This window comes from Rutidosis leptorrhynchoides, chromosome 9, assembly GCF_046630445.1.
Source record: "Rutidosis leptorrhynchoides isolate AG116_Rl617_1_P2 chromosome 9, CSIRO_AGI_Rlap_v1, whole genome shotgun sequence".
Classification (NCBI taxonomy): Eukaryota; Viridiplantae; Streptophyta; class Magnoliopsida; order Asterales; family Asteraceae; genus Rutidosis; species Rutidosis leptorrhynchoides.
In genome coordinates this window covers 317,372,307-317,444,395 of record NC_092341.1, presented here as the reverse complement: position 1 = coordinate 317,444,395, position 72,089 = coordinate 317,372,307, and the positions used below count along the sequence as shown (strand labels likewise).

Below are 72,089 nucleotides of genomic sequence, written 5' to 3'. Positions count from 1 at the left end.
GAACGTGTGTGTGTGTGCAAATGATGACTAGACTTCGGTCCGGACTGATGCAATCTTGCCGTTCAAAAAAAAAAATGTAAATGAAATGTGAGGCTAGATGATAATGCTAAAAACGAACATATATTTCATAGCATTATTCCTCAAGAAAGACAAGCTTTTAGTTGCAATTGTTCTATTTACAAGTGATATTCGTTTAAATAATAAAAGGTGAAGACAAAAGACAGATTCGACGAATTGAAGACGCAAACGACCAAAAAGCTCAAAAGTACAAAAGACAATCAAAGAGGTTCCAATTATTGATAAGAAACGTCTCGAAATTACAAGAGTACAAGATTCAAAACGCAAAATACAAAATATAAAATTGTACGCAAGGACGTTCGAAAATCCGGAACCGGGACCAGAGTCAACTCTCAACGCTCGACGCAACGGACTAAAAATTACAAGTTAACTATGTATATAAATATAATATAATATATAATTAATTATATTAATTATATATATATTATATATATAATAAAAACCGTCGGCAGAGAAAGACTCCAAGATGTGAGCTGGAATTTCAAACTCCGCGACTCGCGGAGTTTGAAGGCAAAATTCACCGCGAGTCGCGGAGCCCCAAAAATCAAAAATCCCTATAAAGCCAACCGAATTCTGATCGCAAAATATATTCTATTTCTCTCTTCTCTCATATATACGATATATATATATATATATATATATAATTTATATTTTAATTTTAATTTTAATTATAATTCTAATAATAAGGGTATGTTAGCGAATGTTGTAAGGGTGTAAGTCGAAATTCTGTCCGTGTAACGCTACGCTATTTTTAATCATTGTAAGTTATGTTCAACCTTTTTATATTAATGTCTCGTAGCTAAGTTATTATTATGCTTATTTAAAACGAAGTAATCATGATGTTGAGCTAATTACTAAAATTGGGTAATTGGGCTTTGTACCATAATTGGGGTTTGGACAAAAGAACGACACTTGTGGAAATTAGACTATGGGCTATTAATGGGCTTTATATTTGTTTAACTAAATGAAAGTTTGTTAATGTTAATATAAAGATTTACAATTGGGCGTCCCTATAAATTACCATATACACTCGATCGGACACGATGGGCGGGGTATTTATATGTACGAATAATCGTTCATTTAACCGGACACGGGAATGGATTAATAGCCACTAGAATAATTAAAACAGGGGTGAAATTACATTCAAGGGTAATTGGTGTAATTGTTAACAAAGTAGTAAAACCTTGGTTTACACGCAGTCGATAACCTGGTGTATTCATTAAACAAAGTATTAAAACCTTGTTACAATTCGAATCCCCAATTAGTTGGAATATTTAACTTCGGGTATAATAATAATTTGACGAGGACACTCGCACTTTATATTTATGACTGATGGACTGTTATGGACAAAAACCAGACGGACATATTGAATAATCCAGGACAAAGGACAATTAACCCATGGGCATAAAACTAAAATCAACACGTCAAACATCATGATTACGGAAGTTTAAATAAGCATAATTCTTTTATTTCATATTTAATTTCTTTTATTTTATATTTAATTGCACTTCTAATTATCGCATTTTTATTGTTATTTTATTTTATCGCACTTTTAATTATCGTACTCTTTAATTATCGCAATTTTATTTTACCGCACTTTTATTATTCGCAATTTCATTATCGTTATTTACTTTACGCTTTAATTTAAGTCTTTTATTTATTTAATATTTTACATTAGGTTTTAACTGCGACTAAAGTCTTAAAATCGACAAACCGGTCATTAAACGGTAAAAACCCCCCTTTATAATAATAATATTACTTATATATATGTTTGTATTTTTATAAAAGTAAACTAATATAGCGTTGAGCTTTGTTTAAAGATTTCCCTGTGGAACGAACCGGACTTACTAAAAACTACACTACTGTACGATTAGGTACACTGCCTATAAGTGTTGTAGCAAGGTTTAAGTATATCCATTCTATAAATAAATAAATATCTTGTGTAAAATTGTATCGTATTTAATAGTATTTCCTTGTAAAAATTAATAGTATTTTATACCCCTCTGCTTTGACATCAAGTATTTTTGGCGCCGCTGCCGGGGACACTCTTAAACGCCGGAAGCGCAACGCTAATATAAAAAAAAAAAGATTTTTAATAGTATTTTATTAAAATTCGTTTTTGTAAAAATACGTTTTAATTATTCAAAAATATAAAAAGAAAAATAAAAATATAAGTATTTTTAAGATTTTGTTAAATATTTAAGTTTTATAAGTTTCTTTATTTTTAGTTTAGTTTATAAAAATATAAGTTTTATTAACTATCTTTTATTTATAGAAAAAATTAAAAACAGAAAATAAAAAAAAATAAAGAAAGAAAAAACGCGTCGAATTTGAAACCTGTCAGCTGAAATTTGAAACCCCGCGACTCGCGGGGTTTGATGCAATAAATGCCGCGACTCGCGGAGACTTTCTGACAGGCGACAAAAAACCCTAATCGAGCATTAATTACGGTAATTATTAATTAATTATTATTAAACCCTAATAATTATTATTATTATTATTAGTTTTATTTTAACATTTACTTTTTATTTAATTTATGTATTTAGTATAAATTAGTTTAATTAAATGGTAAAATTAATAGTTTTATAAAATAAATAATATAAAAATAATATTTTTATAAAAATTGTACTTTTTACAACTTTTTGTATATTTTTATATTTTGTCCCTTTTTAATCGTTTTAGCGTAATATTTGTATTTTTCTCTCATTTTTAATTTTAAACTTAGTTTTTGCCATAGTCATTTTTACTCCTATATTTTTAGGCTTTGCCGTAGAATTCCTTAAGTGCTTTTTCTTTAGACTAAGATTTAGGTACTTTAGAATTTTGCGACGCCTTTTTAAGTTTTAGTTTCTTTTTAAGTTATTTCCATTTGGGATTTAGTTTTTCCTGTAAGCTTTAATATTTTTAGACCGTTTACTATGTATCAATTATCATTCCAATTAGTAATTTCAATTTGCGATTATAATTTTAAGTTAGTTGTAGTAATAAGATTAGGTTAGTTAAGTATTTTTAAGTTTTTATAAGTTTCTTTTATTTTTCTGTCACCTTTTATTTTTCAACCATTTCTCGTTTTTCGACCTTTTTCGACGAACTCTTTTTCTCTCTTATTTCTCGCTATTCTAGTTTTAGAACATAGATTTTTATTCTACTTCTTATCTAAATTTCTTAAAATTACGAAAATTTATTTTGAGTGGTTAAATTGATAGACATCAAAATTTTCTGGTTCGTAGTAATAGTTGGATTTGTACGTGGACCGGGTTATTGGAGCCAAACAGTCCTCAATTATATTGAGACCAAACGAATCATGCCCCTCTGCTGCATCTTTTGGCTATTCGAAACGTGGGCAAAATCAGAAAAGTCTATTGATTGGATAACTTATTATAATTTTTCTTTCCCTTTTAAAACTAATAGGATATTCAGTGAATGCACCGAGCAAGACGTTCATCACCTTTTGTACGTTCACCACCTGTAACTAGATCAAGACATTTAGCAAATATAACCGCCGTTGATTTTTCTTTAGAATCGTCATCCAGTCGACCAAGTACTTCAGTTCAAATTTCCGATAATCCATTTTTTGAACCCGACCTCACAATTGAGAATCCGGAGAATATTCAGGAACGGTTCATAGATCCTGAACCACTAAACTTTCCTCCGGAGCCACCAATCATTCAAACAGAGATTGTTGAGGAACGAACCATTAAATCAGAATCATCTAGTGATACCGATTCAACAAATTCAATTATGGAGAATCTGGAACCTTTAAGTATGGAAGACCGAATGAGAGCTAAACGCACTGGCCAAGGTCACGCAATTACTCATCCAGACATTAATGCGCCAGATTATGAAATCAAAGGACAAATTCTACACATGGTGACTAATCAATGCCAATTTAGTGGTGCGCCGAAGGAAGATCCAAATGAACATCTATGTACCTTTAATAGGATCTGCACACTATTCAAAATCCGAGAAGTGGAGGATGAACAGATATATCTCATGTTATTTCCCTGGACTTTAAAGGGAGAAGCCAAAGATTGGTTGGAATCGTTACCTGAAGGGGCGATTGATACATGGGACGTTTTAGTTGACAAATTTCTTAAACAATTCTTTCCTGCATCTAAAGCCGTAAGACTTCAAGCAGAAATTGTTACGTTCACACAGAAACCAAATGAAACTCTATATGAGGCGTGGACAAGATATGGAAAGTTATTAAGAGGATGTCCGCAACATGGTTTAGACACCTGTCAAATAGTACAAATATTCTACCAAGGATGCGACATCACTACAAGGAAAGATATAGATATAGCAGCTGGTGGTTCTATTATGAAGAAAACCGAAACTGATGCTTACAAAATTATTGATAATACTGCTTCCCACTCACATGAGTGGCACCAAGAAAAAGATATCATTAGATCATCTAAAGCAGCTAGAGCCGATTCTAGTCATGACTTAGATTCCATTTCCGCAAAGATAGATGCTGTGGAGAGACGAATGGAAAAGATGACTAAGGATATTCACTCAATACGAATTAGTTGTGAGCAGTGTGGAGGACCACATTTGACAAAAGATTGTCTCAGTATTGAATTAACAATGGAACAAAGAGAGAATATTTCATACATAAACCAAAGGCCTGGAAATAATTATCAGAATAATTATCAACCGCCAAGACCGATTTAAAATCAAAACCAAAATTATAACAGAAATATTCCATACAACAACCAACAAGGTCCTAGCAATCAACAAGTATCCAATAATACTTACAATCAGCAAAGACCGAATTTTCAAAACAAACCACCACAACAAACCGATGATAAAAAACCGAATTTAGAAGATATGATGACGAAGCTAGTTGAAACTCAAACGCAGTTTTTCACATCTCAGAAACAAACCAATGAACAAAATGCTCAAGCATTTAGAAATCAACAAGCTTCTATTCAAAATCTGGAACAAGAAGTAAGTAACCTAGCAAGGTTAATAGGTGAAAGAAAACCGGGAAGTCTACCTAGTGATACAAATGCTAACCCCCGAAATGAAACAGCTAAAGCTATTACCACAAGAAGTGGTACAACACTTAAACCACCTGAAATACCTGTAACTTCTGATGAAACTATTCCTACTCCACAAGAACCACAACCTGATCAAGATAAGGAAAAAGAACCGGTAGTTGAAAAGGTTAATGAAGATAACACAGTTAAGGATAAACCTTATGTTAAACCATACCAACCACCACTTCCTTACCCGAGTAAAATGAAGAAAGAAAAACTTGAAGCCGAGCAATCCAAATTTTTGGATATGTTTAAACAGATAAATGTAAATCTTCCTTTCATTGATGTGATTTCAGGAATGCCAAGATATGCTAAATTCTTGAAAGATCTAATCTCAAATAGAAAGAAAATGGAAGAACTCTCGGCTGTTACTATGAATGCTAATTGTTCAGCAGTGCTGTTGAATAAGATACCAGAAAAACTATCTGATCCAGGAAGTTTCACAATTCCATATTTTCTGGGTAGTCTTAGTTCAATAGAAGCATTGGCAGACTTAGGTGCTAGTATAAATCTAATGCCGTATTCACTATACGCTAAACTAGACCTTGGAGAATTGAAACCAACCAGAATAAGCATACAACTAGCCGATAGATCAATAAAATATCCTAGAGGGATAATGGAGAACATGCTAGTTAAAGTTGGTACTTTAGTATTTCCAGTAGATTTTGTTGTTTTGGACATGGAAGAAGATTCTCAAGTTCCTCTCATATTAGGAAGACCATTCTTAAACACGGCTAAAGCAATGATAGACGTGTTCGGTAAGAAACTGACCCTAAGTATAGAGGATGAGAGTGTTACCTTTTCAATTGATAGAGCAATGCAACAACCACAATCTGCAGATGATACATGTTATTATATTCAAACTATAGATGCACATGCAGAATTATTAGAAGAATTTCCAGAATTACAAGGAACAGGAGAATGTTCTTTAGGAGAAGGTAATGAACCAATTGATGAAGCTGAAATGTTAGCTACACTTATAGCTAATGGATATGAACCAACAACAGAAGAAATTCAAATGCTAAAAGAAGAAGACAGATATCGATATAAATCATCGATAGAAGAACCTCTGAAATTAGAGTTAAAGCCACTTCCAAACCATTTGGAATACGCTTATTTACATGGTGAATCTGAATTACCTGTAATAATATCGTCTTCTCTTACTGAAAATGAAAAATCACAACTCATTTCTGTGTTGAAAGCTCATAAACCAGCCATTGCATGGAAGATTCATGATATTAAAGGAATAAGTCCTTCGTATTGCACACATAAAATCCTTATGGAAGAAGGTCATAAAACGTATGTGCAACGCCAACGAAGACTAAATCTTAATATGCAAGATGTAGTTAAGAAAGAGATTATTAAACTGCTAGATGCAGGTTTAATTTATCCAATCTCTGATAGTCCATGGGTAAGCCCAGTTCAATGCGTGCCTAAGAAGGGTGGCATGACTGTCATTACAAATGAGAAAAATGAGCTTATTCCTACTAGGACTGTAACAGGATGGCGTGTATGTATTGATTATAGAAAATTAAATGACGCCACCAGAAAAGATCACTTTCCCTTACCTTTCATAGATCAAATGTTGGAAAGATTAGCCGGAAATAGTTACTATTGTTTTCTAGATGGATTTTCCGGATATTTTCAAATTCCAATAGCACCCGAGGACCAAGAGAAAACCACATTCACGTGCCCTTATGGTACTTTTGCTTACAAACGCATGCCATTTGGACTTTGCAATGCCCCTGCAACCTTTCAAAGGTGTATGATGGCGATTTTTCACGACATGATAGAAGAATGCATGGAAGTATTCATGGATGACTTTTCAGTCTTCGGTGATACATTTAAATCATGTCTAGTTAATCTGGAACGAATGCTAATTAGATGCGAAAAATCAAATCTAGTACTTAATTGGGAGAAATGCCATTTCATGGTCAAAGAAGGCATCGTTCTTGGACATAAAATTTCAAAAGAAGGAATTGAAGTGGATAGAGCTAAAGTAGATGTAATTGCTAAACTTCCACATCCCACCAATGTTAGAGGAGTTAGGAGTTTTCTAGGGCATGCCGGTTTTTACCGACGTTTCATAAAAGATTTTTCTAAAATTGCCACTCCTATGAATAAACTCCTAGAAAAGGATGCGCCATTCATCTTTTCAGATGAATGTATCAAATCTTTTAATATTCTTAAAGAAAGACTCACTAATGCGCCGATCATGATAACATCAAATTGGAATCTACCATTTGAACTAATGTGCGACGCAAGTGATTTTGCAATGGGAGCCGTTTTAGGACAAAGGATTGAAAAACGATTTCAACCTATATATTATGCTAGTAAGACGTTACAAGGAGCACAAACAAACTATACAACTACTGAAAAAGAACTCCTTGCTATTATCTTTGCTTTTGACAAATTTCGATCATATCTCGTTCTAGCAAAAACGGTGGTCTATACCGACCATTCTGCTCTTAGATACCTATTTTCAAAACAAGATGCTAAACCAAGATTAATCCGTTGGATCTTACTCTTACAAGAGTTTGATATTGAAATCCGAGATAAAAGAGGAGCAGAAAATCTCGCCGCTGATCATCTTTCTCGTCTTGAAAATCCCGAATTAGAAGTTCTAAATGAATCAGCCATACAAGACAACTTTCCTGATGAATATCTATTGAAGATAGATTATAAAGAAATCCCATGGTTTGCAGACTATGCAAACTACTTAGTTTGTGGATTCCTTGAAAAAGGATTATCGTACCAAAGACGAAAGAAATTCTTCAGTGATATAAAACACTATTTCTGGGAAGATCCACATTTGTTTAAAAGTTGTCCCGATGGAATAATACGCCGATGTGTATTTGGAGATGAAGCTAGTAAAATTTTAAACCATTGTCACACAGGACCAACAGGAGGGCATTATGGGCCTCAACTAACAGCAAGAAAAGTTTATGAAGCTGGATTCTATTGGCCTACAATTTACAAAGACGCACACCTTCTTTGCAAATCCTGTGATGCATGTCAAAGGGCCAGAAAAATAAGTCAACGTGATGAAATGCCACAAAATGTCATCCAAGTATGTGAAGTATTTGACATTTGGGGTATTGACTTTATGGGTCCATTTTCAAAATCTCATAATAATCTATATATACTCGTAGCCATTGATTATGTATCTAAATGGGCGGAAGCACAAGCTCTCCCAACTAACGATGCACGAGTTGTAGTCAATTTTTTAAAACGTCTTTTTGCAAGGTTTGGAACACCGAAAGCTTTAATAAGTGATCGGGGTACTCATTTCTGTAATAATCAACTTGAGAAAGTTCTTAAAAGATAAGGAGTAACTCATAAAATCTCCACCGCATATCATCCACAAACAAGTGGACAAGTTGAAAATACAAACCGAGCTTTAAAACGTATTCTAGAGAAAACCGTAGGATCAAATCCGAAGGAATGGTCCATTAAATTGGAGGATGCACTCTGGGCTTTTAGAACAGCCTACAAAACTCCAATTGGAACCACACCTTTTAGACTTGTTTATGGAAAAGCATGTCATCTTCCAGTAGAAATTGAACACAAAGCATTTTGGGCTTTGAAGACATGTAATCTTGATTTACATGAAGCCGGACGTCTACGATTAAGTCAACTAAATGAATTAGAAGAATTAAGACATGAAGCATACGAAAATTCGTTAATCTATAAAGAAAGAACGAAGAAATGGCATGATAAAAGAATCAGAAGTTCAAAAGAATTTAAAGAAGGAGACAGAGTTCTTCTTTTCAATTCACGATTCAAGCTATTTCCTGGAAAATTGAAATCAAGATGGTCTGGACCATTCATAGTCAAAAGAGTTTTCCCATACGGAACGATAGAATTAATAAATTCAAATGGGATTGAATTTAAAGTTAATGGTCACAGAGTTAAACATTACATAGATAGTCCGATGGAATTCGACAACGAAGTTAATCACAATTTCGACACCACAGCTAACTAAGTGTGGGGAGAATCAAGTCTTTAAAGGATAATACGTATTTCTGTTAGAGTTAGATTGTCTGTTTTCGTGTAGTTCTCAAAAATGAAACCCGAATGGTCTTTCCCTAGCAGACCCTAAAGAACTAGTCTTCTCCCCCCATTCTGAATTTTTTTTTTTTTTAGGTTTTTACGAAATGAAGACTGCCTGTGAACTAAACCATGGTCTAATGCTACACGCTTTGATCACTAAACGTAATAATGACATACTCCCGAGTGAAATAGTATCAGTAATCAGAGAAAGAATGGACGGAGTTAGAAAAGAATCCAGATGCGAAGATAATAAGTTACAATTTGGTAAAGGAAAATCAAAATCCGCAGCGGAAAGAAGAGCACGACACCTAGAAAGATGTCACAAATGCGGAAAATGGTCACATGAAGGTAAATGTTCAAATAATCAAACCTATTCAAATACCGAATTTGTTACTTTATGCAGAGACGGACCGTTCATATGTTTAGAAGAAAAGACACTGAATGCTCGAGGTTACGCCTATGCAGCCATGGAAAACCAATTAAACCGACTATCTTATGAATGGGATAGATCATATAACTAAGAAATCTATTTCACAGGTATGTCTGTACAGTTTTTATTTTTATTTTTATTTTTAACCTTTTGATAATAAACGCTAATTTGTTCGCTAAAAAGTATTAAATTGGTATTGAATAAAATTAGGTTTGGCGACCGAAATTATTGATATCATTCAAAAATTTATTACATCACTGCGAAATTTAACGTTTATTCTTAAGGTATAAATATCTTTAATCAATCAACCCAAAATATTTCAAAAATTCGTCATGAGTTAAATTAGGTCTTGGAACCGAAATTACTTTACCGAAAAGAGGGGCGCATATTTTTGATAATATTTGATTGATTAAAGTGGGATAAAAAGACAAAAAGATTTTTAATTTTATTTTTACCATATTTTTAAAATTAATATTTAAATCTTAAATTAATATTGTAAACTTTGTAAAAACAATATATTTAAAATTGTAAATATTTGAAAAATTAATATAAGTTTGATATGAATTTATAAATTTTTAAATTAAGTTTGGTGTGAATTTTTAATTTTTAAAATATAAATTTTTAATTTTATGCATTTCAAATTTTAAGTTTGGTGTGAATTTTTAATATTAATTTTGAATTTCATATTTAAGTTGTGTGAATTTAAAAACAAAAACTTACTTTATCTCATTAAGTTAAGAATATGATTTTTAAAATTCGTCGTAAGTTGAAGACTAGGTCTTTGAACCGAAATTGCTTTACCCGAGGGAGGGACGAGAACTTTTATTATCATTATTTTTAATCTTATTGAATTAGAGTATGCCAAAAACATTGAAAAAACCCAAAAACTTAGCTTTTAAAATAATCGCTACAAAAAGACAAATTTTAAAATTTTGTCGAGAGACGGACTAGGACATCGATCCGAAACGACCTCGTCCTAAATAACAAGGGAAACAAAATTTTAAAATTAAGTACTTAATTGTTTCAAAAGATAATGATTATAAAAAAAAAAAAAAAAAAAAAAAAAAAAAAAAAAAAACTCCGCGAGTCGCGGAGTTTGAAGTGCAAAACCTCCGCGAGTCGCGGAGGAGTCGGTTTACAGAAAAAAAATAAAGAGCTGCAACAGCTCAGTTTCAACCCCAAAAACAAAAAAATAGCTGCGAAAACTGCACCCGAAAAACCCGAGAAAAAACCCCAAAAATCCCAATTTTTAACCGTTAATCACCAGATTTTTTGCTAAAATCATGTTGAGAAGGATGCTATCTAAGAATTACTCAAGAAAAACGGTAAATTTCTACACCTAAACACCATTTAATTCGAAATTTGGTGTTCTTGAGCAATTTTGTCCCCAAATTGATTTTGATGCTTTTTAGTGTAATTAGACTTAAATTGTTTATGTATTATGCTTGTATAACCTAGATTGATGCTGTTTAACATGATTAGAAGCCTTAAACTTCAAATTTTGAGTAATCTAGGGTTTGTGTTCTTGAGCAAATTTGGGGCTTTTTGATATAAACAGGTTATGGCCGATTTTTGTCATGAATTGTTGCTAAATTGAGTAGTGTAACATGTCTAGGTAGTTAAATGATCCAAACTTTGAGCCTAAACATGATTTTGAGAATTAAAGTGGACTTTTTCAAGTCTAAAATTCATGAACTTGATTTTTGAAAGATAATGTCATTTGAGACTTGTTTAATTGCTAGTAATGATTATTTTGACATGTTATTTGAGTTGAATGCTTATGAACTTGGCGAACATTTTCGTATATGCTTATTTGAAAAAGTGTAGATTTGATAAAAATGTGAAAATAAGCTTAAGTTTGATATAAATTGATAATGTCATTGTAATTATTTTGATTGATGATTTTGCTGACACTAATGCATATTTGGATGCACAAAAATTGTGTTTGATGTGTTTTGCAGAATGAAAGGGGTGAATCTTCATCCCAAGCCCGCAATGCTCCTGCTGAGAATTTGGAACAACAGGAGGTGGATAACTACTACAAGCAGGATGTACCTCATCCAGTCATGACCTTTTCCGATATGCACTTGGAAGAGTTGCACCCGAACCTGAGATTTGACAGACTTTGGATAGATTATCCAAAATATCAAAGGGGTTTGCATACTCTTCATTCTAAGGTTGTTGAGGTACCAAGGGTCATAGAATGGGGACCCTTAGAAGATGTAGAATTGGCCGGGCCAATTAGGGAATTACTTGTACAGAGGTATGGTAATTCTTCTTTTAATGACTGGATATGTTTATTCACCATACGTAGACCTGTATATAAAGTATGGTGTGAAGAATTGTTATGTAGTATAGAGTTGAATGATTGGGTAGGTAGTTTAACCGATCGTTCTTTTATTAGATTTTTGTTAGGCGGTTCGATGCGCCACATGTCTTTACTGGACATGGCTCAGGCTTTACGTATATATACGCCTGAGGAGTTAGCGTCTGCCGATTGTAGAGGATTGATACTAAACGGTAGAAAGATAGATGAAAATTTTGATACACACGGTGTGTGGAGTCAAATGACAAGCCATCACCGTTTCAAAGGGGGAAATTACTCTTATTTGGATATAGATAGAGCCGAATTAAGAGTGATACATAGGTTTTTAGCTAATTCGATTACACAAAGGGGTAAGAACAAGGAAAAAGTAAATGAACAAGATTTGTTTTACCATATGTGTATTCGAGACCCACAAAGCGCTGTAAGTATACCATATTGTGTGGGTTATTATTTATCAGCTATGGTTCGGGGGATGCGACCACATAGCATAATAGGAGGTGGTATTTTTATTACTTTGATTGGTGAATATCTTGGTGTGGATATAAGTCGGGGGGGATTATTACTAGAAGAGCCGGAACCCTGCGATACTATAGGTTTAAATGTATACCATGGTGCGAAAGTTTTGAAGAGGCGAAATAACGCCGCAGTATGTGTAACGACCCGGAAATTTACGACCAAATTTAAACCTTAAACTCTATATGTTTCCGACACGATAAGCAAAAACCTTATTGATTGAGTCTAGAAAGTTTGAAATTTATATTCAGATAACCAAATACCCTTTGACCATGCCTGACGATTCATGAACAACTATTCGTAAATAGATACATATATATTTAAACAGATATATATATATATATATATATATATATATATATATATATATATATATATATATATATATATACTTCGAAATGCTAAATGTTGATCCATAATTAAGTTATATAAAATTTAGGATTAATAAAAATATTTTTTTTTTACTTTGATGAGTTGAGTGTTAATACTCCGTACAGATTACTTTGAATTCAAAATAAAATAATTGACAAACCTTTTTGATCTGGTTTCAAACAATTAATGAGTGGAATAATTAAAAATATCTAATCTAAAAGTTTGGGATATTTAGGAACACTTTTTATACGCTCCCTGTTTAGCATTAGACCCGATATAGTTATCCGGGGAAAATCGTCGGTAAGAAAATACCAAAATATGCCAACTTGCAAAATGATTCAACACGTTTCTTTTTCTTCTTTATGTTATTATTATTATAGTATTATTATTAAAGTATTATTTATATAATCTATCTCCATATCTCCAGCTATATATGCATACACATATGAAGATATATCACCATGTTTTTTTTTCATCTTGATCCTTACATGAACCACCAACACTAAACTCCATCTTCAACCTTGATCACTAACCCGACACCATCACTATTTCCATCTTCAACCGCCACCCTAGAGTCGCCTTGAACCACCACCGGTTAACACCATGATTACCATAACCACCGGCACCCGCCATCCTACACCACTTCAACAACACCATGAACAAACACCCTGCAATCTCCTACTTCGGCTACTACTTTCACGCCACCACCTCACCCACAATCATCAACAAAACATCACCTTGTTGATATATATAAACATATACATATACACACAGATTGAAACGGGTATCCTTCTGTTGATTTTTTTGTTCGATGTAAACAATCACCGGATCATAATTTCTGTTTACCTCGCGTTGCAAACTCATAACCTACAACCTTCATTATCATCCCCAAACCACCGCAGCCCCATCTTAAAAATCCTCGCCATTACTCTTTATCACTTCTTCTCTCCTGGAAATTGAAGACTATGAATAACCATCACTCTCTTACCTTCATCCGTTTGACACCCTCCACCCTCCATAACCGCCGGAAACTTCAATCATCACCAAACACGACACCGCTTGCAACACTATCTGACCACCATGAGCTTCAGTCATCGTTACTGCCACTCCTCTATCGCTCCTGCTGCTCGATTTGTTTTTTTTAAGCTACAGTTCTGGGTTTTGTTAAATTGCTATTAATACGGAGTAATATTCAGATATAAGTATTAAACTGAAATTCCATTTAATTTTTTTTTTACTTAGGCCGGTTAACTATTGTGATGTTGGACTCGATTTGGTTATTTTGGGCTTGTGAAGTTGAATTGGGCCGAAACCCACTCCCTTTTAGACTATACAGAATGATGAAGATAATAAAACGGGTTTTTTTTTTTACGTATTTAAAATATGATCGAGAAGGTTAAAACAGAAATTAGAGGTAGAGCAGATGGTTAGACGTGTAGTGGGGGAAAGACAGGTCGCGGGTTCAATCCCTGCTTGAGACAATCTTTTTAGGAAAACCTTTTTAAGGTAGTTCATTTATTCTTATTATTATTATTATTATTAAGTATTATGGATATTATTGTCATTATTATTATTATTATTATTATCATTATCATTATTATTATTATTATTATTATTATTATTATTATTATTATTTATTATCATGACTATTAAAATTATCATTTTAAAAACTACCATTAGTATTATTATTAGAATTATCATTATTTTATCATCATTATCTTTATTATTATTTTATGTATATTACTATTATTTTTATGAAAATTACTAATATTATTAATTTTATGAAAAATATAATTATTACTATTATTATTATTTTAACATGTTAAAAATTAATATTTTTAACATTATTATTATTACTATCATTATTTGTATTACTAATATTACTACTAGCATTATTATTTTTATTATAACAAATATTATTTAAATAATTATTACATATGACATAATAAAATTAATATTTTTTTTAAATATATAAAATGAATATATGAAACATATAAGTTATTAATATAAAAATGATAAAACTAATAAACTTATATATATAATTTTGTTCGATTACAATTAAGTATATTAATAAATATACAAATGTTATAGGTTCGTGAATCCAAGGCCAACCTTATACTTGATCAATGATGTTATATGTATTTTTACTACAAAATACATTAGGTGAGTATATAGTCCCCTTTTAAACTTTAAATATTTTGGGCTGAGAATACATGCGTTGTTTTTATAAATGATTTACGTTATGGACACAAGTGATCAAAAATAAATTCTACGTTGAGTTGTACCATGGCATATTTCTTTATACTTGGTAGCTAATATTTACGTGAGGAGCGTAAACGCGAATCCTGTTGATAGATCTATCGGGCCTGACAACCCCAACCGGGCTGGACGACCAGTTTTAAACGGTTGCACAGTACTTCGTTTCGTTACTACACTTGGTACGGTGTAGGGTTTATTTAAGAATATGCTGCTGTGATTTAAATGTTAAGTATGGTTACCAAGTGCTCAACGACTTTTCCATACACTTGCGAGTGTATTATGTATGTATATGAAATCTTGTGGTCCATAGTTATAACGCTGGTAGCATCAAACCTATATATCTCACCAACTTTATGTTGACTTTTTAAAGCATGTTTATTCTCAGGTACGAATTAAGTCTTCCGCTGTGCATTAGCTCATTTTAAGGACATTACTTGGAGTCGATCATCGCAATGGGACCAAATGTTGATGACTTCGTCCAGGTGGATAAGGACGGGTCGTTACAGGTGGTATCAGAGCGTTGGTCCTAGCGAACCAGGTCTTGCATTAGTGTGTCTAACTGATAGTTGTTAGGATGCATTAGCGAGTCTGGACTTCGACCTTAGCTGCATATTATAAATATTGTATATCATTCCTAGTGGAAAAATTTCCTGCTAATCATTCCTAAGTCTAGACATGCCTTACTGCCTTTATTGCATAGATAGTGTATAGACAAATTTATATCTTAGCGTACCTATTACGATAGACTTTGCTTAATATCTTTCGTAAATTTCTCCGTAATTTAAGGGATCCTGGTACTATATATATCTATGCATATTATGCATTGAGAATACCATCCAACTATTATTTGCTGTCACTAAGCTTTTCATACCAAAAATCTTTTCTGTGATCGCGTACGATGGCCTCTACAAATCGACCAAGTTCTTCTGACTCCGAAGATAGCGTGACGGGAGCGCACCAACCGATCAACTACCGTGATTTCTTTAGAAAGTGGGGATGGGTTCGCGAAATACTTACCCTATGGAGAAATGAAGAAGGTACTCCATATCACGAGCCGAACTTACCACCTAACGTCGGAGTGCTCGACCCGCTCACCGGCGAACCTGTTCGCAACACCGTTTATACCCTTTTTGCAAGAATTTTTCGTCTTGAGGCTACCATTAACGGAACTAGAGAAGATATCCGACCTTTACCTCACAATGATAACCAACCAGGGTTAGTAGAAGAAGTTAAAGAACTCCGAGCTCGAGTGTTAACTTTAGAGAGCACGGTACACAATTTGCAAGCACCAGCAGTATCACCAACACCAGTAACATCACCAGCTTCAGCACCAACGGTACCAGTACCACCAATAACCCAAGTTTCAACAATCCATGCCTCACCATCTCATTCTGCACCTCGAGTATAATCATCGTTCTACGAATCATTCTACATCGATTATCTTCGCTCGACATGGCGATTATGTAATTTATAAAGTTTTAGAGATTATGTAATCTAGTATTAACGGTAAATCAAATGAGTTTAATATCTTATTGACTCATTAAATCCATGATTACATCTGAAGAAAATATATATGCAAGTATATTTTCATAAAGATTGTAATTAAAATTCTTTTGTACAAACTGTTAATGGTGAAAATATTTTAACGGGTAGGTAATACCCGAGGAATATTTAGATTTCACATTAATCAGCTACACGGTACATTCTTCGACTCTGATTCAACAGTCAGTCACTATCCTACTTGTATCCATAGATATACGTATCCGTTCACCACAGAATCCATTTTCTTTCAATTTCATATTTGGATTTTGACCTATCAGAATCCAACAAGTGGCATAATGAAGAAAACATTGGACAAAATAAAATTTGTTAGAAACAAACGAATTAACTAATTGAAATTTTGTTAAGAATCTACGCTAACTGTTCCAGCTAACTGTTCCTAGCTAACTGATTACATTTTATTTATCGCAATTTAATTATCGCAATTTTATTTATCGTCATTTAATTTCTGTTATTTACTTTACGCATTTAATTTATCGTCATTTAATTTCTGTTATTTATTTTACGCACTTTAAATATCGGGACACGTATGCAAGGTTTCGACTTATCATATTGACCCATCTATATATATATTTTGGAACAACCATAGACACTCTATATGTGAAGGTGGGAGTTGGCTATACAGGGTCGGAGTTGATTCCAAAATATATATATACTTTGAGTTATGATCGACACTGAGACCGGTACACGGGTCACGATACGTATTAATTATGTATATTAACTTATATATGAATATATTGAACTGTTGAACTATTGGACCAATGGACAATCGGATTAATAGAGTGCTAACTAAGAACAAGTAAAATGAATTAAAATATTAATTATAACATATGAAACTAAACTAATCTTCAAGTTTGCCACTTGATTCTATCTTAAACCTCATTCGTATCTTGACGATTACAATTCGCATTCACAACTTTTCATGATTCTTAAAAACACCTCGATCGGAAAGATGAACCAACCGCACTTTATCTACAGAAGAAAAGATTTATGCACCTGAAAAATTTTCGAATCTAAATTCATAGTTTAACACATATCGTGTTGAATCCTTTGCCATTTATTAGCAAAAACAACCCTACAATTTCTTGTCAGGAAGCTAATTTTGTCACAGCTCCACTTCGATTTTTCAGTGAGACTACTCCTATTATAATCTCGATATTTATACCTTGTCCCTTCACCGTTGTTACCAGAGAACCTTTTATATTCCACGATATCATCATCAGATGTACCAGCAGTTCGTCATCTCTTTGACGGAATCCGCTATCAGTATTTTGAAAATCTCGCAAAACTTCTCCAGTCGTACCTATAACGTCTATCTCTAAGAATTTCATACTTTGAATGTGAAGTTTCTGAAAACCACCCTGAACTATGAAGTAGTTCTCAAAATGCTAATGAAGCAGCGAAACCCGTAAACAACCTTAACAGTTAAAAGTTTGATGATGAAGTACAGTATGAGTAAAGCTCAGAAAAATAGAAGGGGTAGGAACTGGAAAACGGATTGAGCAAAGTATGAAGGAAGCTGTGGACAAATCACGAAGACTAAACCGGCTTTCAAAGAATCTAAATGATTCCGTATCTGCTAAAATCATTAGCGAACACCTTACTTCTTATTATAAATCTTTTCAGATGATATTTTTCATCATCATCTTACCTTAGATATTATAAGATATCATCGTATCTTTTATTATAAATATTCTCAATATTTCTGAAGATATTTTCACAACTAATTTTATCTGAGATCATTCATCTCTCTGTGAAATCTGCGTCACAACATAAAAGAAACTGTGTTAGTTTCTAAGTTCTAAAACTTTCGAGTTTAAAATAGGAATGTTCTGAAGCAGTGTTGGGAACTGATGCATGAATTAGTATAATATAATGAAACTTGATCAACTTCATTATATTATAGTAAGCCATGTTAAGTTTCTAATGGAATATGATGATTCACAGTACCATCATCATGTGCCATGTCACACGGCTCTTACATTCTATTCAATCTCCAAACGTATTAGGAACATATCATCCTGATAGTTCTATTTTTCCAGGGTATTTTGGTAATTTAACGAATCAAGATCGTACCAATACCATTTCTTTCTTAGAACATTAGCTATGTTCATTCCAAATATCATACCTACGAATTTCGAATCATTACTCGCTTGATTCGGGGACGGGAAGAAGAAACGAAGGGAAAATATAAAACCCAACAACCACCCAGAAATTACAAACTGTATATATCGATGCAGATAGCGATATAAAGACACGGGAGAACTAGAAACACTATAAACCCAAGAGTGTAGTAGAAGTAAATAGATTCTTTCGGCGGTAGATGAAAGAGAAGAATGACGGATGTGAAAATTAAGAGTATATCAAGGATCAGAATGGGATGGGGCATATTGTCGAATGTCTGAAAGTAGAAATTAAGAAGAAAGAGTAGAAGATGTGAGTTGTGGAAAATAAGAAAATGAAGGGATGGATTTATAGTAAAATATCCGACAGAGGAATCAAAACAGATTATTGCATTAATCAAGGAAGATCTTGATTTCCTAAATCACCGAAAACACCAAATCTTATTACGAAATTTTTTTCTTTAAATCCCTTAAATTCCGAAAATTAATCATAACTACGTCATCGGTTAAAACGATTCCATATTTACTCATTTCACTCTCTCGCGATAGCTTCACTCATACTCTTTGCATAATCGAATTGTTTTATCTATATTACTTAAATATGATAAAACTCCATATTTATCTCATATTCGTCATGAAAACATTCTTATTGTTATTTATGACAACCTCTACCAAATTTCGGGGACGAAATTTCTTTAACGGGTGGGTACTGTAACGACCCGGAAATTTCTGACCAAATTTAAACCTTAAACTCTATATGTTTCCGACACGATAAGCAAAAACCTTATTGATTGAGTCTAGAAAGTTTGAAATTTATATTCAGATAACCAAATACCCTTTGACCATGCCTGACGATTCATGAACAACTATTCGTAAATAGATACATATATATTTAAACAGATATATATATATATATATATATATATATATATATATATATATATATATATATATATATATATATATATATACTTCGAAATGCTAAATGTTGATCCATAATTAAGTTATATAAAATTTAGGATTAATAAAAATATTTTTTTTTTACTTTGATGAGTTGAGTGTTAATACTCCGTACAGATTACTTTGAATTCAAAATAAAATAATTGACAAACCTTTTTGATCTGGTTTCAAACAATTAATGAGTGGAATAATTAAAAATATCTAATCTAAAAGTTTGGGATATTTAGGAACACTTTTTATACGCTCCCTGTTTAGCATTAGACCCGATATAGTTATCCGGGGAAAATCGTCGGTAAGAAAATACCAAAATATGCCAACTTGCAAAATGATTCAACACGTTTCTTTTTCTTCTTTATGTTATTATTATTATAGTATTATTATTAAAGTATTATTTATATAATCTATCTCCATATCTCCAGCTATATATGCATACACATATGAAGATATATCACCATGTTTTTTTTTCATCTTGATCCTTACATGAACCACCAACACTAAACTCCATCTTCAACCTTGATCACTAACCCGACACCATCACTATTTCCATCTTCAACCGCCACCCTAGAGTCGCCTTGAACCACCACCGGTTAACACCATGATTACCATAACCACCGGCACCCGCCATCCTACACCACTTCAACAACACCATGAACAAACACCCTGCAATCTCCTACTTCGGCTACTACTTTCACGCCACCACCTCACCCACAATCATCAACAAAACATCACCTTGTTGATATATATAAACATATACATATACACACAGATTGAAACGGGTATCCTTCTGTTGATTTTTTTGTTCGATGTAAACAATCACCGGATCATAATTTCTGTTTACCTCGCGTTGCAAACTCATAACCTACAACCTTCATTATCATCCCCAAACCACCGCAGCCCCATCTTAAAAATCCTCGCCATTACTCTTTATCACTTCTTCTCTCCTGGAAATTGAAGACTATGAATAACCATCACTCTCTTACCTTCATCCGTTTGACACCCTCCACCCTCCATAACCGCCGGAAACTTCAATCATCACCAAACACGACACCGCTTGCAACACTATCTGACCACCATGAGCTTCAGTCATCGTTACTGCCACTCCTCTATCGCTCCTGCTGCTCGATTTGTTTTTTTTAAGCTACAGTTCTGGGTTTTGTTAAATTGCTATTAATACGGAGTAATATTCAGATATAAGTATTAAACTGAAATTCCATTTAATTTTTTTTTTACTTGGGCCGGTTAACTATTGTGATGTTGGACTCGATTTGGTTATTTTGGGCTTGTGAAGTTGAATTGGGCCGAAACCCACTCCCTTTTAGACTATACAGAATGATGAAGATAATAAAACGGGTTTTTTTTTTTACGTATTTAAAATATGATCGAGAAGGTTAAAACAGAAATTAGAGGTAGAGCAGATGGTTAGACGTGTAGTGGGGGAAAGACAGGTCGCGGGTTCAATCCCTGCTTGAGACAATCTTTTTAGGAAAACCTTTTTAAGGTAGTTCATTTATTCTTATTATTATTATTATTAAGTATTATGGATATTATTGTCATTATTATTATTATTATTATTATCATTATCATTATTATTATTATTATTATTATTATTATTATTATTATTTATTATCATGACTATTAAAATTATGATTTTAAAAACTACCATTAGTATTATTATTAGAATTATCATTATTTTATTATCATTATCTTTATTATTATTTTATGTATATTACTATTATTTTTATGAAAATTACTAATATTATTAATTTTATGAAAAATATAATTATTACTATTATTATTATTTTAACATGTTAAAAATTAATATTTTTAACATTATTATTATTACTATCATTATTTGTATTACTAATATTACTACTAGCATTATTATTTTTATTATAACAAATATTATTTAAATAATTATTACATATGACATAATAAAATTAATATTTTTTTTAAATATATAAAATGAATATATGAAACATATAAGTTATTAATATAAAAATGATAAAACTAATAAACTTATATATATAATTTTGTTCGATTACAATTAAGTATATTAATAAATATACAAATGTTATAGGTTCGTGAATCCAAGGCCAACCTTATACTTGATCAATGATGTTATATGTATTTTTACTACAAAATACATTAGGTGAGTATATAGTCCCCTTTTAAACTTTAAATATTTTGGGCTGAGAATACATGCGTTGTTTTTATAAATGATTTACGTTATGGACACAAGTGATCAAAAATAAATTCTACGTTGAGTTGTACCATGGCATATTTCTTTATACTTGGTAGCTAATATTTACGTGAGGAGCGTAAACGCGAATCCTGTTGATAGATCTATCGGGCCTGACAACCCCAACCGGGCTGGACGACCAGTTTTAAATGGTTGCACAGTACTTCGTTTCGTTACTACACTTGGTACGGTGTAGGGTTTATTTAAGAATATGCTGCGGTGATTTAAATGTTAAGTATGGTTACCAAGTGCTCAACGACTTTTCCATACACTTGCGAGTGTATTATGTATGTATATGAAATCTTGTGGTCCATAGTTATAACGCTGCTAGCATCAAACCTATATATCTCACCAACTTTATGTTGACTTTTTAAAGCATGTTTATTCTCAGGTACGAATTAAGTCTTCCGCTGTGCATTAGCTCATTTTAAGGACATTACTTGGAGTCGATCATCGCAATGGGACCAAATGTTGATGACTTCGTCCAGGTGGATAAGGACGGGTCGTTACAGTACGATACCATGGTAGACATCCACAGGAGGAGAGAAACCAGCAGCAAGGTAATGTAGGAGGGGGGAATGAGATGCAAGAAATGCATAGGTTTATAGCTTCTCAGGAATACGAAAATGCTAGACAGAGAGCATTTGAAGATTGGCAAGTTCATCAGAACCAAATCATAGCTCATTGCCAACATATAGGTAGAAACTATATTCCTACACCGAAACCCATCTTCCCTCCTTGGTCGATAGAGATGCAGCCACCATATCCTACGTATGACCCTGCCGAAGCATTCTATAGCACTTATGGTTATGCCTGGAACCCCTATTGGTACCAATATCATCCTTAGTTTACTTATTATTTTTTATTATTTTGTAATTTGTAATTATTGATACGTTTAATACTTTTGTTAATATTGTAATCATTTTTATAATTATCTAACTTTTATTCTTAGATTTTAATAATTTTTGAATGTGGGGTAATAAACCAAACTTCAAAAATATGTATATATGTTTGCAGTTTATCTTATGTACACAACAGGGTAAAACAACGCATTTTCAAAGACTGGCATTAAGTTCAGCAAAAGCAAGTAATTTTGACGACAAGATGCAAAATATATGTGAAATAACAACAAGACGGAATGAACAAATGATGTGCACCATTTATCATTCAGCAAACAAACGCCAATATATTTGGAAACTTTGGTAAAATTTAATCATTTTCACACAAATCACCCTCAATAATTTAAATTGTTACTGATTTCTTGCAAATGAGGGCATTGCAAGATCTTAAGTGTGGGAAGGGGTTAAATTCTTTCGGATTTTAAAATTTTTATCTTAAACACTTGATTACCATTAAAAATACTAGTAAAGCAGTAGTTGTATTAGAATCTAGTGCTCTCTGATAAAAAAGAACAGCCCTAGTCTTATATACTGACTACCCAATTCTAGTAAAATTTTTCATTTTTTTTCAATTAAATGAATTCAAAATCATGTTTATACATATTTATGAACTATAAAACTAGGTTTTAACACCGAAATTATTGTTACCTCGGAAAGGACATAAATTAAGAAACAAACTAAAATGTTAAAATTCATTTAAAATGGAATAGAGGACGATAAAAAGGAAAATAAAAGCCAAGTGTGGGAAAATTTACCAAGTTATCTTAAACATATGTCACATATATCTGTAACAAATAACTGAAAATACTTTTGCTTTGGACTAAACTAAACTGTTTTACCCGATGAAAGAAAAGAAGAGATGGATCTACACGATGAATCAATTCCATCACTAAAAGGAAGTAAAGTCTTCCGGAAAAAAAAAACGCGCTTCTTGATTTAGGTCATGAAGTTGTCGTCCAGACCAGCTGTAGGTTGACGAAAAATCTAGAAAAGTCATCACTAAAATCAGCAGGAAATCCACGGACCTCAGCATTAAACAGGGTCGCCAAGTGGTCAGATTTATCCTAACCATGAGAAGGATTTATCTCGTACAATGGGGGGGCACCATGCAAATTAGCTGGATAAGACTAATGAATCAGATCCCCAGAAAGGATAATCTCCTTAAAGATTAAAAATCAGCTTTTAAGACTGATATTACTCAATCCTAGAGATTGACCTTAAAGATTGAGAATTACAAACTCATGGAATTCGATGATATCTAAACTCGAGCTTAAACGAGAAAATATTTTGATCAAAATTATAAACCGATTTGTTTTCTGAAAACCCTATTTTCAATGCGTTCATTACCATTGAACGTAAAATCCTAGGAATTCACCTGGAATTCATTAGGTCACCTGAACCAAATCGGGTGTCAACCGTAAGAACGGTGGTTGCATAGCATGGTCAAAGATAGGACCTTGTGCCAGGCCGAAAAATTATAAGGGTGAGCTTTACTATTGCTCCTACCAAGGATAGTAATTGCGTCCGACACGTTATAGACCATAATCAAAAGCATGTCACGGGACATTGCCTTAACAGTTGCTTGTTCAACGCTTTCCTTTCAACCGGACGGTAGTTTGCCGAAAGGTAATATACGGAACAAGTAAACTGGACGTGTTGCTTTCCTAATAGAAGGTTAGCAAGTGGGTGACACAAAACCATAAGTTTTGAGCTAAAATTTTCTCATCTGAAACCCACCAAACCCACAAAAATATTTTGCAAACACCGGTAAAGGGTTATCCCGGAAAACTTATCTAGGGTAAAAACTAGATTTAATTTTCAAAAGATCAAATGTTTTCATAAAGATCCAATTTCCTTAATGGATCTAATTTTTTATAGTCATGTGGGACTGTAAACCATATCGTTACTACCATTGTTTATACCGCCATATAGAAATCACTGATGTACAAAGTGTGAAGAATAAAGAAGTGATTCTAGTATTTCAAGACAATATTGCTTGAGGACAAGCAACGCTCAAGTGTGGGAATATTTGATAATGCTAAAAACGAACATATATTTCATAGCATTATTCCTCAAGAAAGACAAGCTTTTAGTTGCAATTGTTCTATTTACAAGTGATATTCGTTTAAATAATAAAAGGTGAAGACAAAAGACAGATTCGACGAATTGAAGACGCAAACGACCAAAAAGCTCAAAAGTACAAAAGACAATCAAAGAGGTTCCAATTATTGATAAGAAACGTCTCGAAATTACAAGAGTACAAGATTCAAAACGCAAAATACAAAATATAAAATTGTACGCAAGGACGTTCGAAAATCCGGAACCGGGACCAGAGTCAACTCTCAACGCTCGACGCAACGGACTAAAAATTACAAGTTAACTATGTATATAAATATAATATAATATATAATTAATTATATTAATTATATATATATTATATATATAATAAAAACCGTCGGCAGAGAAAGACTCCAAGATGTGAGCTGGAATTTCAAACTCCGCGACTCGCGGAGTTTGAAGGCAAAATTCACCGCGAGTCGCGGAGCCCCAAAAATCAAAAATTCCTATAAAGCCAACCGAATTCTGATCGCAAAATATATTCTATTTCTCTCTTCTCTCATATATACGATATATATATATATATATATAATTTATATTTTAATTTTAATTTTAATTATAATTCTAATAATAAGGGTATGTTAGCGATTGTTGTAAGGGTGTAAGTCGAAATTCTGTCCGTGTAACGCTACGCTATTTTTAATCATTGTAAGTTATGTTCAACCTTTTTATATTAATGTCTCATAGCTAAGTTATTATTATGCTTATTTAAAACGAAGTAATCATGATGTTGAGCTAATTACTAAAATTGGGTAATTGGGCTTTGTACCATAATTGGGGTTTGGACAAAAGAACGACACTTGTGGAAATTAGACTATGGGCTATTAATGGGCTTTATATTTGTTTAACTAAATGAAAGTTTGTTAATGTTAATATAAAGATTTACAATTGGGCGTCTGATGTGAAGCGAGGTGTATATAAAATAGTTATTAATTTTAGCAGAAAACACTATTAAATACGATACAATTTTACACAAGATATTTATTTATTTATAGAATGGATATACTTAAACCTTGCTACAACACTTATAGGCAGTGTACCTAATCGTACAGTAGTGTAGTTTTTAGTAAGTCCGGTTCGTTCCACAGGGAAATCTTTAAACAAAGCTCAACGCTATATTAGTTTACTTTTATAAAAATACAAATATATATATAGGTAATATTATTATTATAAAGGGGGGTTTTTACCGTTTAATGACCGGTTTGTCGATTTTAAAACTTTAGTCGCAGTTAAAACCTAATGTAAAATATAAAATAAATACAAGACTAAAATTAAAGCGTAAAGTAAATAACGATAATGAAATTGCGAATAATAAAAGTGCGATAATTAAAAAGTACGATAAAATAAAAGTGCGATAAAATAAAAAGTACGATAAAATAAAAGTGCGATAAAATAAAATAAATAAAAGTGCGATAATTAGAAGTGCAATTAAATATAAAATAAAGGAAATTAAATATGAAATAAAAGAATTATGCTTATTTAAACTTCCGTAATCATGATGTTTGACGTGTTGATTTTAGTTTTATGCCCATGGGTTAATTGTCCTTTGTCCTGGATTATTTAATATGTCCGTCTGGTTTTTGTCCATAACAGTCCATCAGTCATAAATATAAATTGCAAGTGTCCTTGTCAAATTATTATTATACCCGAAGTTAAATATTCCAACTAATTGGGGATTCGAATTGTAACAAGGTTTTAATACTTTGTTTAATGAATACACCAGGTTATCGACTGCGTGTAAACCAAGGTTTTACTACTTTGTTAACAATTACACCAATTACCCTTGAATGTAATTTCACCCCTGTTTTAATTATTCTAGTGGCTATTAATCCATTCCCGTGTCCGGTTAAATGAACGATTATTCGTACATATAAATACCCCGCCCATCGTGTCCGATCGAGTGTATATGGTAATTTATAGGGACGCCCAATTGTAAATCTTTATATTAACATTAACAAACTTTCATTTAGTTAAACAAATATAAAGCCCATTAATAGCCCATAGTCTAATTTCCACAAGTGTCGTTCTTTTGTCCAAACCCCAATTATGGTACAAAGCCCAATTACCCAATTTTAGTAATTAGCCCAACATCATGATTACTTCGTTTTAAATAAGCATAATAATAACTTAGCTACGAGACATTAATGTAAAAAGGTTGAACATAACTTACAATGATTAAAAATAGCGTAGCGTTACACGGACAGAATTTCGACTTACACCCTTACAACATTCGCTAACATACCTTTATTATTAGAATTATAATTAAAATTAAAATATAAATTATAAATATAAATATAAATTTTACGTATGAAGAGGAAGAAAAAGATGATGAAATTTGATCAGAATTCGGTTGGCTTTATAGCCAGAGTTGATTTTTGGGGCTCCGCGACTCGCGGCAAAATCCCCTTCAAACTCCGCGAGTCGCGGAGATAGAAATTACAGCTCAGTCCTTGGAGTTTTCTCTGCCGACGGTTTTTAATATATATATATAATATATATATAATTAATATAATTAATTATATATTATATTATATTTATATACATAGTTAACTTGTAATTTTTAGTCCGTTGCGTCGAGCGTTAAGAGTTGACTCTGGTCCCGGTTCCGGATTTTCGAACGTCCTCGCGTACAATTTAATATCTTGTACTTTGCGTTTTGAATCTTGTACTTTTGTAATTTCGAGACGTTTCTTATCAATAATTGGAACCTTTTTGATTGTCTTTTGTACTTTTGAGCTTTTTGGTCGTTTGCGTCTTCAATTCGTCGAATCTGTCTTTTGTCTTCACCTTTTATTATTTAAACGAATATCACTTGTAAATAGAACAATTGCAACTAAAAGCTTGTCTTTCTTGAGGAATAATGCTATGAAATATATGTTCATTTTTAGCATTATCAGCGTCCCTATAAATTACCATATACACTCGATCGGACACGATGGGCGGGGTATTTATATGTACGAATAATCGTTCATTTAACCGGACACGGGAATGGATTAATAGCCACTAGAATAATTAAAACAGGGGTGAAATTACATTCAAGGGTAATTGGTGTAATTGTTAACAAAGTAGTAAAACCTTGGTTTACACGCAGTCGATAACCTGGTGTATTCATTAAACAAAGTATTAAAACCTTGTTACAATTCGAATCCCCAATTAGTTGGAATATTTAACTTCGGGTATAATAATAATTTGACGAGGACACTCGCACTTTATATTTATGACTGATGGACTGTTATGGACAAAAACCAGACGGACATATTGAATAATCCAGGACAAAGGACAATTAACCCATGGGCATAAAACTAAAATCAACACGTCAAACATCATGATTACGGAAGTTTAAATAAGTATAATTCTTTTATTTCATATTTAATTTCTTTTATTTTATATTTAATTGCACTTCTAATTATCGCATTTTTATTGTTATTTTATTTTATCGCACTTTTAATTATCGTACTCTTTAATTATTGCAATTTTATTTTACCGCACTTTTATTATTCGCAATTTCATTATCGTTATTTACTTTACGCTTTAATTTAAGTCTTTTATTTATTTAATATTTTACATTAGGTTTTAACTGCGACTAAAGTCTTAAAATCGACAAACCGGTCATTAAACGGTAAAAACCCCCCTTTATAATAATAATATTACTTATATATATGTTTGTATTTTTATAAAAGTAAACTAATATAGCGTTGAGCTTTGTTTAAAGATTTCCCTGTGGAACGAACCGGACTTACTAAAAACTACACTACTGTACGATTAGGTACACTGCCTATAAGTGTTGTAGCAAGGTTTAAGTATATCCATTCTATAAATAAATAAATATCTTGTGTAAAATTGTATCGTATTTAATAGTATTTCCTTGTAAAAATTAATAGTATTTTATACCCCTCTGCTTTGACATCACCAGACTTTCCACTAAAGAAAGATTCTGGCACTTGTATATGTGAAGTAATTGTTGTTCTGAGTTCACTTATAGGTTTGCTTTGCTCTCACTACAAGAAATTGTATTTTTAGGGACGACATTTTTCCTGACTTTGGACACGAAATGTCGTCCCGGTTAACTTTTCGCGGCGACTTTTTGTCCTCAAAAGGTCGTCCCAAATACTTCACTGCGAAAAGTCTTCCGGCACGACCACCTACCTTTTCCGGGACGAATGTGGGTCCCACTTTGACTTTCTTCTCTGACAACATATACGATCTTTTGGGACGAATCTTTCCGGACGACATTCTTTCGGTTAGTGGAACCCCTTTCTTTCCGAACGACGGTTTCCAACCGATAGTTGGAGATATTAGTAGGTTTTGAATCAGATGATCAACAAAACAGCTATAGTCAATATTTATCTAGCCATTAACCAAGGTGGGAGATATTAGTAGGTTTTGAACTTCGGGTTGTACATTTATCAAGAATCAAGAAAATCAAAGAAAAAGTAGCTATGTAGTTTCTAGGTTTACGTTATGAATGTTGGAGATTGAATGATCATAATCTAATAAATGTTATAGATATAAACTAGGCCATGGAAAATAGTCAAATACTCTTTGAATGTCTGCTGCTTAGAGCAGTTTTAATTAGAAAATAAAAACCAGCCCAGAGATTTAGTCCTACGCCCACATTTTAGAATATGTTTATCATTATATATTGCGAATATGAACTTCGGGTGTATATTAATTTTCTACCATTTTCAAAACCCAGGAAGGTTTTCAAAACCCATGGAAATTTGATTCTACAGTGAATTGCTACAGTAAAAATTGACTTTGCTACAGTAACTTTGCTACAGTAACACTATTTCAAAATGAAAATGTATATATTATATATATTTTAACAAATAGTGAGACGATGATTTATAGAAGTAAATGACCAAAACACTCTAAAGTTTAAGATATACTTTGAGTGGTATAGTTTATGGATAACTTAAGGCTATATTTTGACAAAGGTACGTGACACGAAACGTAAAATGCAAGTTTTCTAAAGGTACGAAAGGACATTCGAAAAACCGGAACCAGGACATAAGTCAAGTGATGACGTACGACTTATCGGAACAAAAATTACAAATCAACTATGCACGGGAATAAAATATAATATATAATTAATTAATTTAAATTATATATTATATATATATTATTTAATTATGTCGACAAGCATTAGGACAAAATTATGTGAGCTGGAAAAATGGGCCATGCGATCGCATGGCCAATGGCCTTCAGAACCATGCGATCGCATGGGGTCTGGGGACAGGCCACACCTATAAAAACTCGATCATTCTGCTTCTATTTTAACATATATTACTCCGTATTTATTTTATTTATTATTATTATTATTATTATTATTATTATTATTATTATTATTATTATTATTATTATTATTATTGTTGTTGTTATTATTATTATTATTATTAATCTTATTATTTTTATTATTAATGTTATTATTTTTGCGATACAAAAATAATAATGTACATAAAATATTAAGACGGAGTGCTGTCCAAGTAATTTTCAAAACGAGTTTCCGAGCGAGCTAGAGCTAAGGAAAATATGGGTTATTACCAAGGAGGTTATGGGTAATGTTCGGGGGTATTTTTGTGAATCAAACCTCGTGTTTATCATCTCCGATGCGTCTACGTGCTTTCCTGCAATATTGTATATCAATATAAAACAGTGAGTTCATTGATCCCTTTTTATACATATTTTTGGGCTGAGAATACATGCGCTGTTTTATAAAATGAATACAAAAACTAAAACTGATATGCGTGAGTTTCATAAGATCCCTTTTACTCTCTACATTTTTGGGCTGAGAATACATGCAAATGCTTTATTAACTGATTTACAATATTTATATGCGTGAGTTTCATTTGCTCCCTTTTTAATTGCTTTTGCAATATATATTTTTGGACTGAGAATACATGCAATTTATTTTAAAAACAATGGATACAAGTACATACTAAATTCTACACTGAGTTTGAACCGAAAATCCCTTAGCTTTGGTAACTAGTAACTGCCGATTATAAGAACTGGTGGGCGCGAGTAGTAGTATATGGATCCATAGGGCTTGATATCCCCGTCCGAGCTAGAGCGCTAGCCTTTTAACGGACGTATGCTATTTGAGAAGAGTACACGTTGGTTTGCGTGTATTATTAAGATGATTATATAAAGGGTACAAAATATATAAACGTTAAAGTTTAGTTACCAGGGAGCTCAATTTTGTAGAACCGATTGATAAACGTTTCGGATGAAACAACTGAAATCTTGTGATCCACCTTTTATGTAAAACCTATTGATAAACGTTTTGAATAAAACAACTGAACTTTTGCAATCCACATTGATATACGGATTATGTGTAATATTAAAACTATGAACTCACCAACCTTTGTGTTGACACTTGAAGCATGTTTATTCTCAGGTTTCTAGAAGTCTTCCGCTGTTTGCTTATACGTGATACAAGATATGTGCTTGGAGTCATACATGCTATATACAAGAAACTTGCATTCACCAAACCATTACCATGTATCTTATTTTGACTGTATTGTCAACAGATGTATTATTGTAAACCATTTAAATGGTGATTGTCTATACGTAGGAATCATCAGATGTTAAAAACCTGGAATTTATATATTCATTTATGAAATACCTTTTCAAACGAATACAATGTTACAAAATGTATCACATAGAGGTCAAATACCTCGCAATGAAATCAATGAATGACGTGTTCGTCCACATGGATTTGGAGTGATCGTTACACTAACGGACCTCCGGCCAGAAATGCTCATAAAAACGAAATAGGGAGGGCAAAAGATACTTACCTGAAAGAGTTATGTGCGCCTAGAAAGATGCAACCAAACACAGTAACCATAAAAGAAAACACATATAGCCGTAAAGCACAACAGAATGACATAAAGCATGGATAATATGGCATATAACATGGATAATATAGTGCACATAACCATTTAATTTCAAATGGGCATTACATACATACATACATACATACATACATACATACATACATACATACATACATACATACATACATACATACATACATGCATGCATGCATGCATGCATACATACATACATACATACATACATACATACATACATACATACATACATACATACATACATACACCCACCCGCACACCACACATAAACATGGATAAATACTCATGCTTAAACATATTATACATATATATACATCCGTAGATATATATACCTAGGTACAGATACAAGGCAGACAAACATACATACACTTTGATACATAGATACATATATAGATACAAACATATACATAGATACTGGAGCATAAATGTGATGACCCGGAAATTTCTGACCAAATTTAAACTTAATCTTGATATGATTTCGACACGATAAGCAAAGTCTGTAATATTGAAATCTCAAAAACTTTGAACGGTGTTCATGCATTCATTTACCCTTCAACTGCCTTCGACGATTCATGAACAATTAATTGTAAATAGATATGTGTGTATGTATATATAAATAATAATTCGAAATATAATTTGAAGTATTATATGTTGTTGTTATTAAAAATTAATAAAATAAAAAATTAGGATATTATAATAATTATTATTTAAAAATATATCTATATATATATATATATAAAGTATATTGAATATATATATTTGGTTTTGAATTTATTTTGTAAACGACGGTAACACTCAAGTGTCGTTCGATTGATAGTAAACGAGTTAAAAAGGAACTTATATTATTTTAAAATAAACGGAGATCCTAAAATGAGTTATATAAATTATAGGCTTATTTAAAATATATTTAGAAACTACTTGTTGAATTTTAAAACTTTTTATATTTTACTTAGGGTTGGGAGTGAATAACTAATGTAATTTTTATTTAAAAGTTAGTGACTGAATTCTATACCATAATGACCAAAATAAATAAAGACGTTTAATTTAAAAATTTGGGATTTTTCTAAAGACTTTTATCCGCCACTAAATTACAACGGAGTACGATATACCACTTCGAAGAAACTGTGGGTAGAGGCGGCTAAACTTTTCTTTATTGTTCATTGCACGTTCCTTGCAATTACATGATTGTGAGTAAATTAACTAGTATTATATTATTACATTATTTATTATTATATGTATATGTGTGTTCAAGAACAAAACATCACTACCAGGAATACAACTACTGTGCTTAATTGAATGGTAATTGAGTTTACTATGCTTGTTTGATTATCTCATTAATTCTATATACGCACTCATACCCGGAAACCAAAAACTATAACCACTCACCAACCTGTGTCTTCCTTTCTTGTTCTTCTTAGTGAACCCTACACTTCCTCACTACTAGACCACCACAACAATCATTAACAACCGATTAATCATCACTTAGAATCACAACAACCAATTTCACTTCATCACCTTTAACCCACTTAAACTCTTATGATTATATTCTTTTATATGATGGCCAACACACACCCACATCATTTTTCTCTTAACAAGAACAAACTACAACACTCTAAACCCGTACACCATCCTTGAAATCCCTTCTCTACTTCTTCTTTGTTTGTTCAAGAACCACCATTCCATCATTCCACATATATTCTCTATTTCTTTAACCGATGAAACCACCATACACCATCTTTAGTTTCTTTATATTTGTTCGAAAACCAAACCAAACCCACCCACAGCAAACCCCATACATGAACCCACTTTGGTTGCTGCTCTTACTCGCCGAATATCATCATCTATTACCACAAAACTCTTTTTACTGCTGCATCACTTTTCTTTTTTGGTTCAACCAATATAAAGAGTCACTTTTGAATATTGGTGGAGGAAGTGGCAGACAAAGGAAATAGTAATACATCATAGTGATTCATAGATGGGTGCTCCTATAATAATATTTTCACATGTAGTGAGTGGAAAGGGTAAGTGGGTTGATTTGACAATCATAAATACGTGTCATCTTTTTTTTTATATATACATGGAAACAAAACTTTGATATATGATGATTATAAACGATGATACTGTGGACCAGAGATGATGATGTGAAAAAGATGCATGATGATGATAAAACAATTCCGTTTCTGTTTCTTATTATTTTCTTTCCAGTCGATGTTAAACCACAATGAACCAGTCGTGAATTATGGGAACAGATGGGATATCCAAGAAAAAGTGTGGGTTCTAGCTCACTATATCTTTCTTTGGCCGCTCAATTTTTACATTGTATCAAATTAAATAGAATTCCTAAATTGTTGCTAATTAGCCCGTAACATTGTTATGTTACTGGACCGATAAAAAAAAAAAAAAAACATCTTGAACAAACAAACCCACAAACCCTTTTTGCTGCTGCATAACGCTTTCTATTTCTATGGAAATTAAATGCGAAGAAGAGGATGAAATGACGATTGATGATACGCATATATTTTGATTATGATTTTATGTTTATGTTAATGATGAAGATAAAACGTTTAATGATGATGAGGAGGTGAGTTTAAGATGATGATGAGGAAACTGCAAACGAATATGATGATGATGTTATGAACGATGATGATGTTGGAGATGTTATGATAGCGACTATATGATGATACCGATGGTATTATGATGATGTGAATATGAAAGATGATGATGATTGCTATTGTTTCCTGTTTCCAATTCTATTGCCGTTCGAAAGATTACCAGACCAAATCCAATTGCTTTTGGATCGGACTACTCTTGGGCTTTTAAATGCAACATGGGCCTGGTATGATCTTGGGAGTCTGATGATTAGTTGGGCCATTAAAAGTATTGCTGCTCGCCTTTTGTGTATTACTTTGGACGTGACCTAAACCCGACACATATTCAATCCTTTATTCGTTTTCTCGCTCTTATTAAGGGTATGAATTATTATAATTTGGATTTCGATTACTTATATATATATAATTATATGTATAAATATGTTAATATTGTGATATTGATATAGATAATATGATATAAAGACTTAAATTTTTTTTTTAAAGATGGTTAATAGAATTTTGGTTAGGGTTAATTGTTATGTTATAAAAGACTATGAACATGAAAGTATTATAGTGTAGTATATTAGTTTGGTTTATGAGTATTTAAAAATTATAATATTTAATAATGTTAATTACATTAAAATTTTGATTTAAATGGAATTATATTATATAAATTTAAAATGTACAAATTAATACATATGATTATTTATAATTGTAACATATATTATATTTTTATATATAAATACATTAATATATCTTTTTATCACAAATTGATACATAATTTATATACTAATATGTATTTATATTATATAATCACATAATAATTAATGATTACAATAATACAATAACAAAGTATTATATGTAAAGAATATAAATAATTGTTAATAACTCGATATTATACGTTTTCATTTAATTATGAATATTCAAATATTGTAATGTTAATTATTTAAAATTATATAATGTAAATATAGTTAATTTATTTATTAATATAATGATGCAACAAATATTATATAACTAAAACTTTTAATATGTAAATACTATGAAATTAAAATATAAACTTGATTGTGTACTTTTATATGTTTTATAGATTTTTAATATATATAATTGATATAGGTTCGTGAATCCAAGGCCAACCCTGCATTGTTCAGTTGTTCAATATTGTTATATGTATTTTTACTACAAAATACATTTGGTGAGTTTCATTATTTCCTTTTTAAATGCTTTCGCAATATATATTTTTGGGACTGAGAATACATGCGCTGCTTTTATAAATGTTTTACGAGATGGACACAAGTGATCGAAACTACATTCTATGGTTGGATTATCTAATCGAATATGCCCTTTTTATTAAGTCTGGTAATCTAAGAATTAGGGAACAGAAACCCTAATTGACGCGAACTCTAAAGATAGATCTATCGGGCCCAACAAGCCCCATCCAAAGTACCGGATGTTTTAGTACTTCGAAATTTATATCATGTCCGAAGGAGGATCCCGGAATGATGGGGATATTCTTATATATGCATATTGTTAATGTCGGTTACCAGGTGTTCAATCCATATGAATGATATTTTTGTCTCTATGCATGGGACGTATGTTTATGAGAAATGGAAATCTGAAATCTTGTGGTCTATTAAAATGATGGAAACGATTGTTTAAGTTAAACTAATGAACTCACCAACCTTTTGGTTGACACTTTAAAGCATGTTTATTCTCAGGTACGAAAGAAATCTTCCGCTGTGTATTTGCTCATTTTATAGATATTACTTGGAGTCATTCATGGCATATTTCAAAAGACGTTGCATTCGAGTCGTCGAGTTCATCAAGATTATTATCAAGTCAATTATAGTTGGATATATTATGAAATGGTATGCATGCCTGTCAACTTTCGATGTAATGAAAGTTTGTCTTTTCAAAAACGAATGCAATGTTTGTAAAATGTATCATATAGAGGTCAAGTATCTCGCGATGTAATCAACTGTTGTGAATCGTTTATAATCGATATGGACTTCGTCCGGATGGATTAGGAAGGGTCTTCACAGTTGGTATCAGAGCAGAGGTCTTAGCGAACCAGGTCTGCATTAGTGTGTCTAACTGATAAGTCGTTAGGATGCATTAGTAAGTCTGGACTTCGACCGTGTCTGCATGTCAAAAAGTTTTGCTTATCATTTTGTGTCGAAAATTATCTGCTTATCATTCTTAGTCTAGACACGTCTTGCTGCATTGACTGCATGAATAGTGTATAGACAAAATTCATATCTTAGCGTATCTGACAATTCATATCTTAGCGTATCTGTTACTGTAGACCTTGCCTGATATCTCTCATAAATTTCTCCTTAATTTAAGGGATCCTGGTACTATATATATCTATGCAAATTATGCATTGAGAATACCATCCAACTATAAATTGCTGTCACTAAACTCTTCATACCAAAAATCTTTCCTGAGATCGCGTAAGATGGCCTCTACGAATCAACCAAGTTCCTCTGACTCCGAAGACAGCGTGACAGGAGCACACCAACCAATCAACTACCGTGATTACTGGAGAAAATGGGGGTGGGTTCGCCACATACTCACCCTATGGAGAAGGGAAGAAGGTACTCCATATCATGAATCGAATCTACCACCTAACCTTGGAGTACTTGACCCGCTCACCGGCGAACCCGTTCGCAACACCGTTTATACCCTATTTGCAAGAATTTTTCGTCTTGAATCTACCATTAATGGAACTAGAGAAGATATCCGACCACTACCTCACACTGATAATCAACCAGGGTTAGTAGAAGAAGTTAGAGAACTCCGAGCTCGAGTATTAACTTTAGAGAGCACGATATACAATTTGCAAGCACCAGCTGTATCACCAACACCGGTACCATCACCAGCCTCAGCACCAATGGGACCAGTACAACCAACAACCCAAGTTTCAACAATCCATGCCTCAACATCTCATTCTGTACCTCGAGTATAATCATCGTTCTACGAATCGTTTTACATCATTTATCTTCGTTCGACATGGCGATTAGGTAATCTCTAATGTTTTAGAGATTATATATTCTTATTCTAACGGTAAATCAAATGAGTTTAATATCATATTGACTCATTAAATCCATAATTACGTCTGAAGAAAATATATATGTATATATGTTTTCATAAAGATTGTAATTAAAATTTTTATTGTACAAACTGTTAATGGTGAAAATATTTTAACGGGTAGGTAATACCCGAGGAATATTTAGATTTCGCATTAATAAGTTACACTGTACATTCTTCGAATCTGATTCAACAGTCATTTACTATCCTACTTGCAACCACAGCTATACGAATCCGTTCATCACAGAATAACCATTTTCATTCAATTTCATATTTGGATTTTGACCTATCAGAATCCGACAAGTGGCATAATGAAGAAAATATTGGACAAAATAAAATTTGTTAGAAACAAACAAATTAACTATGAGAAATTTTGTTAAGAATCCACGCTAACAAAATCCTAGCTAACTGATTACATTTTATTTATCGCAATTTATTTTATCGCAATTTACATTCTCGCAATTTTATTTATCGTCATTAAATTTCTGTTATTTACTTTACGCATTTTATTTACCGTCATTTAATTTCTGTATTTATTTTACGCACTTTAAATATCGGGACACGTATACAAAGTCTTGACATATCATATCGACACATCTATATATATTATTTGGAATCACCATAGACACTCTATATGCAGTAATGATCGAGTTCTCTATACAGGGTTGAGGTTGATTCTATAATAATATATATACTTTGAGTTGTGATCGAGTCTGAGACATGTACACGGGTCACGATACGTATTAATTAATTCGAATATTATATATTAAATTATATATGAATTATTGGACTATCAACTGAGGACTACCAACATTGGACAATTAAAATGAATTAAAATATTGATTATAACATATGAAACTAAACAATTCTTCAAGTTTGCCACTTGATTTCATCTTAAACCTCATTGTATCTCGACAATTACAATCTGCATTCAAACCTTTCATGATTCTTGAAAACATCTCAATCGAGAGGATGAACCAACCGTACTTTATCTACTGAAGAAAAGATTGATGCACATAGTTATGCACCTGAAAACACTCGGAACTTGAGTAAATGTTTAACATGTGTCTGTGCTAGCTCCTTTGGCATTGTTACTACCAAAAATAACATTGTAACTCATGTCAAATTAGCCAAATTTGTCACAGCTCCAGCAAATCAACTTCGACTTTTCAGTCGGACTAGCCTTAATATAACCTTGATATATATGCGTGCTCTTTTATTGTTACCGGGGAACCTTTCATATTCCACCATATTACCATCAGCGTTTAATCATCTGAAAACACAATTCTCCTGAAACCACCTCGGATTAATAACCGATGATTCAGATATCACAACATTAAATGCAGAGGAGACAGAAAAATGGTAGATGGTCTAAACGGTCAAAAGTTTGATAATAAAGAAAGGAGTGTTAGGAACGCTCGATAGAAAATTGGGTATTGAAAAACAGATTGAGCTACCCATGAAGGAGACCAAGGACAAATACAAGGACCAAACCCTATATTCAAAGGATTCAGGTAATTCTGGATCCGTTGAAATCTTTAGAGAATATCTTGCTCCGAAGTTATGTTAAAATCTTGCGGAAAATCTTTCTCCATCAAACATCGAACTTAGAAATTCCAAAATATCATCATAAATATCTTCGATATTTCTGAAGATATTTTCATAAATATTCTCGTCCGAAATTATTTATCTCTTCATGCTATCTATATTACATCATAAAGGAAACTACTTTAGTTTCTAAATTTCTTTAAAAATTCGAGTTTAAATTATGAATGTTTTTTTTGAAGTAGTGTTGGGAACTGATGCATGAGTTAGTATAATATAATGACACTTGATCAACGTGATTATATTACAGTAAGTCATGCTGAGTTTCTAATGGGACGTGATGATTCACAGATCATAACGTCATCGTGTGCCATGTTACATAACTTTTTCATTCTACTCAACTCCTGAACAAATCAAGAAAATGTATTCTTGATGGTTCTATCTTCCGCGATGTTGATAAATTTGAAAATCAAATCGTGCTATCACGTTCCTTCCTGCTTAGAACATTATAATCATTCGAAACTCTATATCTACAAATTCTGGACCATTATTCGCTTGACTTGAAGTCGGGAAGAGAAAACAAAAGCATAGAGTTTTGAAATTTAAGGGAGAATATAAATCCCGATAGCAACACATAAATTACAAACCATATATATCAATGTTTATAGCAACATAAATACACGGGAGAATTAAAAACATTATAATCCCAAGGGTGAAGTAGAAGAAAGAAGATTCCTCTGGTGGAAGTTGGAAAAGGAGAATGATTGTTGTGATAGTAAGGATGAGGACAAGGATCAGAACTGGATTAAACATTTTCAGAATATTTTGGATGTATGAAACAAGAAGGAAAGTATAGGAATGGTGAGAATAATGGAACGGAAGAGTTTAATTTATAATGGAAATATCAGATAGAGTAATCAAAGCAGATCACCGTATTTAATTAGAAAGATCTTAATTTCCTCATTCGCCGAAGAATCAAATCTTTTAGATTTCAAAGATTTTCTTTAAATCCCTTGAATTCCGGAATTCAACCATGACTAGTGAAAACTTATGAGGAAACTTGTCTATCTCATTTCACTATTTAATGATAGCTTCAGTCGTATGCTTCGAGTAATCAAATCGTTTTATCTATATTATTCAATAATGATAAAACTCTATTTATCAACTCATATTCGTCATGAAAACATTTTTATTGTTAGCCATGACCACCTCACTCAAATTTCGGGACGAAATTTCTTTAACGGGTAGGTACTGTGATGACCCGGAAATTTCTGACCAAATTTAAACTTAATCTTGATATGATTTCGACACGATAAGCAAAGTCTGTAATATTGAAATCTCAAAAACTTTGAACGGTGTTCATGCATTCATTTACCCTTCAACTGCCTTCGACGATTCATGAACAATTAATTGTAAATAGATATGTGTGTATGTATATATAAATAATAATTCGAAATATAATTTGAAGTATTATATGTTGTTGTTATTAAAAATTAATAAAATAAAAAATTAGGATATTATAATAATTATTATTTAAAAATATATCTATATATATATATATATATATATATATATATAAAGTATATTGAATATATATATTTGGTTTTGAATTTATTTTGTAAACGACGGTAACACTCAAGTGTCGTTCGATTGATAGTAAACGAGTTAAAAAGGAACTTATATTATTTTAAAATAAACGAAGATCCTAAAATGAGTTATATAAATTATAGGCTTATTTAAAATATATTTAGAAACTACTTGTTGAATTTTAAAACTTTTTATATTTTACTTAGGGTTGGGAGTGAATAACTAATGTAATTTTTATTTAAAAGTTAGTGACTGAATTCTATACCATAATGACCAAAATAAATAAAGACGTTTAATTTAAAAATTTGGGATTTTTCTAAAGACTTTTATCCGCCACTAAATTACAACGGAGTACGATATACCACTTCGAAGAAACTGTGGGTAGAGGCGGCTAAACTTTTCTTTATTGTTCATTGCACGTTCCTTGCAATTACATGATTGTGAGTAAATTAACTAGTATTATATTATTACATTATTTATTATTATATGTATATGTGTGTTCAAGAACAAAACATCACTACCAGGAATACAACTACTGTGCTTAATTGAATGGTAATTGAGTTTACTATGCTTGTTTGATTATCTCATTAATTCTATATACGCACTCATACCCGAAAACCAAAAACTATAACCACTCACCAACCTGTGTCTTCCTTTCTTGTTCTTCTTAGTGAACCCTACACTTCCTCACTACTAGACCACCACAACAATCATTAACAACCGATTAATCATCACTTAGAATCACAACAACCAATTTCACTTCATCACCTTTAACCCACTTAAACTCTTATGATTATATTCTTTTATATGATGGCCAACACACACCCACATCATTTTTCTCTTAACAAGAACAAACTACAACACTCTAAACCCGTACACCATCCTTGAAATCCCTTCTCTACTTCTTCTTTGTTTGTTCAAGAACCACCATTCCATCATTCCACATATATTCTCTATTTCTTTAACCGATGAAACCACCATACACCATCTTTAGTTTCTTTATATTTGTTCGAAAACCAAACCAAACCCACCCACAGCAAACCCATACATGAACCCACTTTGGTTGCTGCTCTTACTCGCCGAATATCATCATCTATTACCACAAAACTCTTTTTACTGCTGCATCACTTTTCTTTTTTGGTTCAACCAATATAAAGAGTCACTTTTGAATATTGGTGGAGGAAGTGGCAGACAAAGGAAATAGTAATACATCATAGTGATTCATAGATGGGTGCTCCTATAATAATATTTTCACATGTAGTGAGTGGAAAGGGTAAGTGGGTTGATTTGACAATCATAAATACGTGTCATCTTTTTTTTTATATATACATGGAAACAAAACTTTGATATATGATGATTATAAACGATGATACTGTGGACCAGAGATGATGATGTGAAAAAGATGCATGATGATGATAAAACAATTCCGTTTCTGTTTCTTATTATTTTCTTTCCAGTCGATGTTAAACCACAATGAACCAGTCGTGAATTATGGGAACAGATGGGATATCCAAGAAAAAGTGTGGGTTCTAGCTCACTATATCTTTCTTTGGCCGCTCAATTTTTACATTGTATCAAATTAAATAGAATTCCTAAATTGTTGCTAATTAGCCCGTAACATTGTTATGTTACTGGACCGATAAAAAAAAAAAAAAAAACATCTTGAACAAACAAACCCACAAACCCTTTTTGCTGCTGCATAACGCTTTCTATTTCTATGGAAATTAAATGCGAAGAAGAGGATGAAATGACGATTGATGATACGCATATATTTTGATTATGATTTTATGTTTATGTTAATGATGAAGATAAAACGTTTAATGATGATGAGGAGGTGAGTTTAAGATGATGATGAGGAAACTGCAAACGAATATGATGATGATGTTATGAACGATGATGATGTTGGAGATGTTATGATAGCGACTATATGATGATACCGATGGTATTATGATGATGTGAATATGAAAGATGATGATGATTGCTATTGTTTCCTGTTTCCAATTCTATTGCCGTTCGAAAGATTACCAGACCAAATCCAATTGCTTTTGGATCGGACTACTCTTGGGCTTTTAAATGCAACATGGGCCTGGTATGATCTTGGGAGTCTGATGATTAGTTGGGCCATTAAAAGTATTGCTGCTCGCCTTTTGTGTATTACTTTGGACGTGACCTAAACCCGACACATATTCAATCCTTTATTCGTTTTCTCGCTCTTATTAAGGGTATGAATTATTATAATTTGGATTTCGATTACTTATATATATATAATTATATGTATAAATATGTTAATATTGTGATATTGATATAGATAATATGATATAAAGACTTAAATTTTTTTTTTAAAGATGGTTAATAGAATTTTGGTTAGGGTTAATTGTTATGTTATAAAAGACTATGAACATGAAAGTATTATAGTGTAGTATATTAGTTTGGTTTATGAGTATTTAAAAATTATAATATTTAATAATGTTAATTACATTAAAATTTTGATTTAAATGGAATTATATTATATAAATTTAAAATGTACAAATTAATACATATGATTATTTATAATTGTAACATATATTATATTTTTATATATAAATACATTAATATATCTTTTTATCACAAATTGATACATAATTTATATACTAATATGTATTTATATTATATAATCACATAATAATTAATGATTACAATAATACAATAACAAAGTATTATATGTAAAGAATATAAATAATTGTTAATAACTCGATATTATACGTTTTCATTTAATTATGAATATTCAAATATTGTAATGTTAATTATTTAAAATTATATAATGTAAATATAGTTAATTTATTTATTAATATAATGATGCAACAAATATTATATAACTAAAACTTTTAATATGTAAATACTATGAAATTAAAATATAAACTTGATTGTGTACTTTTATATGTTTTATAGATTTTTAATATATATAATTGATATAGGTTCGTGAATCCAAGGCCAACCCTGCATTGTTCAGTTGTTCAATATTGTTATATGTATTTTTACTACAAAATACATTTGGTGAGTTTCATTATTTCCTTTTTAAATGCTTTCGCAATATATATTTTTGGGACTGAGAATACATGCGCTGCTTTTATAAATGTTTTACGAGATGGACACAAGTGATCGAAACTACATTCTATGGTTGGATTATCTAATCGAATATGCCCTTTTTATTAAGTCTGGTAATCTAAGAATTAGGGAACAGAAACCCTAATTGACGCGAACTCTAAAGATAGATCTATCGGGCCCAACAAGCCCCATCCAAAGTACCGGATGTTTTAGTACTTCGAAATTTATATCATGTCCGAAGGAGGATCCCGGAATGATGGGGATATTCTTATATATGCATATTGTTAATGTCGGTTACCAGGTGTTCAATCCATATGAATGATATTTTTGTCTCTATGCATGGGACGTATGTTTATGAGAAATGGAAATCTGAAATCTTGTGGTCTATTAAAATGATGGAAACGATTGTTTAAGTTAAACTAATGAACTCACCAACCTTTTGGTTGACACTTTAAAGCATGTTTATTCTCAGGTACGAAAGAAATATTCCGCTGTGTATTTGCTCATTTTATAGATATTACTTGGAGTCATTCATGGCATATTTCAAAAGACGTTGCATTCGAGTCGTCGAGTTCATCAAGATTATTATCAAGTCAATTATAGTTGGATATATTATGAAATGGTATGCATGCCTGTCAACTTTCGATGTAATGAAAGTTTGTCTTTTCAAAAACGAATGCAATGTTTGTAAAATGTATCATATAGAGGTCAAGTATCTCGCGATGTAATCAACTGTTGTGAATCGTTTATAATCGATATGGACTTCGTCCGGATGGATTAGGACGGGTCTTCACAATAAATACCATGTAGAGGGATATATATAGTGTAGTTATAGAATATCTAGTTATAGATATAGATATAGATATATATATATATATATACACACACACACACAGTTGTATAAAAAAAGTAACTAACACAAAAAAAAAAAAAAAAAGATCTTACTCAAGTATTGTAATTCTACTCCTCCACAGGTTCCTATCAGAAGTCATGTCCTCCGTCAATAGAAGCTCTGTCATGTCAAGCTTCAATCTATCCTCCATCCTACGTCTAGGTCTACCCCTTCTCCTAACGCCGGCAACGGCTAGGGTCTCTACTCTCCTAACCGGGGTTAAAAGTGGGCGCCTCCTAACATGCCCAAACCATCTAAGTCGTCCTTCCCTAAGTTTGTTGATGATGTTCTCAACTTCCAGTTTTTCTCTAAAAACTCCATTTGGTATCATATCTAGCATGGTCTTACCACACGTCCACCTAAGCATTCTCATTTCTGCCACATCCATCCTCCTCTCTTGGGCCTTCGTCATTGGCCAACACTCCGATCCGTATAACATGGCAGGTCTGATTGCCACCTTGAAAAATTTCCCTTTCAGTTTAAGGGGGACCTTCTTATCGCACAAAACCCCTTTCGCAGCCCTCCACTTCAACCATCCGACTCTTATACGATGCGTCACGTCCTCATCTATCCTTCCCGAATTGTGAAGCATCGAGCCTAAATATCTAAAGGATTCTTGCGGGGGTAAAATCTGATCCCCAATTCGTATATCCACTATATCGTCGAGTTCCTCTTCGCTCGTCTTGAAATCGCATCTAAGGTACTCCGATTTAAGTCTGTTAATCCGTAGGCCATTTGATTCTAAGGCGGTCCTCCATTGCTCAAGCCTTCTGTTAAGCTCATCCTGGGAATCCGAAACTAATACAATATCATCGGCGAAAATTAGGCACCATGGGATGTTGTCTTGTATCCTATGAGTCAACTCGTCTAGGATCAAAGCAAAAAGATAAGGGCTAAGAGCAGATCCCTGATGTAAACCTACCTCTACAGGGAAAAACCCTGTGTTTCCTACCGTCGTACGTACACGAGTCTTCGCCCCCTCGTACATATCTCTAATAGATCTTATATATCTACTTGGGACACCCCTAGCATTAAGAGTCTTCCAAATCAGCTCACGCGGGACACAGTCATAAGCTTTTTCCAAGTCTAAGAACGCCATGTGTAGGTTCTTTTGTTTTTCCATATACTTCTCCATAAGGCTTCTAACTATGTGAATCGCTTCCATCGACGAGCGTCCTGGCATGAAACCGAATTGGTTCTCTGAAACCTTTGTCTCGCGTCGAAGCCTCGTCTCAATCACTCTCTCCCAAAGCTTCATAGTATGACTAAGTAACTTTATGCCTCTATAGTTACTACATATTTGCGCATCTCCCTTGTTCTTGTAAATGGGAATAATCTCACTGAGTCTCCATTCCATAGGCATATTTGCGCTTCTAAACGTCGTGTTGAAAAGGTTGGTCAACCATCTAACCCCATCGCCTCCTAGGCACTTCCACGCCTCAATCGGAATTTGGTCTGGTCCTACTGCTTTGTTTCTCCCCAACTTTCGTAGGGCCAATCTAACTTCCTCCTGGTTAATCCTCGTGCAGAAACAGTTGTTTTGAGACTCCCGAACCTCGTGGGGTTCACCGTTCCGCTCTGGTCTTCCCATACCGAAAAGGGATGCAAAATATTCCTCCCATCTTTTCCTAATAAGGTCTTCTCTCACTATACTTTGACCAGCTGCATCCTTGATAAATTTGATGTTACCTAAGTCCCTGCTTCTTCGCTCCCTAGCTTTGGCTATCCTATATATGTCATTAGCTCCCTCTTTAGAGTCTAGTTTCCTATATAAATCTTCATATGCTTTGTCTTTTGCAATTGCTACGGCCTTCTTTGCTTCTCTTTTAGCTTCTTTATATCTTTCTTCTACCCTAGTTCTCTCTTCAGGTGTCCCTTCTCCAAAAGTAATGAGCTCCCTAAACCTCGTCTGCTTTAGCGCGACTTTCGTTTGGACATCGTCACAAAGCCACCACGACTCTCTTCTACTCTTATGGGCTCTCGATGTCCCTATTGCCACTCCTAAGGTCTCTTTTGCCACATCTCTGATAGTGGACGCCATGCGATTCCATATCTGGTCTGAGTCAGTAGGGGCAATGTAATCCCCTTCTACACTCAATCTATCAACAACAGTCGCTCTAAAAGTCTCCGCATTCGCTCCATAGAGGTTCTTCCAAAGGATTCTAGGTTGTACTGCCCTAGCCCTCCTGCCAACTCTTCCCCTAGTGACTAGGTCCATGACCAGCAACCGATGCTGGGAGGAGCACGTCAAAGCTGGAAGGACCTTACAGTCCCTACAGGTCCTAAGTTCCCCTTTACGAAGAAGCAAAAAGTCAATATGGGTACTACGACCCCCGCTATGGAATGTGGCTAACTGAGCATCCCTCTTCTTGAAGAAAGAGTTTGCTACCACCAACTCGTGGGCAATGGCAAACTCAAGAATAGAGCGCCCCTCTTCATTTCTAGGACCAAACCCAAAGCCCCCATGGGCTCCCTCATAGCCTTCTACCTCCGCTCCAATATGTCCATTTAGATCACCACCTATGATCAGTCGATGGTCAGCTGGGCACCCCCTCACCACCTCATCTAACAATTCCCAGAAACTATTCTTTTCCGCATCACCTAAACCCGCATGAGGTGCGTATGCACTAATGACCGTGAAAACACCTATTTTTGGAGGGAGCTGATTCTTACACACAATTTTTTATCTATGTAAACATAATTACCTATTTTATCCTTAATCATACTTACTTTGTTAAAATTTTCAAAAGTAAAACTAAAACTTTAATTTTATAAGATAAAAGTGTATCAATCAAAAAAGCAGGTGTGTGAAAATCAAATATTTTTTTCTTTTTTGCGTCGTCAGAAACCCATAGCTGAGTATCAGAACTCAGAAGGATAGATAACAACCAACACCCACAAATCTTTTTACACCAAATAATTATGCCTTCTATAACACTATTAACCCAAACATGTTTACTCGAAAAGAATCTCAATCATCTCAATCCAATCACCCAAAAAAACTGCACAAAAAATCCCACAACTTGCTCTTCATTTTCATTTCCAATTAAAGTTACAAGCTTTAATCTTACCAACATAAAATTACTATCTTGTAACTGCACTTCTGCATTATCTTCATCAGTAACTTTAAAACCCAATTGGGTAATTGAAGAAAATGAAAGAGGGGTGTTTGTAGTTGTTAACTTTTATCAATTTGTGTTCATTAAAGATCCTGAAGATGAAGTCTCTAAGCATCTTGAGTTTCTAAAGGTTTCCAATTTTGTTTCTTTTTTACTATTAGTCTATACAATTGTGCTAGACCATAACTATACACTAATAATTAGAGTAAAAAATTTTATTACTTGGTTAAGTTTGTGAAATTATAATTGCTGCTTTTTATAAAAAGTAATAGTTTTGTACTTTTTTCTTCTTGTTTGATACTCATTTGTAACAATTCTTGACATCAATCATACTTTTATATGTATTATGTAGTTCCTTTAAATCTATTATAATGGATATGTAAGGAATTTGTTACACTAATGAAGTTAATGAGTGATGGCTAGTGTTTTGGGTGAAGTTTGGATGTGCATTTGACATTTTGAGCTCAACATACTTTATGATAAAAGCTAACTATTTATGGTCAAATTTTTTTTTTTTTTTGTTTTTTTGTTTTTTTGTTTTTGTTTTTTTTTTGTTTTTTTTTGGAGCAAAATGAAAGAAGTTGATGCAAGAATAGGGAATATTCAAAATGATTATCTGATTTGATTTTTTTCTTCAAGTTGCTATAATCCCTTCATATGATTGTATGATTTATATAAATATATTTGATTTGATTTACTCTGTTTTGTAATGATCGTTTTTAGGGTCGCGACATACATGGTCGGATATACATAAACGAACAAGGGATCAATGCTCAGGTAAACCACCTTCAAACATTCTTTCTTGCATTTACCTATAAATGGGTCAATTCGGATTGTATATCTCTTAAACAGATCAAATAAATAAACTTACCTATAACTTGACACATACAATTTCATAAGTTTATTTTGCAAAAACTTTTTTGACTTTGAGATGATTGCTAACTTGCATGATTTGTAAATTTATACAGTACAGTGGGCCATCAGAAGATGCTATTGCATATGTAAGCTGGTTAAAAGAAGATGAAAAGTTTAAAGATATATTAGTACAAATATCGTCTCCTATACTCAGACACGCTTTCCCGAGGCTCCAACTGCGATATAAACCTTCTCTTGTACAGGCAAGCGTAAAAACTTGTTACTGTTAATTTTATTTTCATTATACCGCCTTTTTTTATTAGTTTTAAGGAAACAGGTCAAATGGTTTGTTAATAATAAGAGAAACGGGTCAAATGGGTAAACCACTTGAAAGTGTATCACTATCCATGGCTCATTCTGGTGTAATTTGCTTTACTTTTACATATAAATCTTTTATTAGTACAGTTTAGGATTTTTGATGCATTAAAAATTTAAGCTTTGGGCTACTTTTGACCCGTTTGACACATTTGATTTGTCTTTTGTGTTAACTGTTTAAGATAAAACACGACCCATATCATCCAAGAGATAAGTAGATAAGTCAAGATTGCCACATCTAGTAAAAAACTTGAGTATCGCTCAACTTTTTTTTAACTATTATGGAAATGTTTTTCTTTAGTTGGAAGGAGGGGTATCACATCTTCCTTTAGTTGACTCGTCTATGCGAGCAACACCTATTACACCAGCTGAATGGAGACAAAGAGTAGAAGCAGCAAATAAAATCAATGTTTCATCATCTTCTAATATAAGTAGAGACGCTATTCTATTGGATGTGAGAAATGGTACATGTTCTCATTGTTTCCTTTTATTATTTTGTTTATTAATGGACCAAGAAAATACTTTTTAGTTTTTCCCCACAAAACAAGGTAAAGATTAAGATTTTTAACTCTTATTGACAGGTTATGAATGGGATATTGGTCACTTTCGTGGAGCTCAACGACCAAACGTTGATTGTTTTAGGAGTACGACGTTTGGGATATCTGAATCAGAGGTATAACTTGCTCAACGTTTGCATATAAGTATATATTGCGGGACTGAAAATTCGGAACATATGAAGTGGAGTGTAGATGTGGTAAAATGGGCGGGTCCTGCAGGATGGGTAACAGGTTGGAATGGTGTTAAAGCAGGATGGGTAATTTTTACCATGGATCAAAAACAATTCGGGTCTGGCTGACCCATCCACAATTTTTATGTTTTAAATATGCTTAAAATATATTATATTAAGATAGCTGTTTTGAATATAAAGATTTAAGCAACTTAGTGATTATAATTTTGTAATCATTCAATTGCACTTTGGGTCACATTTTATTTGTTCGACTTGTTTCAACTTAAGTAAGTTTCTGATATTTAACTTGTTTGACCCGTTAGACACATAACCCAAATCATTCCATTTTCTAATGATTGAAACTATCGTGTTTATTTATCTGATGTAGGACATGGCTACAGATCCTTTAGCAAATGTTGATAAAGAAAATACGGAAATATTAATGTACTGCACCGGAGGCATTCGTTGTGACGTATATTCTACTATCCTTAGGTACTCCCCTTTTTACATCCTTTGTTTTCTTCATCTTGCTATTTTCATATAATCTCAACCTGGATCAATCCACTTTCTTTGAAGACCCGTTACTATATATTAAGTGGCATATTGGGCGGGTTGGGCAACGGATCGTTTCTAAGTGGGTAATTTGATGTGTGGGCTAAATTGGGTCTCATTTTATTGAACTTGTAAATTTTAACTATTTTTCTATAAATAGTTGGCATTTTTAATATGATTAAGAGATCATATTATTTCAGCGATGATCTAATTTTTTAAATAAAATAATTTGGATGTTCTGTGCTGTAAATTTCCAATTTGGGAGACTTTTAACCCGTTTGACATCTTCTACACATTTGACATGTTTCCTGTTAAACTTTTTAATACCTGTTTGACATATTGGAAATACAACATAACCTAAGTTGACCCATTCGTAAGTAGATGGGTCAAAATTATGACCTGCCCACCTCATTTATATATACAAGCTTGATATCAAGTTATCAACCCTATATATAATATAAATTGAACAGTTATATATATGTTTGAGTTTGCTTAAATTGAATTTCTTATTTCTTATATTTTGATAGACAAAGGGGTTACAAAAAGTTGTATACATTAAGAGGAGGAATTTCACATTATCTTGAGTGTGAAGGCCCGGTTGAATGGATCGGGAATCTATTTGTTTTTGACTCTCGGCTCTCTCTACCGCCTTCTTCGGTTAAATCTGATGCAACTAGTGATGAAAACGTACCACCCAAAGTCGATGATAAAACGGTGTTTGCTAAATGTTATATTTGTGGTTCAGAAGTGTCTGAGTTGAGGCATCGAAATTGTGCAAATCTTGACTGCAACCTCCTATTCCTGTAAGTATATAAACAACCTTACTCTGGTTGCCACATCCTCATATTCCAATGGGTCGAACGGGTCAAATGTGTCAAAACTCATCTGAAATATTTTGAATGCATATACCTCCTATATCGTTATGTTAGCATAAGTTTATATAACTGGGATTAGTAGTTAGAACTTGTTCATGTATTATTGTATGAATGTGATGTGTGCTTCATCTTCAGGTGTTGCTCGAACTGTGTTGACAATTTAAGAGGATGTTGCTCTTCAAACTGTACTACTGCTAATCGACTTAGACCTGTGCTTCCAGGTCATGAAAGATACAAAAAATGGCATCACTACCGGGATACATAGAGACCGACTAAAGTCAATTAAGTCAGCTATTATTTTAACAAGTTAGTATTTTGGTAACTTCAGTTTTGAGTCATTTAAAGGATGCATTCAGAAATGTATTTTGCTTTTTTGTGTCATCAATGCATATGAGTTGCAGAATGCTATTCAAGTCATCCTCTCAGTGCCTTGGTTTTAGATGTCGAAGTCATCAATTTTATATAGCAATGGTGGTTTGTCATATGCACTCAGTGTGTTACGAAGTATTTGGTCTAGCTTGTCTCTAAAAGACTAAACGGATAAGATTTTCCTTCTTCATGTTGCCTAGTATGGAGTGTCAGTGAGGTTTGAACTTGAGACCTGTTTTGATAGATATCAGACCTTAATCACTAGGCTATCTCGGGATGGTTTGTGAAAAAGTGAGGAGCGGAAAACTTGAAATATGTCTAAACAAGTTTGGAAAAATTACATGAAAAAATTGTAGTTAATATATGAAAAGACCTTTTCAATCCAATACCTCGACACGAACCGAAAAAAACATAGACAAATACCACAAACGAGTGAAGACGCAGAACTAAGGGTCGAGCCTCATCGGGTTGGTTTCGTTTGGTTCTTGCATTGCCCTATTCTTGTTGGGTCCTTTTGTTTAGTTTGGCCCATCATGTTGTCGGTTTTATGTACGGTTTTGATTTAGGTGAGGCTCAGTGTAGACAGTTTTGTAATATCGCTTTCTAGGTACGAGCTTATCAGGTTTCTCCTTTGTATCCTTCGTTGAAGACTTTTTCTTTTCGAAAACGTTTTCCATCATTATACTATAAGTTATCATTATTCCATGTACTCACTCGTTAGCAATCCTCATATGACACTTTATTCTAACAGGAGTAATACTTTTTGTGGGATCTAGATAAGTTATACATATCGAGTTGAGCAATATGTGCACTTCTCTACTATTGTGGTGCTAGAATCTGAGAGCAGCTTGGTTATAACAACATAGTGTTAAGGTTCTTTTGTACATCGATATATGTGATGTCACGTCTTCAGTTTTATGACATCATTACCAATAAAGAGGCGTTTCCATGAAACTAAACTGTAAACAAAGTGGAAAAATAGGAACACATGCAAATACTTAAATGTACGGAATAACCTCATATATATTCTATTAAAAGACCACCTTTTATACATTTTCGAAATGGCCAAATCACAATAATGGTCCACTAAACTAGCATCAAATGAAAAAATTATGAAAAACTACAGTAACTAATTAGGAAGTCACAACTTGTCATAAAGCAACGAGAAAGTTCTTAATCTTAATACCTTTCTCACTTTAGATCGAGCCGCTATCTAATCATTGTCACTCACTACAATGAAACTGAGTGGAAAACGACGAGCATGGAGTTAGAAAGAACAGATCTATACCTTTGAGTATTCCCAATCAACGACGAGGATCATGATGGCGTTTGAATGTCACCTTCACAAAATTTCCATGATCCACCATCTTGCCTCTTCAGCAAATAACGAATGGTGTATGTACTGAAATCAGTCATATCAATAACGTTTAGAAAGATATTTAGTAAAACTTTTAACAAGGGATAAAAATGTGTTACCCGCCCATTTTCCCACCTTTATTTTCTATCAAAAATTACCTGTAATAATTAGGGTTCTTCTGATGAGACTCATCCACAAGTTCAGCTGCTTCCTCAACAAGAGCCTCTATTTCCGCTGTTTCTTTGCCCATCCCATCCGACAAAATGTCAGCTCGAATGATCGACAACTGCAGCAATACGAATCTCCAAAAGCAGCGCCTCTCTTTTGCTGACTCAGCCAACACCTTCCACTGTTTTCATTCAATAAAAAAAAAATAATAAAATCACTCCTCATACACTTAATACTTTTACATGATGTTTGTTTTTAAAGATGTCTTTTGTTTAAAGATCTGCAGACTATGTCTGTAAAGAAGATGTGGCCTAAAGGTCTGTATGCTGAATAGTGAAGAATGTTTGTTTTTAAGTCACCAAAGTATTTTAATCATGTCTGCAACACTTAGAAGCATATTTCTAAGTTCGCGGATAGAAAAAGACATTATTTTATCTTATGTATTTAGAAAAACAAACAGTCTGCAGTAAAAATCATCTGCGCGCGCACAAATAAGACATAACAAGATCTGCAGACTGAAGAACAAACAACACCTTACTCACATCATCTTACGTATCGATCAATTCCAAAATATCTAAGAGCTATACAAAATGCTAATTACCTGGAGAAGCATCGGCTCATCAAGAACATCAACAAGATTATGAACTCGGTAATTAGGCCCAAGAGCTTCAGCTTTAACCGCTTGCCATTGCTTAACAAGGGCTTCAGCTTCTTCAACATGCATCAACCTCCTAGGAGAAATTGAACTTGTAGCAACGCTTGAATCTTGTAGACCTCCATCTTCAAATCGACTATGGATCTTTTTCCTTTGCATTAACGACAATTTCATTAAAGTGTCGGCAATAATATTCCCTTTGTTACGCGCAGATCCCCATATACCATGAGTAAGAGAGCCGGTGTTCACCCTTGGTTCACCATGAAACCAACTAGATGCCCTCCGTGGGCCCCAAACTTGCACGCGTGTTAGCTTAAATGTAGCAAACATTAAACATGCCATGGCTGTTATATAACCCATATACCTAACTGCATTATATGGATCCAGCCAAACTTCCCAAACTTTATTATAGTTTGCACCTATATTTCTCTTTAACTGAACTGCAGGGTAACTTTCGCTTTTACTGCTATTCGCTGTTAGTGGGCCCCGTAAATCAGATGGAGTCAACTGCTTTACAGTTGACCCGAGACGTGGAGAAGTAGATGTATGATCCTCAAGGGCTCGCCACTCAGATGAAAGAGATGGAGAAATCGATCTTTGACTTAGACCAGGTGATGTCTGTGCGGTTCTTTTTCTTTGTTTGCTTTCTGAAAGCTTCTTTTCGTTACTAAAATAGTTATTCTGCATAAATGAATTTCAATAATTACACTTCATACACCTTAAAAGCTAGAGGTGGCGATTTAGACCAATTCACTTAGAAACAAGTCCGCTTAGATTAAGCTGACAAGGATCAATTGTTCAAATGACTCTAAGTTTTGAAAAGGTCAAAGTTTCTTTAAGAGTATTTATCATGCTTACAGCCTCTCAGCGCGTTCTATTTCAGAATATATTTTTTATTACTGTAATAACTTGGTTTTGGTAACCATATTGACCGCATTAATTATTTAAAATTAAAAAGACAATAATGTTTATCGGTCAACCAATCCTTCAGCTTTAACCCGCCTACAAAACTCACCAAAGATGGAGAACAATCCTTTGTGTCTGGAAACAGGCGAAGTATAGCATCATTGACCCATGATTCCTGGTCAATTAAGTAAAATCATTGACTAACATGGCATCTTTTGGTGAATGAAAATATACTGACAGCCGTTAGTTACGGGAATTAAATCATAGCATGTACATTAATTCATAAATGAAAGCATACAAGTAACTTCTTTGCGTTTGAAGCATCCTTCGGGTCTTTCCCTGAGATCAACGTTCTTGAAGTAGAATTCGAATTTGACTCAACTTGGTGTAGCTTTCCAATAACCACAGCCTCATCAGCCTACAAGCACAAAGAACGATAATCAGTAAATTTTAATGGAAAAAAACTTCTACGTGCACAGTTTGTAGATATAATAGATAATCACCTCTCCTAGAAGGAACATACAGAAGGCTTCTTCAAGCTTCAAATCAATGCCTTCTGCTGCCATTAAACACTCACAGATAGTTTTGGCTTTCTTAATCTACAAAATAAAACACCAACAGAGTTTCATGAGCAGATACGATTTTCAAATATTTGAACTATTTATCTATAAACACCTTCACGTACCCAACAACCATTAAGTTACATCTAACTTAGATAACTGAAAACGGGTCGAACGGGTCAAATGTCGCACAAACAGTTATTTTTTGGTAGCAAACATTTACTATGGCCGACTGTTAAAGTCCCCCAAAGTGTATTTCTATTGCATCAAACATTTACTCCAGAAACATATATCATAGCAAAATAATATAACCTTAGTTACCATATTTGACGGACTGGTTAATAATAGAGAACTTCTCCATTTTGCCCCACCTCTACAATTGGTGAATTAGAAGATGAAAAATGTACCAGGTTTCTGAAAGGAATATACCATCTCTATTTGCTTGCTTGAAAAACCAAGGGCCAAATGAGCCATCATTACAGTATAGAGAGAGGTTGTATCAACTACAACTCTCTGATTCTGTGACTCGAGTGACTTCCTGTTCTTGCGTGTAATAGCTAGACTGTCCCATGTGAGAAGTTCAACAATTTCAGCAGCCAAAAGTTTATTTAAAGCTTGATTCAGAAAAGATGCCCAATCATCTATTTGACATGATGATTCAACGTCTAGGCCCTGTCTAAGCAGTTCCCGAAGGGCTGCAATTGCCCCGACTCTCCTCTCCGCATTTTCTTGTGTATGAGGCATGCCTAACAACTCAAGTGTACAGGCAGGAACAAGTTCTTCCAAAGATTCTTCAATCTATTTCAGATGTTGCAAATTAAGCATATCAGTTCTTAAAACTCCTAAAGGGTGTTTTAATGTGCATTTTGAAGGTGATTAGGTGATACAATAAAAAGTGAAACTAAACTACTTATGCATCCCTCTATTCAACCCTGTTTTAGACTCGTCAAGTGTTTCAATAGAATAATTTGGATCATAACCACCTTATTAGTTAAGGGTTAATCAACCAGTTTTCAGTTATTATCAGTTTCATACATGGTGCAATAAGAAAAATGATTAAGTAAAAAAACAAAGTTAAGTATTTATCCCTCTGTTTACCCTCATTAACCTCATTCTAGCTAATATTAACTTTTAACCATCCTCCCTGCCTTATCAGCATTTTATATTCAAATAAAGAGAAGACACGGGTAGATATTACCTGAGATAACAATGTCATCTTCTCAAGTGAAGGTTTGCTCTTAAGAAGACTCTGAGCACGAGCTAAAGCTTCAAAGCCTTGGGAAATCTTGTTCTTCTCAAAGTTTATTTTTGCTATAGCACACTTCAAGAAAGCACCTATAATAAGAAAATGATAAAACTCTGAAGAAAAAAGAGACGGCAAGCACAAACCTCTTTCAGATTTTTCTTACCTCTGCAAGAGCCATTGATAAAAGCAAATCATGAACAAAAGGCTTAGAATCAGTGTGTTGTAATGCTGTTCGCCCAATATCTAAAGCAAGCTTCTCTTCTCCAACCTAGAATATAGCAAAAGCAAGATATATTACAACTCAAACAACGACATTCATGAGAGGAGCAGCGTAGATCAAGAGGTGACAAAATGGGTTAAATGGTAATTGGTCACAAAGCGTGAAATTTAGGTACCGGCCAAAACGTATTGTGTTGGATAGACTTAGAAAACTTTTGTCCAGAAATAGTTACATAGCTATAAAATTTCAATGTTAACCTATTAATTAAATGACGTGATAAAGGAAGTTATAGAATTAAACATACAGTTTCGGCGACTTTCAACCCATTTGAACAGTTCCTTCTAACCTTTTTTACGTTTGGGTCAAAAGTAGCTGCTACGGAGTGTACCTCTTGAAGCAGGCAAAGAGCAGCAGGCAACCAGGACCATGGAATTTGAAGAGATGACTTTGGTGGAACTTTTTCCCTTAGATTACCAGCATAAGCTGCTTCAAAAAGAAGCTTATCACGCACATCCATCAAAAGATTCTGAAAATATATGATACAGACAAAACAAGGAAAAATGATGTATGATATGCTTCACACTGTACTTTAGTATTTTTTTTTTTTTTAGAACAGCCACTGTACTTTAGTATTAAAAAATGTGTACAAAGCAAATCAAGTTTATTGCTTGCAATGTAAGAAAGGTATCATATTGATAATATTATGCATGTTAAGTGATAAAATACATGCAAAAAATAAATGAAAAATCACTTGCACCTGGCGAGATACAGTGGTATCCATGGTGTACCCTTCTTCAATCTCAGCATTTTTTAGATGCTTTACGGACTTAACAATCTCATCTTTCTCTGATTTACCAGGAATGCCAAGAATCTGCAACGTAAGTAAGTCAAAATGATAACCATTTTAACTAATAGATCCCAAATTTCCTATTGACACCGACAATGATTGTATTGAGTCCCTACTCCCTAAGCATCATCATTATCTCAGTCACCTTAGGAAAAAATCATGTTCCATTGTGAAAATGAAAATTATTATCTATATTCAATGCCAAAGTCTAATAGAAAATTGCATTATCTCATCTCATTAGCAATTGGCAATTCCATTGTAGGAGTTCCCATCTGAACATATCAATCCCAATCAATAATTTCAGTAACTACTTATCTTTCTTCTTTTAGTTGTATATACACGAAACAAATATACTATAAGAAGCCCTTTCTTAATACCTAAAAGGCATTTCATACATCCAAGGTCCTGTAAGCAAAATGACAACAACATTATTAATGACTAGTTGACATATGATATTAACTCACTCTTCAAACTCCAAAAGATTACACTCAATCCCTTTCTACTATTTGTTCATATTAGACAGCTTAAGGATTCTTTGATAATCTTATTTTCTCGCTTATGGCTTCGGGGATATGGAATATCCAGATAACTCATTCATTAGGGCACATGATCTTACCAACTTGAGCTTGTGAACTTCAATATCGTGAAAATTATTTTGTGGTTACGATTGCAAACGTCTAAAAGAGCATTCCCAATCTAGGACGAGATATCCTAGAACTCATCCTGTTAGATTTTTTTTTTTTTCTAATAAACAAACTTAGTGGCATCAACTCACCTCTGAATAATACACACACACACACATAGCACTAAACTATATATCCTCCAAATAAAACACAATTTGTGCATAGTTCACTACATAATTCCACTATTAGACTGTTAAATCCAATGATATTCACTACTAATAGCACCTTAAAAGCAATACAAAACAGAAATTAGACCTAATACTATCTACATTTTAAACAAAACAGAAATTAGCCCTAATACATATACATAAATCATCCACATAGAGAGATAAAAGTAAACCTGATAACAGGTAACAGGTATTTCAACATAAGCTGACCGAGTATGATGATTCACATTACTATTACTATCAGCAACACGAACATCAGCAATTTCACGGCCGGTTACAGCCAACGAAACGCCTCTTTTCCGTCTTCTATATGACGAAACCCTAGAAAATAAAGGATCGTAATTATAATAACAACCGGTGAATTCGTTAGGGTAAGGGATGTAGTTTGTTAACTTTTTGTGCGTTTTGTTGTTGATTTTGTTATTTGGAGAGAAGACGAGTAAAATGTGAGATGAATCAATAGCTGTTGTTGCTGCCATTGATGAAACTGTGCTACTGTTGTTGTAGGTTTGTTTAAGTATTGTGTGAATATGATGATTTCATGGTGTGAAGAATGTAGAAAGGAGAGAATGAGTGAAACTGAAGAAAGAATTGGGGAGCAATGGAACGGACAAAAGGAGCAAAAGCTATATTTCTGGAATTTGGAATGTCTACTTTTTGTGATCGAGGCATTTTGGAATCACAAAAATTTAGGGTACTTATTTTTTGAGCTTATTTTTAGGGTGTTTTCTTTGGTTAAACACTTACTCCTTTTTTTAACATCAATTTGAAATTTCAGGGGACTCATCTCCCGTAGTTGCATAACTCGCCATCAACTACTGTCCTGGACGAAACTCGGATTAATCCGAGAGCATGGTCGGTAAAACCCCACCTCCCCGCTGCCCCGCACTAAGCGAAAGGCGACATGAGTGGATACTTCAGGTTAGGGATAACATTGAGTGCAATGTTGTATTCCAGCAGAGTCGAAATCCTGACCTCTCTCTAAGCTACAGCTCAATATTCTAAAACCAAATTTTAGAACCAAATTCTAAAATTATTGAAAATCAAATTTTAAAGACAAGGCCGTTAGCACGGAAGTGGAGAAGTTAGGCATTGTATAAGTAAAATGTTTGATGTTTTAGATCTGTCCGGATCTTAGACATATCAGTTTCATTTTCTTCTTTTTCTTTCTAGCTATTAGAAATTGATTCAAAATATACATGATCATGTTTCATTGTTTTGTATGTAATGTGTAAGAAAGTCGCAGTAGTAACTTACATTTGGGCGTCTACGTGCTTCTATACATTTAGATAAAAATGGTTTGAAACTATATGGGGAAGTGTATATGCCATTTCTCTGTTACAGATTTCTGGTCACCCTTATATTGACACGTGTCCCCAAAGTCTTACAAATTAAAACCAAATTTTAGAACCAAATTCTAAAATTATTGAAAACCAAATTTTAAAGACAAGACCGTTAGCACGGAAGTGGAGAAGTTAGGCATCGTACAAGTAAAATGTTTGATGTATTAGATCTGTCCGGATCTTAGGCATTTTTTAAGGCCTTTGATGGTCTTGTTTTCGTTGTTTATCGTTTTGTTTTATGTCAGGTTTGTTAGTTTGTTAGTTTAGTTTTAGCCATTTGGTTGGTTTTGTATCCTTTGTTTGTTGTTAGGACTTGAGTGGTTCGTTTTGCTCCTAGCCCTTCTGTATGTTGTATCTGTTACAGGTCCTTTTATTTTTAATGAAATATATAAGTTTCTTTTTCACAAAGGAAAAATTATTTTTTTATTTGCCTATTACTCTGTTTTCAATAATTTTGTTTTAGAAAAAAAAAAAAAAATACACCGTTATTAGTAAATACATGTACAACTCAAAAGACAGATTGTTATCTTATAATTTCTCAATAAAACTATACAAAGATTGAATGTCATAATACGATGACTGAATAACTGAAATTTTTTAGACCCCGCACTTACTAATATACAGTAGTTAGTTTCAGTTTCTTTTATTATACTCCGTACAAAAGAACAAAAACAATTAAAAAGAAGAGTTAACCCATCATTGTTCATATTGGGAACTTTTAAATAATACTACAAATTTGTGTCATTGGTAGACGAATAAAGACAAAGATTAGGACGGGACAAAGACATCCATTGCGACAGCTCTAAGTAATCTCGTGTACCCTCACGTTCGTGTCACATCTCAAAATTTAATTAAAATTTCTAACGATCATTAGTGACGGGGACTGCTAGCATAATTTGTTCAAACTATAGTGACTAACCACATAAATAAAATACATAAATTACCTGTGTAATCTAGGATAAGTCACAGGAACCAACCCACTTAAATTTTTCTAAAATCATACACACGACACATCTTTACATGAATTTTCAAGTCACGATCTTTTAATAAGGCCCCGTTTAACTCACGAAATTCAATGAGATTCCGGCAGAATTGGACATGGAATTGAGACATGCGTCGTGTCTAAATTCAATTCCAATTCTGCCGAAATCTCATTAAATTTCGTGAGCCAAACAGGCCCGAGTAATGTGTTAAACTGATAATTAAGCAATAAATTTCTGTTTTTAGCCTCATACAAAAGAGCTCAGAAAAATAAAGGTAAGGCGTTAGTTACACGAATAACGCACTAAAATGTTTCTTTAATGATGGTTTTGCTACCGCTTACGACGGTCATTCATCACGCATGTGAATCATACGCATAGAATCTCAGCCACACTGTTTAATATTTCTCACGAGTCACTAGCATTGTAAGCAATGATCTATTTTTCGTTCAAATAAACTCCATAGTGCATAGAAGATGTAAGAATTCATTAGCATGGGGTGTAATTGAATCTGACGGCACACTTCGTTTAAAATCAAGTCAAGCACCCCAGTCTTCATCACTCGAATCCTGCACATAAATTTTGATTATGAAATATGTCAGGTACAAAATTTTGCATAAACATAGTTTTACCAAAGTAATTGGTGCAATATAACAACATACTTTTAGTCTTTTACTAAAGTTATTTAAAAGTAAGGAATGTTTTCATCTATGCTAATACTTGATGTGTGTTTCTCTAATTGGTAAAAGTGTGACAATATGTTGGTAATTTGTGCAGTATGGATAACATTTTATGCATTAGGTGGATAATTAAGAAAAGTAGTTTTTGTAGTTGTGCAATTCAAACATATTAGGGGTAATCTTACCTCTGATGGATCTGAAATCTCTTCAATTTCATCATCAGAAACCTAAAAGAATGGCACGTTGTCAAACAAGAATCTAGAAATATTGTTGATAGAAGTTAACTAAGGAGGACAACAGCAATAGCAATGGAGTATTGAGTGCCTCGAGTGCTAAAATCTTATATAATGAAATAAGTTGAAGGAAAAAAAAAAAAAAAAAAAAAGTTGAAAAAAATTCAAGAGTAGGTTTTAAAAATTCCGGACTTTCAGTCGATAAGAATACCTTGGGCTTCTTCTTCCTCGGGGTAGATTTAGTACCTGCATGTGAGAAGCATACATTGAATTTAAACTAACAATTGAAGCCATCTTTTCAATTTACCCGTTCTTTGAATGCTAAGTTTTTGGTTACCCATTTGACCCATTAGAGATATAAGTAATACAACTAACACCAAGCGACTTAACAATAATTATGGGTCAAGATTGCCACTCTAGACAAGGAAATATGGAAATTGGGAGAAAAAACGATACCAGTCTTTGTTTCTTTCAGTGCTTTCCCCTTTTGCGTTGATCCTTTTATCTGCAAAACAATTGCTGGCTCATTTCGACATGCGTATAAATGCAAAGAGAACGTTACAAGTAGAGATTGCAAATGGGTGACTTGAAAAACGTCATTTCCTAGTTTAGGTCAAATGGGCTGGATCAGGCTACGTTGACCATAAATACTTATAACGATTGTAGTTGTTATACAAATTAAAAAAGACTATGAGTATCTTTAGGCCCATTTGTCCAGTTATTTTAGCTAAACTTTTAGTTAAAACACAACCAATATCAATACATTCATAAGTGGGTACAAACTACCACCTCAAATTAAAATTTAATTAAGTTATTGAGAGAGGCAGATCTTACTTTACTTTGTTCGACCTTATCATCCATAGATGGCTCCATCAACTTTTTCCTAAAAACTGGGAAAAAAATTATAATCTTAGTGGCTAATACATGACCAACTAATACTTTCAGTTCGAGATAAAGCAAATAGAATATAACACAAAGAAACCTTTTGATGACTTTGGATGCGGTGATGTGTTCACTGCCATCTATAAATATCATAAATTATCAGAACAAGTCCTCAGCAATAGGATTTGAACTAAAGGTACGTAAACCATACTAAAAAGGCATGACGAAAATATTAATTGAGAAGAACGAAGTGCTAATATCAATATCAAAGGTTTAAAGCCTGACCTTTTCTTCTTTTTTCTTAAATAATGTAGATATAGTGGTCTGAACAAGAGAACTTTGATTATTCTGAGAACTATCCTTCAATTTGGTTGCTGATTTGCTCGTCTCTAATAAACTTTCAGAACATTTTGTTACTTCTGTTTCTTCATCATTTTTATCGCCACTGTAAAACAGAACAAAGGGATTTTCAGTCTATTTGTGGTAAAAGGAACATATCAGCAGACACCTCAGAACAAATCTAAATTGATTTTGGTTAAAACGGGTCATTTTCTAGTAAAGAACACAACTGGCCAAGTTGGGTTGGGTTAGGTTATATAGGTTTCAGATCAATGGCAAAAGTATAAACAAGTTTTCAGAAAATACCGTATTAAACTTGCACCAATTTCATTATCTTCCCGATCAGAAGAATCGGTTTCAATATCCAAATCAATCGCATCATCCGCAGAAGAAGATTCAGCAAATCTGTACCAGGAAAGATCCTTAGCAATATGCATAAACACAGAAGGTATTCAAAATAAAATGAAGATTCTTACTTAAATGTTTTTCCAGATGTTCGTGCTGAATGTCTAGTTGCAGTTTTTTGACTTGATTCATTCAGATCACTTTCATTAGTTTCATTGTCAGAAAGTTCAATATCCGATTCACGTTTGGGAGAGTGTTGTTGTTTCACATTAGTTACTCTACTGTGGCTCACTCCTTGAACTCTCTCATTTGTAGAGCCTGCGCCGCCTATAAACTCATAATCGTTTTGCTGTTCCTGTGACCAATAATAGATGATAAGAGCAAGATTACACAAAAAGTAACGAACTAACGATGACTATTTAGAAGGTCATTAATGTATTTATTTCAAGGGAGCACTGACCGTTGTCATGTTTTCCGGAAAACTGAGTCGGGTTTCCTCTGGGTTCTCTTCCATGGTTCCAATCCACCAAGCGTCAGAAAATACAATCTGAAAAAGCAGAACTTCGAATACACTGTTAATAATCTTACAAATAATAGATAATTAATAATTAATTTGTAATATTTTTGAGAGTAGATGCTACAAAATTAGGTGAAAAACACTTCTAACTATCAAAGTAATCACCAACCATGGTATCAAAGTAATCTTCACACATCACATTCTTCCCACCTTTAGAAAACTGCAGAGTCAAATACCCGTTTTTTGGATAAACAATAGTCCCAAATAATTTCATCCTGCCCTACAAACAGAAATAATGAATACCAGTTAATTCATGACTGTCGCAAATAAAAATTCGAAACAGGTTTTAAGTCTTAGACATCAAAACACATTGAAGAAATCCCAAATTTGTAATATGTTATAACTGCACTTGGGCTATAAGATTGGACATCGAACCTATCAATAGATATAGATAAACTAATTATTATTTATTAATAGATAAAACTAAACAAACAACATACACTATTCAACCCCAACCATAACTATTTGAAGCATAAACTGATTATTAGATCAAACTAAAACAAATGTAAATATAAACCTAATCTCGCACACAGGAAGTTCAATTTCAAAGTCACTACTCAGATCAAAAATCATAAGCATAAACTTAATCATGAAACCTCACAGGTTGAGGTACATAGTTCAACCTCAAACACACTAACTAGGTCAGAGTCATAAGTGTAAACATAAAATTAATCAGTAAGACTCACATAACTATCTCATAACTACACACATCATTCAAGCTCAAACACACTAATTAGGTCAAAATCATGAGTATATAAATATACAGATTATTGCAACAAAATGATAACTCAAACACTGATTAGAAATTTGTTTCAATCTTAAACATCAAAATAAGAAATTAAAAATTAATATAAAGCATAATTTAAACCTGGGGAAAATCCATGTAGAGGATAGGGTTTTTAGAACCTAGATCCTTAAGCTCACCGACCTTGCCACCGGTAACCGGAGCAAGTGAACCGGGAAATGAAAACAGAAACCGGTTCTTCCGGTTTGATTTCCTAAGTATATCTTTACCGTGATGTTTAGATACTGTTTTCGAAGGGTTTAAAGCTAATGATGAAGCTTTGGCCGGAGTTTCAGAGAGTAAGTTCTTTGAAATCGCGAGGTTTTTAAGTCGTTTTCGTTCTTCTGCTTCAGGATTTGTTTGGTCCGCCGCCGTTGATCGGACGTTTTTTTGATTACCGCCTTTCGCCATCGGAAATGTATCTCCGGGACGTGATCGGAAAGCGGGAATGGTTTTGGTTTCACTAACCTCAGTAAATTGTAGGGGAGGTGCAGTTGACAGCTGATTTACTATTATATATACCCTTAGCTAAACTCCTAGATAAAAAATTTAGGGCTATAATAGTTGTAAGTTTTATAGTAAAAATTATGGTATATATATAAATAAAAAATTAGTGTGTGACAATCACTTTTCTAATAAATTAAAATCGTAATATTGCATGTAGTATTGATGCTCGGTTAATGATAGGGGTATTAGCCAAGTATCCGAGCTCGAGCTCGTTTGCATCTGAATTTTCAAACTCGAACAAAAATGATTACTTAATTAGTTTTATGAGTCAAACTTGGATTTATTAATGTTCTACTCAACTCGATCGAAGATTGTTTAAATTTCTCGAATCGAACGAGCTAATCGAGTCATTCGAGTCAAACAAGCTGAATAAGCAAATATATCATAACATTTTATTATATAGCTTATGAGAAAATAATATAATATAGTTTATTTTATTTTATTACACCGTATATAACTTAGGAGAAAATAATATATGATTTAAATAAACTTTATACTTGTAAACACATGATAGGTAATATGCAATAACGCATTGAACATGATGTCATCTTCTCAGCTAAAAGAGATGCAACAACAAGAACTGTTTGCACAGTTCAATGAAGGATCATCTTCTGTGCGGGATTTCAATGTCGGACCTTCGAATCTAGGACTAATTGCGCCCCCTACAGTTTCTCCAGATCTCGGGGTGAACCCAAATACTAGCTGGGAGGCATCCCACTGGGCTAGAATTAGTCAGTTAAAGGAAAGTCTCTTTCTTCTAGGGAAGACACCCAATGATTATTGAGTTGCCGTTAAAAACGACTTAGAGAATGCGCCTTCTCAAAAGGAGTACAATCTAGTACTCTTTTCTGAGAATTGAGATCTCTAGATCTGTGAAAAAAAGGAGGAGACTTTTCATTTTAAAAAAAAAAGACTAACATAATATCCCGCCTTGGGAGAAAAAGCCCCCTACAACTCGGAAGAATGCATCCTCGGCTTCTTTGACAAGAAGGACGAGGAGCTAGAGAAGGAGAAGGACGAGGAGCTACAGGAAGAGAAGAATAAGCCGCTAGAAGTTCGCGCATACAATTTAGCCGGAAAAAAGTACTAGAGACAGTTCAACTTTGTCAAGCGTTTGGCTGATATAACCTCGGTTTATCTCTTATTGTTTTACTTTAATTTCTCACAAGACAAACATTCTTTACCTTTTGCATTTCACATTGAAAATGTAAAACAACTTGCATATAAAAAGAATCTAAATAAATATTATCCAATGGTGTTACTATTTAAAACCCTATTTTTCCACTACAACTCGTATGTCAATGGTATCTTGTGATGTCATTCATGATATAGTAGGTCTGCCCCTGCGAATACTTACTTTTAGACATTTAACTTGTAATAATTAGTTTATTTTTAACATTTTGAGTTAAAATAATTATCTTAATCTCAAAAGTTAATTACAGAACAAAAAATTCTTAAAATACACGAACATCAAACTTAAGCTTGATCAATAAGTATTTTGTTGAGCTCAAATTTGAGCACAATTTTGATAATTTAATCAAACACAAGTCGACTACTACTTGATCATTATGTAGGCCATTAACCTGAAATATCTTACTACCATTATATACCATTGTTGTAACATCCTCAGATCGGTCCTAGATGTAAGATGACCATTCTGCCCTTAGGCATAATTGTGTGGTTAATTAAGCTTTAATTTTAATATAATGTTTATTGTTATTTTATGTAAGACCCTGATCTCAGCTAAGTGGGACGCTGTCCAGATTGTTGGACGCCGTCCAGTAAAGAAGGGCTGGACGCCGTCCAAATGGTCTGACGGGCCAGCTGGGAATTTGTTTTAAAATTAGAAAGGGCATTTTGGTCAATTCACTTGGGGTCGGTTTGGAGCCTTCAAAGCTGATCCATTGATCATCTTATCCTCATTTTACACCCACAAACACTCTCATCTTCAAACTCTAGAGAGAGGAAGAGTTTTAGAGAGAGGAAGCTCCATTTGGAGAAGAAGGAGTTGGATTCTCACCAAAGCTCGGGTTTTAAGGTTGTTCATCTCGTTCACGGCTACGTTGTGGTAGTATTGGTACTTTCCATCGGCGAGTTGCGGATTAATTCGGTTGCATTCATCAAGACGACGAGGTGAGTGTTAATATCCTATGTACATATGTGTGTGTAGGATGGGTGCGGGTCGGGTGAAGTGGTTCTCGGTTATAGAGCTCACTTCACATATAGGTGGATTTGATGGACTTGTGTAATAGGTCCAATTGGCACGGTTGTGCGTTTTGGTTGATCACCTTTGGCGAGGTTCACACTCTGTGCGTACGTTATCACATATGCTTGTGATGTGGATTATATAACCCCAATGGTGAAGGGTTGATATTGAGTTGTGTTATGGATAACCCCGATGTGGTGGATTTTATAATCCCGTGACCGTGGGTTTTGAGTTGAGAAGTGAATCACGTGTGGATGCGGATTCACGATGACGCGTGTGGTTCGGTCATCTTATTGAGGTAGTAATCTTGTGTGGTTGCGGATTCACTAAGGCTCGTGTAGTTCGGCCAACCTCGATGTTGTTATGGTATTGAAGATAGTAGTCTCGTGTTGATGCGGATTTACTAAGGCTCGTGTAGTTCGGCCAAACTTCATTTTGGTATTTTGGTAATTGACTTTTGGTATTGGGTTAAGGGGTTAACCTTGGGCGTTTCACGCTCTATTGTTGTATTGTTGTGATGTAGCTAACCCTCTGGGTGTAGCTTATTGGCGTTGTATGAATCATCGTTGGTGTACTTATATTGTTGATGTTATTAGCTTGTTGTATAGCGGTTGAACGGTATGCTTAGTTTGCCTTATACTTGGATGCCCAGGTATGTGATACTTGATTATTTGTGTGGCGTGTCCATTTTATGCATATATATATATGTATATAGTATATTCTCACTCACTAAGCGTTAGCTTACCCTCTCGTTATTTACATTTTTATAGATTTGCATGGATGCGGTGGCTCGGGTAAGCGTGGGAACTAGTGAACTTGTGTAGTTGCTTAGAAGATCTTGCTTTTGGATTGATTGGGATTGGGTAGCGTATCCCCAATCGCCATGCTCGGTCTTTAGTTTTTGTTAAAACTCACGTGGTCAAAAACTCGTAATTCTGTACGAAAGTCGTAAAACGGCCGATGTGGGACCGGTGTGTGAAAACTCGGTTTTATTGTGGAAAACTCTTAGTTTTAATTACTATAACATATTGTGAAAGTGTTTTCGTGTGAAAGTGTCGGGAAGCGGGTTTTCCGTTCGCGTAAAATGGTAATGCTGATCAGAATCTTTTAGTTCATTTGGACGCCGTCCAAAAGGCTTTGACGCCGTCCAGTCCTTCAGAGCTGGACGCCGTCCAGATAACTGGACGCCGTCCAGATAACTGGACGTCGTCCAGATAACTGGACGCCATCCATATGTACTGTCCCACAAAATTTTTTTTAAGGCGTGTTTTTGGTCGGATAACGGGTTGGGTCGTCACAAGTGGTATCAGAGCATGGTCTAAGGGATTTATGTGACTTGAGATAGGTGCCTAGACTTAGACTTTTGTGTGTGCTTATTTGTTGCGGGACTTGTAGGTGTACGGGTCAGAATGGGAACTTGGTTAGTGCCTTAGCGTGTAGGTGAACTAACTAGGGTATTGGCTTGTGTTGTGACATTATTCTTGCGTGTGTTTATGTCGCGTAGAATTTTTAGTTGTGTTGTTTATATCATCGAGCGAGGCGGTCGTTGTACTAACAAGTTGATGCGGTGTGTGTGCGTAATAAGGACTTGCAAACCTTATTACGGGTGCAAATCTTGTCTAACAAGTGATGTACGACGAGTGTTTAGCAAGATGGAGCGGTGTTGTGCGTGTGATTTTATACGTTCGTAGACTAATCGTTTTGCATTCTTTAGAATGACGACGCGAAACGAGATCGAGACGGACGATGTGGAGTTTAACGCTAGAGTTGCGGCCACCGTTGCGGAGCAAATGGGAGCGTTTCGAGAAGAAATGGATAGAAAGTATTCCGAAATTCAAAGTAGGGTGAAATGGAGCGTTGTCATAAGAGCTTCATGAGGGCTAAACCCCCGATGTATGACGGGAAACCGGATCCTTTGGTAAGCACTACATGGATCTCGGATGTGGAAGGGTGTTTTCGCACTATTGAATGCCCTCCCGAGAAGATGACAAGACTCGCTACTAGCTTGTTGCGGGGTAGGGCGAAGGATTGGTTGGATGGTAAGATTGATCTTGTCGGTGGAGAAGCGTTTATGAGGTTATCGTGGGACGATTTTAAGAAGGAATTCTTCGAGGAGTTCCGGACTTCAGCCGATTTATCAGAATTGCGTAATGAGTTGCGAAATTTGCAACAGGGTTCTATGGATTTGAATACTCTCAAGACGACCTTTATGGCGAAGGCTCGTTTTTGCCCGGAGTATATGGGAAATGATCGTTTGTTGATGGAAGATTTCTATCGGACTTTGAATGATGACTTGAAGAATAAAATTAGCCGGGGTTACGCGAAGTCATTTGCGGAGTTATTCGCGGTGGCTAGGGGTTTTGAGTCATTTTCGCGATCGAAGATTGGCGAACTTTCAAGTGAGAGAAGGGTTGTTTCATATGGCGCTCCAAGTGAGAGAGCTAGGGGTGCAAGTGTGAGCACGGGTGGTATACGGACAAGTATATCGGATTCTAGTGCGTCTAGGTGTTACAATTGTGGCGTGAGGAGTCACAAGTCTTAGGAATGTTCGGTGCCAAAGGTTGATGGCACGGTGTGCTTCAATTGCCAAGAAGAAGGATATCGCAAGTCAGAGTGTCCCGAGTTAGCGGGGATGGGTACGGCAAGGAGACGTTAAGGTACGTTTCGTTTTAATAAATATGTCCTTTGATTATTTATTATGTGCCGATTGAGTTCGGATTTTTTAATTACATCGTGTTGTGCATAGTATTGTTATGGGTGACGTTCCTAATGGAATTACCCTACGGTGACATTTTGATTAATGGGCAAAGGGCGTAAGACTTGGTGCAACCAAGCATTCCTTCGTGTTCGGGAAATGTTTCTACCAAGCCATGTGTATGGGCTTTAGTGTTCGATCGTTAAGCGCGTGTTTGCGTTCGTGTTGAAGTTGATGAACCATGAGGTTCGACAGGTAGATAGAATCCTAAAGATCGAGTATTTTGATCTCAATGTATGTTGGTAAAGGAGTCTACATGGTGCGACGATAGGTGCCTCTTTCATGCCTACTAGCGTAGTGATCGACTCCGATGGTGTTGCGGTTACATTGTACTTAGGGTACCGGAGAGAAACCCTTAGGTACATGAGTGACTAGGTTGAAAATTTGACAAGCTATAGCAATTGGATGATTGCGAGAGTAAAGTTTGTGTAATTTGTGGTGAACTCTTTGTCCGAAGTGTTTAAGGATAGGTTAAAATCCTTTGTATGCTCATGGATAGGGCAAGGTATTGTGAATTGTATATCATGGGATATCTTATCTCGATGATGTGGTTATGGAACGGAGTTCTAAGTGGGGGAGTGGTACTCTCGCACGAAGGTGTTCTAGCGTATTGATATTGGGCGATGCTCGTATGGATTTGGAGCTAGCGTTGAGACCTACGTTAGTCGATTGTGGTAAGAGTACGATTTGGAATAAATTGTACTTATGGTATTGGATTTAAATCATCACCGAGGTGGTAATGTGGCGAATCTCATTTAGAGATAATGGACGTGTTTGACGAGCAAGTGAGATCCCTCGGTTAAGGGATGTACGTGTCGGATTCTCTTCTAGAGAATTATTTTTTTGTGCCTATGTGCGGTACGGACGGTTCTTGCTCGATTGTGTTGATGTTGTGTACGCATACGTATGATGCACATACGTGTATGATGGATTTACTTGGGTGGGTTAGTCGCGGTGTTAAGACACCACCTGGTGGTTAGTGGTATGCGGTGTTAAGTACACTAATGGATATTTGTTTGGGGTGGATGGATAGTGTAATCTGTTAGGATTCACTATGGTGTAGCAGTGCGTGATGTTACACTACTCGCTGTATGAGGCCAAAAGAGCGTGTGTTGATAATTAGTGTATTCCGTTAGGATTCACTATGGTGTAGCAGTGCGCGATGTTACACTACTCGTTGTATGAGGCCAAAAGAGCGTGCGTGATTGATGGGTTATGGCCGTGACTCGGTCCGCTAACTTCATCATGGGAGTAGTGTTATATCGGTATGGTATAACGTTATCGGGAAATGCGAGTACCGATGGGGAATGGGAGTACCATTCCTGTGTTGAGATTTGGGAGGTGGATCACGTGTGGATGCGGATTCACGATGACGCGTGTAGTTCGGTCATCTTATTGTGGAAGTGGATCACGTGTAGTTCGGATTCACAATGACACGTGTGGATGCGGTCATTATATTGAGGAAGTGAGTCTCGTGTAGTTCGGATTCACAATGACACGTGTGGATGCGGTCATTCTATTGGGATAGTGACTCTCGTGTAGTTCGGATTCACTAGGGCGCGTGTAGTTCGGCCAATCCCGATTGTTGTTGCGATGGAGGTGGTGAGTCGCGTGTGGTTGCGGATTCACTAAGGCGCGTGTATTTTCGACCAGCCTTCATGTTGATTGGATTGTGAACTATTGGTTGTTTTATACACCAATGGTGGGGTCGCGAGGACCATGTTATGTGATTAGTGATGCGATAGCCGCGTTTCGCTCACATGTTGTTACGGGTGTGACAATAGTCGATTTTGTACACCTTGGGATTAGCGTTGCCATAGTAGTTTGGACGCTATCGGTTTTAGCCGTTGCTTATGATGTTACGGTAGTTGCGTACTGGTTGTATTGCGCACTACAAGGGATGCTAAGAGGTAAGGGTAATCCGTAAGGATTCGTTTGTTCGGTCTTCACCGTTCGGGTTGTTGACCTTATTTTGGTATGTGGTTACTTTAGCATTGTACTTGTTAGGGGTACGCTAAAGGGGTGATATCTCGGTACGAGATTGGTTGAGTTTTCCCGATGTGAGGGATTGAGCAAGTTTTAGTGCTCGGATTTGTGAATTTGATAAATCGCGGATGACGACTTAGTGTTAAAGGCGATTCATTGAGAAG

General features: G+C 34.0%; 4 protein-coding genes across 4 annotated transcripts; 1 reads left to right on the top strand and 3 right to left on the bottom strand.

The window, feature by feature from the left end:
• Window positions 1-20,698: 20,698 nt before the first annotated feature.
• LOC139869011 (uncharacterized) lies at window positions 20,699-47,351 on the bottom strand. The gene is made up of 3 exons (XM_071857345.1): window positions 47,333-47,351; window positions 46,532-47,273; window positions 20,699-20,828 (listed from the first exon to the last, which is right to left on the bottom strand). Exons 1-3 carry the CDS (start codon window positions 47,349-47,351, stop codon window positions 20,699-20,701), a joined length of 891 nt encoding a protein of 296 aa, XP_071713446.1.
• Window positions 47,352-47,515: 164 nt separating this feature from the next.
• Window positions 47,516-51,683, top strand: LOC139867058 (rhodanese-like domain-containing protein 8, chloroplastic). The gene is made up of 8 exons (XM_071855384.1): window positions 47,516-47,876; window positions 48,470-48,523; window positions 48,715-48,864; window positions 49,278-49,440; window positions 49,558-49,649; window positions 50,092-50,195; window positions 50,783-51,058; window positions 51,266-51,683. The coding sequence occupies exons 1-8, from the start codon at window positions 47,550-47,552 to the stop codon at window positions 51,393-51,395; spliced, it is 1,296 nt and encodes a 431-aa protein (XP_071711485.1). The 5' UTR covers window positions 47,516-47,549; the 3' UTR covers window positions 51,396-51,683.
• Window positions 51,684-52,519: 836 nt separating this feature from the next.
• Window positions 52,520-58,932, bottom strand: LOC139866334 (plastid division protein CDP1, chloroplastic). The gene is made up of 12 exons (XM_071854549.1): window positions 58,482-58,932; window positions 57,369-57,482; window positions 57,000-57,137; window positions 56,555-56,659; window positions 56,344-56,466; window positions 55,575-55,943; window positions 55,089-55,184; window positions 54,884-55,003; window positions 54,695-54,760; window positions 53,626-54,360; window positions 53,015-53,205; window positions 52,520-52,901 (listed from the first exon to the last, which is right to left on the bottom strand). Exons 1-12 carry the CDS (start codon window positions 58,785-58,787, stop codon window positions 52,817-52,819), a joined length of 2,448 nt encoding a protein of 815 aa, XP_071710650.1. The 5' UTR covers window positions 58,788-58,932; the 3' UTR covers window positions 52,520-52,816.
• Window positions 58,933-60,693: 1,761 nt separating this feature from the next.
• On the bottom strand, window positions 60,694-64,944 carry LOC139866587 (DNA-binding protein RHL1). The gene is made up of 12 exons (XM_071854866.1): window positions 64,556-64,944; window positions 63,797-63,907; window positions 63,571-63,657; window positions 63,242-63,465; window positions 63,072-63,170; window positions 62,712-62,871; window positions 62,527-62,566; window positions 62,379-62,434; window positions 62,001-62,049; window positions 61,756-61,790; window positions 61,497-61,538; window positions 60,694-61,200 (listed from the first exon to the last, which is right to left on the bottom strand). The coding sequence occupies exons 1-12, from the start codon at window positions 64,880-64,882 to the stop codon at window positions 61,171-61,173; spliced, it is 1,260 nt and encodes a 419-aa protein (XP_071710967.1). The 5' UTR covers window positions 64,883-64,944; the 3' UTR covers window positions 60,694-61,170.
• Between the last annotated feature and the right edge of the window lie 7,145 nt (window positions 64,945-72,089).

Bases quoted from the DNA above. Each gene is read 5' to 3' on its own strand.
- LOC139869011 (XM_071857345.1), bottom strand. The intron at 20,829-46,531 runs GTTTAGGGAGCT...ATCGAGCAGCAG, and splicing joins GTCGCGCTAAAGCAGACGAG to GAGCGATAGAGGAGTGGCAG.
- LOC139867058 (XM_071855384.1), top strand. From the start codon at position 47,550: ATGCCTTCTATAACACTATTAACCCAAACATGTTTACTCGAAAAGAAT. The intron at 47,877-48,469 runs GTTTCCAATTTT...GATCGTTTTTAG, and splicing joins AGCATCTTGAGTTTCTAAAG to GGTCGCGACATACATGGTCG. The intron at 51,059-51,265 runs GTAAGTATATAA...CTTCATCTTCAG, and splicing joins GACTGCAACCTCCTATTCCT to GTGTTGCTCGAACTGTGTTG.
- LOC139866587 (XM_071854866.1), bottom strand. From the start codon at position 64,882: ATGGCGAAAGGCGGTAATCAAAAAAACGTCCGATCAACGGCGGCGGAC. The intron at 62,435-62,526 runs GTTTCTTTGTGT...TTTTTTTCCCAG, and splicing joins GCATCCAAAGTCATCAAAAG to TTTTTAGGAAAAAGTTGATG. The intron at 61,201-61,496 runs GTAAGATTACCC...ATTTATGTGCAG, and splicing joins AGATTTCAGATCCATCAGAG to GATTCGAGTGATGAAGACTG.
- LOC139866334 (XM_071854549.1), bottom strand. From the start codon at position 58,787: ATGGCAGCAACAACAGCTATTGATTCATCTCACATTTTACTCGTCTTC. The intron at 56,660-56,999 runs GTACACTCCGTA...GCTATATTCTAG, and splicing joins CTCTTTGCCTGCTTCAAGAG to GTTGGAGAAGAGAAGCTTGC. The intron at 52,902-53,014 runs GTAATTTTTGAT...GACTGATTTCAG, and splicing joins AAGAACCCTAATTATTACAG to TACATACACCATTCGTTATT.